General features: G+C 39.7%; 3 protein-coding genes across 4 annotated transcripts; 2 read left to right on the top strand and 1 right to left on the bottom strand.

Moving 5' to 3' along the window:
- The first annotated feature begins 38,085 nt into the window (after positions 1–38,085).
- LOC110938397 lies at positions 38,086–39,098 on the top strand. Its single transcript, XM_022180757.2, has 2 exons — positions 38,086–38,468; positions 38,564–39,098. The coding sequence occupies exons 1-2, from the start codon at positions 38,120–38,122 to the stop codon at positions 38,569–38,571; spliced, it is 357 nt and encodes a 118-aa protein (XP_022036449.1). The 5' UTR covers positions 38,086–38,119; the 3' UTR covers positions 38,572–39,098.
- A 5,528-nt stretch (positions 39,099–44,626) lies between these two features.
- Positions 44,627–48,248, top strand: LOC110939593 (ubiquinol oxidase 4, chloroplastic/chromoplastic). 2 transcript variants are annotated; one of them, XM_022181154.2, is made up of 9 exons: positions 44,627–44,796; positions 45,274–45,466; positions 45,541–45,634; positions 46,488–46,603; positions 47,196–47,304; positions 47,411–47,479; positions 47,559–47,630; positions 47,699–47,746; positions 47,824–48,248. In XM_022181154.2, the coding sequence occupies exons 1-9, from the start codon at positions 44,687–44,689 to the stop codon at positions 48,021–48,023; spliced, it is 1,011 nt and encodes a 336-aa protein (XP_022036846.1). In that variant the 5' UTR covers positions 44,627–44,686; the 3' UTR covers positions 48,024–48,248. The 2 variants fall into 2 exon arrangements, with proteins under 2 accessions (XP_022036846.1, XP_022036848.1); XM_022181156.2 differs by having other exon boundaries at positions 44,677–44,796; positions 45,283–45,466.
- Positions 48,249–53,299: 5,051 nt separating this feature from the next.
- Positions 53,300–57,506, bottom strand: LOC110939590 (phosphatidate cytidylyltransferase 1). The gene is made up of 12 exons (XM_022181153.2): positions 57,390–57,506; positions 56,591–56,698; positions 55,890–56,143; positions 55,132–55,283; positions 54,922–55,063; positions 54,637–54,793; positions 54,500–54,547; positions 54,324–54,410; positions 54,119–54,247; positions 53,990–54,046; positions 53,785–53,868; positions 53,300–53,711 (listed from the first exon to the last, which is right to left on the bottom strand). Exons 2-12 carry the CDS (start codon positions 56,666–56,668, stop codon positions 53,622–53,624), a joined length of 1,278 nt encoding a protein of 425 aa, XP_022036845.1. The 5' UTR covers positions 56,669–56,698; positions 57,390–57,506; the 3' UTR covers positions 53,300–53,621.
- Between the last annotated feature and the right edge of the window lie 14,583 nt (positions 57,507–72,089).

Here is a 72,089-nt window from a genome sequence, read left to right as displayed (position 1 = left end):
CAGAGCTAGAATAGTCAAATTTGATTTAACAATCATTTTGACGTAAAAAGTTCAGCTCATAACAGTTGATACTGATCGTTTGTTCGTCGTTTAAAGACAGAGTAAGGATTAATCACCATTAAAGTTGATTTCTCAGTACCTGTAAAACAACAAGAATGACGTCACAATCTCAGGACGATAAAAACAACATTGGTTCGCTTTTTAAACCACCTATGCTAAAAAGAAATGAGTACAACATCTGGCAGAGGAGGATGGGTCACATCCTCGCTCAACAAAGCACAGGTTGTTGGAAGTCTGTCATCTTTGGTCCTCATGTTCCTATAGTGCCAAGCGCTGAAGATGCTAAAAAACAAGTTCCAAAACCTGTTGAAAATTATACTGAAACAGATTATCAAAAAATTGAACTAGATGCTAAAGCGTTTAGTATCATAGCATCAGCGCTGCCCAACGAAATATATGCTGGATTGTTACATTGTGACAATGCCAAAGAGTTGTGGGACGCGCTTAAGGAACAGTTTTGGGGTACCGAAGAAGTCATAGAAAATGATATTCGCTAATTTACACATATTTTAGTCCCCCGTTTTACCCCCATTTTATGCGTTTTCGGCCGTAAAACCGTCATTCGGATATTTATTTATCTACATTTTTGTTTACAGGCCTAAAACTGCATACCAGACAAGATGATAGCGAAAACGAGGACTTTCCGGACAAAACGACAAAGCTGCGAAGATTCTGTTGACAAAACTGACCTGGGCGTTTGGCACGGCCATGCGACGATATGCACGACCGTGCATATCCGACAACCCAGGAAGTCCCGGCAGTGAACGAGGCGTGCAAGCACGGCGTGCAAGGCTCTGAGGCCAATCCGAAAAGGCACGGTCGTTCCGGATGTGGAACGGTCGTGCGTTTCCGAGACCAAAGAAACACCTCGGAGTGGAACGACCAGTGAACCAGGCGTGCAAACCAAATGCCGGGAAGGAACGCCCGTGCCAAATGCCGCACGTCCGTGCGTGTTCGAAGACCAGTCAACGATCTGTCACTTCATACGTCATAGTGGCCCACCACCAATAATGCTTAAAGTGCACGGTCGTGCCAAACCAAGAACGACCGTGCCGATCAGAAAAACCATTTAAACAGAACAGAAGCATTTTAGACGTAACTCTGGACATTTTGGGAGCTCTGCAGGCGATTTTGAGGCTCCGAAGGCTGCTGCTTTCACTCGGATTCAAGCCACATTGCCCGGTTTTGCTCATTTACTATCCAGATTCTCATTCTTATGCTTGTTTATGGTTTGGTTTCTCAAATCTTTCCATACTTTTGTTATATTTCAAGCATTTAGATTGATTATTATGTATTAATGTAAGCCTTTGGGCAAAAACACAACAATCCCTTGCTTGATTAGTATGTTAATCTATGTTTGTAATGACATTTTGAAGTATTTTCTATGACTATCTTTGATGATTAGTTTGCAACCTTGTTATTGATATTGATTTCTTGATTATAAGTAATTGTGTTGGATGATTGGTGCTTGGTTAGGTAAGATAGTTGCAAAACGAAGCTTATTTAATCATGTATTAGTAAACTTTTAATTTGGTTAACTAGTTTAACTTGGTTAAAATGTAGGCACCATGATACTCTAACGGGTTAGTGGTTTAATAAAATGCAATTATTGTTAATCAAGAGAGCTTGCCCTCACGGAAGGACTCTAACAGGTTAGATGGTGTTGTTACGGATTCTTGCCATGATTTGTTAGCCTAGTTAGTAGTTTCGGCCAAAATTGCTATCTCGGTGAATTTATGTGTAAGATTTGTAAAATGAACTCGGTTGTGATTTAATCTAGTTTATGCTTGTCTCGGTGGTTGCATTGTGTTTATCGGTGTTGCTTTCCTTGATTAAGTGAGGTTAGAAAACTCCTAACGGATGACTAACTTATTTTTAGGAGATTTTTATAGACATTTATCAATTGCACGTTAAAGAACAATTTTAGGTGGTTAAAGTGTGTTTATCGTTTTAACTTTCCGAATGATTGTCATGTTAGGATTCCCGAAAGGGATACTAATTGTCTCGAAATGGAAAATTGACCGAATGCTTCTAAATGCCAAAACTGACTTAGTTGACATGCTGCGGTTGTGTATTAAGCAAGGCTATTTATATATAATTTACTATGGTTTATAAGTATTTATTTATGCTTACTTTAGTTTAATTAAAAACCAAAACAAATTATGTTTTTATCGGTAATTTAGTGACAAAGGTCTAGTATTATTCCTCCGCCCATTTCCGTGGATCGATACTTGGTTCTTACCGATACTTTACTACATATATGACGGGGTACACTTGCCCTTTCGTGTGTGTTTTGATGTAAAAGTAATAATCACTTTTATAAATTTAAAACCAATTCGTGTGTAATTTCATTGTAAAAATATGTGTAGTCACGCACGTACCAAGTTTTTGGCGCCGTTGCCGGGGAATGGCGAGTTTTAGGAACGACCCGAGTCATTGTGTTATCGGTGTATATACTTGTTAATATTTGTGTATACTTTCGTGATTATATATTTGTTGATTTATTTGTTAATATTTCTTGCTTTTAATTCAATTTATTCATTTTCGTGATTCTTTTGTACACTTGTAAATTTTTATTCTATTTATTTGTTCTAATCCGGATTTATTTATTCATATATTCTTTGGATTTTCGGCTCTTTAAAAATCATTTTTGTACAAGCCGATTCGATTATTTTCGGTGCTTTAATTTTTATAAAAATTTCGGCCCATTTTCGGATTTTTATAAATTTTACAGCCCATATTTATACATATTCTGCTTTTATTCAGCAAAAAAAAAAAAAAAAAAATATTATTATTATTTTATTAATAAAATATTCATTGTGTCAGTTTTTCGTTTGCAGGTTGATGTCCTCAACTCCCGCGCCCGCTATTGCTGAGCCGACTGACGAACCAGCGCATAATCTTAGAAGAAGTAGGAGGCTGCGCGAAAGGTCACTCGTCGTTGCACAACGCATTGCAAATGCAATTGACGAGCCGGTGATTATCTCTGAAGACGAAAGCTTAGAGGACGAGGAGAGAGTCGTCATGGCGGACGACGACCGACCATTGAATGAAACAAATCAGCCCGGAAGGGCAGGCCTGGAGCCGAGTATCCTTCAGCCCACTATAGATGCACCTAATTTTGAAATTAAATCTAGTGTTATTAACATGTTGCAGAATTCGGTGCAGTTCGACGGACGTGAGCATGAGGATCCCGGGAGGCATATCGCTGCTTTTCTTGCTATTTGTTCGACATTTAGGATGACTGGTGTTTCAGAGGACGCAATTCGGTTGAGGTTGTTTCCGTTTTCATTACGTGACAAAGCTAGAGCTTGGCTTATGTCACTTCCTGCCGGGTCCATCAGGACCTGGAATCAGTTGGCGGAGCAGTTTATGCAGAAATATTTTCCACCTGAGAAAACGAACAAACTACGGAACCGGATTGTTTCCTTTCGCCAAGACGAGGGTGAGTCGTTGCATGCAGCTTGGGAGAGATTCAAGGATTTATTGATTGATGTGCCACATCACGGCTTCTCCAAGCGACAGCTGGTTTTGACGTTCTATCAGGGGCTCAACTATAACACGCAGGAGCGATTAGACGTGAACGCGGGCGGCGATCTTGGAACTAAGACGCCGACTGAAGCGTATGATATTATCGAGAAAGCTGCGTTGAAATCCAGCTCTCGTCGGGATGGAGATAGAGGTCGGGCAACATCATCATCATCTCGCTCAGGAGTTCATGCTGTAGACGATTACACGGCCATTTCTGCACAACTCTCGGCTCTTACATCGAGATTCGACAAGTCCCAGATGATTGCGCATGCTGGCTCGGGATGTGACCAGTGCGGAGTGTCACACGAGCCTGGGGCATGTTTTCAGGGAGTCGTATATGAGGGCCAGGAAGAGGTAGATTTTGTGAGTAATCAAGTAAGGCCGCAGAACAACCCGTACAGCAACACCTATAATCCCGGATGGAGAAATCACCCAAATTTTGGGTGGCGAGCGAATGCAGGAAATCAGAACCCATTGGGGTTCACTCAGCGTGCTCCAGCGCCTCAGCAGGGTCAGCAGTACCAGCAGTACAATCAACCCTACCAGCAGCGTCCATATTCGTACCAGAATCAGGGCACTGGGAGTAGCTCCCAGCAACAGGCCCCTCAGTCCAATTCCAAGCTGGAGGATATGATGGCTCAGCTTCTCTCTAGCTCTGAAAAACGATACCAACAAAGCGAGGATCGTTTCCTGGCTAACGAGGGAGAAATGAGGAGTCAGAAGGCCTCGATTCAGAATATCGAGAATCAGGTTGGTCAGCTGGCACAGATGATGTCCAAAAGGCCCCCAGGCGGTCTTCCGGGTAATACAGAACCAAACCCGGGCGGACAGAGGGATGTAAATGCTGTGATGACCAGGAGTGGAAAAACTACCGGACCCGTCATATCGGACTCAGTACCGATCACTGAAGCGGTCCCGACTGACACACCGGACGAGGTGCAAGCCAGGCTACGCCCAGCAAGTACAGCACAAGTCCAGGAGCCGGTCAAAGATTACACTCCTCAGGTACCTTATCCAGGCAGGCTGAAGAAGCAGAAGAATGAAGAACAATACGGTAAGTTCCTTGAGTTGTTTAAGCAACTACACATCAATATACCGTTTGTTGAAGCCTTGGCCCAGATGCCAAAGTATGCGAAATTCCTTAAGGATATCCTCTCAAATAAACAGAAGCTCGAGGATATATCGTGTGTGGTGATGAATGAGACTTGTTCCGCCGTTCTGCAAAACCGTCTGCCCACGAAAATGGGAGATCCTGGTAGTTTCACGCTCCCGTGTTTGATTGGAAACATGTCTGTTAGCCATGCGTTGGCTGACTTGGGAGCGAGTATTAACCTTATGCCATATAAGGTTTTTACTAAACTGGATCTGGGTGAGCCGTCACCCACTAGGATGAGCATTCGGTTAGCAGATCGCTCAATAAAGTATCCGCGCGGATTTGTGGAAAACATGCTTGTAAAAATCGATAAATTTGTTTTCCCCGTGGACTTTGTTATCCTTGACATGGATGAAGATTCAAGGGTACCTTTGATACTTGGACGTCCTTTCCTCAATACAGCGAGGACGATTGTTGATGTGGCAGCTGGCCAAATCACGCTCCGAGTGAATGATGAGCACGTGACATTCGATATCAAAAGATCGATGCAGCATCCGCAATGTCACGATGACAAGCTTTATTACGTCGACATTGTCGATGCATGTGTTTGCTCTCATTTTCAAGGTACTATTGATGAGATTGATTCGGACACACGTCTGTCGTGTGGGGACCTGATTGGCATTACGCAGGAGGGCCACGATTTCGAGCAGCCAGTCTATCAGATTGGTGACGATGGTTCCCAGAGTCCGGAGAGATTTCTTGAAATTGACCATGTGAAAAAGGGGGAAACAGAGCCTTCGGTTGATGATCCGACGCCTTTGGAGTTAAAGGAACTCCCGCCACATCTCGAGTACGCATTTCTAGACGAGGAGCGTCGTCTACCGGTCATAATTTCGGCATCGTTGGAAAAGGATGAGAAAATTCGGCTTCTCGAGGTTCTGAGACTTCATAAGAGAGCCATTGCATGGAAAATCATGGATATCAAGGGCATCAATCCTTCTTTTTGTACTCACAATATTCTAATGGAAGACGAGTACAAACCATGTGCACAGCATCAGAGGCGTTTAAATCCAAATATGCAGGACGTGGTGAAGAAGGAGGTGATTAAATTGTTGGATGCCGGCATGATTTATCCTATTTCTGACTCTGTGTGGGTGAGTCCGGTGCAGGTTGTACCTAAGAAAGGTGGTATGACTGTAGTCTCGAATGATAGGAATGAGCTAATTCCTACCCGTACCGTCACTGGGTGGCGAGTTTGCATTGACTACCGCAAGCTCAATGATGCTACTCGCAAGGATCACTTCCCGCTTCCATTCATCGACCAGATGTTGGAACGTCTGTCGGGGAAGTTATATTACTGTTTCCTTGACGGATTCTCTGGGTACTTTCAGATTCCTATCGCTCCTGAGGATCAGGAGAAGACTACCTTTACATGCCCCTTCGGCACATTCGCCTACCGGCGGATGCCTTTTGGGTTATGTAATGCACCAGCAACCTTCCAGAGATGCATGGTTGCAATTTTCCATGACATGATCGAGGATTCCATGGAGGTTTTCATGGATGATTTTTCGGTATTTGGGGATTCCTTCGATCACTGTTTGGAAAATTTGAGGAAAATGTTGAAAAGGTGCGAGGAGACGAATCTGGTCCTGAACTGGGAGAAATGCCACTTCATGGTGAAGGAGGGCATAGTTCTGGGGCACAAGATTTCGCATGCTGGTATGGAGGTCGATCCAGCCAAAGTGGATATCATTTCCCGACTTCCGCCTCCCACCTCTGTTAGGGCGATACGGAGCTTTCTCGGTCATGCCGGGTTCTATCGGCGATTCATTAAAGATTTTTCAAAAATCGCCAGACCCATGACCCGTCTGTTGGAGAAAGACGCTCCGTTCATATTCGGAGATGATTGCTTGAGAGCCTTTGACCTTCTCAAGCAAAAGTTGATTGAGGCCCCTATTTTAGTTGCACCGGACTGGAGTTTGCCGTTTGAGATTATGTGCGACGCGAGTGATTACGCCATAGGGGCCGTTCTCGGTCAAAAGAGAGAAAAGCACTTTCACCCGATCTATTATGCGAGCAAAACTCTTCACGACGCTCAAGAGCATTATACCACGACTGAAAAAGAGCTCTTAGCGGTCGTCTTCGCATTTGACAAATTTAGATCGTACTTGGTGCTTTCGAAAACCATTGTGTATACTGATCACGCTGCCATCCGATATCTCTTCAGCAAGCAGGACGCTAAGCCACGTCTGATCAGGTGGATCTTGTTGCTGCAGGAGTTTGATATCGAGATACAAGATAAAAAGGGTGCGTTGAATGTAGCGGCTGACCATCTATCTCGGTTAGAGCATGGAGACATCGTGGACGCGCGTTGGGATTCCATAAATGACAACTTCCCACACGAGTCTTTGATGAGTGTTGAGATATGCGATGAGTCGCCATGGTTCGCTGACATTGCGAACTACCTTGCTTGCGGGATTCTGATTAAAGGGTTGACTCACCAGCAAAAGAGGAAATTCTTTTCGGATGTCAAGCACTACATTTGGGATGACCCTTACTTGTTTCGGGTTGGTGCTGATCAGGTGATTAGGAGGTGTGTTTCAGGAAAGGAGGCGACCGATATTCTGCGCCACTGTCACGAGGGACCTACTGGAGGCCACCATGGAGCCAACTTTACCGCCAAGAAAGTATTGGACTCCGGGTTTTATTGGCCTACTATATTTCGTGATGCGCAGGGTTGGGTTAGGGCGTGCGATGCTTGCCAGAGAGCGACAAATATATCGGCACGTGATGAAATGCCTCAGACCTGGATTCAGGTTTGTGAAGTCTTTGATATCTGGGGGATAGACTTCATGGGACCATTTCCCCCCTCACGAGGTAATAAGTACATCCTGGTCGCAGTTGACTATGTATCGAAGTGGGCGGAGGCACAGGCCTTACCCACCAATGATGCCAGGGTAGTCGTGAGATTTTTGAAAAGCTTATTTGCCCGGTTCGGCGCTCCGAAAGCGCTTATCAGTGACAGAGGGACGCATTTTTGCAATACTCAGCTCGAGAGAGCTTTGTCCCGTTACGGTGTGCATCACCGTCTATCCACGCCCTATCATCCACAAACAAGCGGGCAGGTGGAAGTCACGAACCGGGGGCTGAAAAGAATCCTTGAGCGGTCAGTAGGTGCAAACCGCAAGGATTGGTCAGATAAGCTTGATGAAGCGTTGTGGGCCTTCCGTACGGCTTACAAGACGCCTATTGGGACTACTCCCTTTAGGCTTGTTTACGGAAAGGCATGCCATTTACCGGTTGAGCTGGAACATAAAGCGATGTGGGCGCTAAAGACCGCAAATCTGGACTTAAAAGCCGGAGGTGAAGCCCGGTTCCTCCAGATTCACGAGTTGGAGGAGTTGCGACAATGCGCTTATGAGAACTCCGTGTTATACAAGGAGCGCACGAAGAGATTGCATGATAAACGCTTGAAGGACCACAAAGAATTCCAAGCGGGCGATCTTGTCCTTCTTTACAACTCGCGGTTGCGCTTATTTCCCGGAAAGCTCCATTCACGTTGGACAGGCCCATACACGGTTAAAGAGATATTTCCGTATGGGACTGTTGCAATAGAGAACGCGGACGGCGTTATTTTCAAAGTAAATGGGCATCGCTTGAAGTTATACGTTGCCGGGCCGACAGAGTCGGTGATGGAGGTTATTGAACTCCAAACCCCGCACACATCATAAGTGTGGGGAGGAGAGAGTCTACGCTGCTGACTCGTGGATCAAAAATGTAGCAAGAGCGTATTTTACGCTTTAGGGGTAGTTTAGTCATTTAGGATTTATTTTTCTAGTTTTAGCTTTGAGTCTTGCTATCGACTCGTCGACAAAAATTTAGCATGAGTCTACGCTACTGACTCGCCGACAAAAATGTAGCAGGAGCGTCTTTGGCGCTATAGGGGCAAAATTGTCCATTTTTATGTTTTTGTAGTTTTAGCGTAATTTAGGTTAGTTAGGTTGTTCCCGTTAGTTTGTACAGTTTCGATTCGTGCCGGGCGAGGGTTCTGTATTGCAATACTGTTAGAACAGTTGGGGTGTCGAAAAAACGGCGAAAAACGGCCGAAACAGTTGCTGGAAATGGCTTCTGCAGAAAATTCTGATCTGCAGCTGATGCACGACCGTGCCAGGATCCGCACGACCGTGCGTTTCCGGGGTTCTGGCACGGTGGGTCGCACCCTCGGTGCATCACCGAGGAAAATGGAAGTCACCGGCACCGCACGACCGTGCCATTCAGCGAACGACCGTGCGGCTCGCTAAGGGCATTTTTGTCATTTTGCACAATATATATACCATAACCTGTTGCAAAAGCCCTCATTCGCGAACCCTAGCAACTGCAGCCGTTCCAGAGCCGTTTTCACACGAAATCGCACGTTTCCTCGCACGATCTCGCGCCCAACTTCGCACGGTACGTCTCTAGTGTTAGATTTCCTGTTTCTTGCGTTCTAGGGTAGGTTTTCTCCGATTCAACAAGGGATTTCTTAGGGTTCTCTTCATAAACAAATCGAAACCCTAACCTTTGTTTGAATCATGCTTATCGTGAACACCCGGTTGAATTTCCGACCCCTCTTTGTACAAAAAAGTTGTTGATTTTGGAAAAATCAGGATATTCAAAGTGCAGGGGTTCGAAATCTGCAGATCAGAAGTTGCACGGTCGTTCCCTGTCTGGAACGGTCGTGCGATTCCGGATTGTTCCACGATGTCAGCATTGTGTCGGTGTTGCACGGTGGTGCCGATTAGCCGCACGCCGTGCGGATCCGAGCTTGATCGGCAGAAGGTGCACGTCGTCGGTGATGCACGACCGTGCATATGGCCGCACGACCGTGCCTGATGCCCAGATCAGATTCACAGTAGCTTCATAATGTGCTGCTCGGTTATTTTCAAATTCATTTTCTGCTGTTTCTGTCTTTCTAACAATATTCCCCATTGCAGATGAATCATCCCTTCTTACAGTTTGACCCCAACGACGAGCGTGAATCTTTATGCATTCCAAAAAGAGATGCATTATGGGCCCGAAGGGGGCAATTCGGAGTCCCAAGATGGCTTGATTGGGAAGTTATGCAAGAACTAAATCAATACGACCGTTTGGAAAATATGATGAGTCGTCCACTTGTAAATCTGGTCGGTTGCAACCGACCCGTTTACTTGGAGCTTACCATCGAGTTCTTTGCATCGTATGCTTACGAGAAGCCAGTTGCTGCTCGACGACCCAAATTCCGCTACAAGGATCGCATAGCTTTCAGATTGTGTGGAAGATGGCACAAGTGGTCAGTCGGTCGTTTGGGAAGGAGACTTGGGATCTACACTAGGGAAGACATGGATGATCCCAATGTCTTCTCAGATAAATTCACCTTCCCGTCTGATGCAGCTAGGGATGAGTTTTGGGCTGAAAACGCTGTTGGGGACCCATACAACCCAAGGATATCAAAGGCTTCACGCCTTAAAGACCCTCTGGTGCGGGTGATGCACCATGTGTTTAGCCACACCATATGCGGGCGCATGGACAGTCTCGGTAACTGTCCAACACCAGATTTGATTTTCTTGTATGCATTGGTGGATAAGGCGCCCATCAACTTGGCGGCGCGTATGGCTGAATACTTTGTGAACTGTTCAGGGAGGACTACTAGCAGTCAAATACATGGCGGTCAGTATGTGACCGAAATTGCTTACAATGAGCATCTTATGACTGATGAGGTACTTCAGAATCTCACTCTGATCACTGAGGGGGTCCATGTTGACATCAGGTCGCTGAAGGCAATGGGTTTGATTGTAGAGACTGATCAGGGGGATAGGTTGAGGGGGCTGAATAACGAGGTCTGGGACCCGTTACCTCCGCTCCCATCAGAGGAAGAGGAAGAAGATGTAGAGATGCATGAGCAGCATCAGCCACAGACACCGCCACACCAGACACCGCCACACCAGCCGCAGCACCATGAGTTCTACCAGCACCAGGACTGGCCTGACTTTTATCAGCAGTTCCAGCAGATGCGTGTCACGCAGGAACAGCATGGTACATACATTGATCAGATCAGGACCAGCCAGGACCAGATCCGAGCTGGTCAGGATCAGCTCAGGGCCACACAGGATCAGCTGAGGCAGAGCCAGGAGAGCTTGTATCAGGGGGTTAGTGCCGGGTTTTCGTACCTATTTGGGGAAATGCACCATGCATATCCCAACTACTTCCAGAACCCTCCAGAGTTCCCACCGTGGAACCCTCCTGGTTACGGTGGTGCAGGCCCCTCATTCACGAGAGATGATGACGGCGATGACGAGTAGGCGTTGGTGGTGATTTTCGTCGGTGGTTTTTATGGTTATTATTAGTATTTGTTATTTCGGGTGTTATTTTTGCATACTATTTCGAACACCCTCGGATTATATTGTACTTTTAAACACTTTTCTTTATGTATGTTTTTATTTGGATTATTAGTATTCATGTATATTATGGTCTATTTGTATTTATTCTGTTGCTGTTCGGTGTTGCTGTGCCATATGACATATTTACAGGTTTTGGCTATCAAGTCTTTGACCGGAGCAGATCACAGATTCAGCTTTGGAAGTCTCGTTTCATAACATCATCTTGAGGGGAGTATTATTATCCTTTTTCTCTATATTTCGGGTTTCGCATTGGGGACAATGCGAAGTTCAAGTGTGGGGAGGGGGTTAACTTTGTTAACTTTGTTTGTCCTCAATATATATATATAAAAAAAAAAAAAAATCAGAAAATTCAGAAAATCATTCAAAAATACCTATATTTTGTATATATATTAGTAAATAAACCGGTTGGTTGTGTTTTAGAAAGCTTCGGACTTGATAAAAACTTGACAAGCAAAATATTTTTGAAAAAGGAAACCGGAAAGCGTGACAAACAAAGAAAGACTTACATGATAGTTTTCACACTTTTACCCATTCCATCCGTTACGTGAGCATGTTTGAGCCTTGATATTGTTATATATTTGTTCATTTCGGATATAGGAGTGAGCCGGATGTTATGTGTAATTTAGAACTTGTCACTAGTATGCTTGTTAAGACCATGAATGTGCGGATTTGTGTAAAAGTGATAGAGGCACTTAGATTACCCTTTGTTGTAAACCTTGTTCTTTGTGTTGTGCTTCCCGTTCACCTTATGTTACCCTTTAGGATTAACCATGTCGAGCCTTCCCGTTTACCTTTGTTTACCCACATTATCGCCCACTTAGCCAAATTTAGCCTTTGTATGTTTTAAACCCTTTTTAGTGTTAAAACTCGGACAAAATAATCGTTTAACTAGCGTTTGTTTAAGTTTATTGTATAGTATGTTAAAAAAAAAAAAAAAAAAAAAAAAAAAAAAAAAAAAAAAAAACAGAAAATAAAACACCCTAAAATAGGGTGAAGTTGATAGAAATCGAGCGATTTTGAATGCTTAAATGTTAAAATTTCGTTGATAAGCTCGATTGCGCTTTAGTCGCCTTTTAAAGGCGTTTGTATGTATAGTTGTATTATTTTCTTGCTAGTTAAACGCTAAAGCCGAGTTTTAGCCATTTTCGCCATTTTAAATGTCCACTTCCATACCCTTCGCCCAAGCCTAACGTTACAACCCGTAAAGACCTCTTGATTTACACTTATTTGCATGTTAGTTGGTGGAGACGAGATCTTATGACAAGCTTATGATATTACATGTTTCATTGACTAGGCGTTGAGTGTTTGCACATACACATTTTATGTATGTTTCATAAATAAAACCGAGTGTGTGTGAATATTGTGAGTCGTGTGAAGATTAACATGTCGAGTCAATTAAATGTGAAGTCACGGCTTTTTGGTTATCGCTATTATAATTGCATATGCTTGTTGGGTTTTAGTCTTTTGATGATGTCTTTCGACAAACCGGCTAACCGTTTATAGTAGTTTTAAATAAAATAGTGTGTAAATTATCGTACTTGTTTGTTTCCTTCTTTTATTGCTTTTTAGTTCTGCTTGCTTGAGGACAAGCAAGGTTCAAGTGTGGGGAGATTTGATATTCGCTAATTTACACATATTTTAGTCCCCCGTTTTACCCCCATTTTATGCGTTTTCGGCCGTAAAACCGTCATTCGGATACTTATTTATCTACATTTTTGTTTACAGGCCTAAAACTGCATACCAGACAAGATGAAAGCGAAAACGAGGACTTTCCGGACAAAACGACAAAGCTGCGAAGATTCTGTGGAAAAACTGACCTGGGCGTTTGGCACGGTCATGCGGGCATCCGCACGACCGTGCATATCCGACAAACAAGAAAGTCCCGGCGGTGCACCAGGCGTGCAAGGCTATGAAGGCCAATCCGAAACGGCACGGTCGTTCCGGATGTGGAACGGTCGTGCGGTTCCGAGACCAAAGAAACACCTCGGAGTGGAACGACCAGTGAACCAGGCGTGCAAACCAAATGCCGGGAAGGAACGCCCGTGCCAAATGCCGCACGTCCGTGCGTGTTCGAAGACCAGTCAACGATCTGTCACTTCATACGTCATAGTGGCCCACCACCAATAATGCTTAAAGTGCACGGTCGTGCCAAACCAAGAACGACCGTGCCGATCAGAAAAACCATTTAAACAGAACAGAAGCATTTTAGACGTAACTCTGGACATTTTGGGAGCTCTGCAGGCGATTTTGAGGCTCCGAAGGCTGCTGCTTTCACTCGGATTCAAGCCACATTGCCCGGTTTTGCTCATTTACTATCCAGATTCTCATTCTTATGCTTGTTTATGGTTTGGTTTCTCAAATCTTTCCATACTTTTGTTACATTTCAAGCATTTAGACTGATTATTATTGTATTAATGTAAGCCCTTTGGGCAAAAACACAACAATCCCTTGCTTGATTAGTATGTTAATCTATGTTTGTAATGACATTTTGAAGTATTTTCTATGACTATCTTTGATGATTAGTTTGCAACCTTGTTATTGATATTGATTTCTTGATTATAAGTAATTGTGTTGGATGATTGGTGCTTGGTTAGGTAAGATAGTTGCAAAACGAAGCTTATTTAATCATGTATTAGTAAACTTTTAATTTGGTTAACTAGTTTAACTTGGTTAAAATGTAGGCACCATGATACTCTAACGGGTTAGTGGTTTAATAAAATGCAATTATTATTAATCAAGAGAGCTTGCCCTCACGGAAGGACTCTAACGGGTTAGATGGTGTTGTTACGGATTCTTGCCATGATTTGTTAGCTTAGTTAGTAGTTTCGGCCAAAATTGCTATCTTGGTGAATTTATGTGTAAGATTTGTAAAATGAACTCGGTTGTGATTTAATCTAGTTTATGCTTGTCTCGGTGGTTGCATTGTGTTTATCGGTGTTGCTTTCCTTGATTAAGTGAGGTTAGAAAACTCCTAACGGATGACTAACTTATTTTTAGGAGATCTTCATAGACATTTATCAATTGCACGTTAAAGAACAATTTTAGGTGGTTAAAGTGTGTTTATCGTTTTAACTTTCCGAATGATTGTCATGTTAGGATTCCCGAAAGGGATACTAATTGTCTCGAAATGGAAAATTGACCGAATGTTTCTAAATGCCAAAACTGACTTAGTTGACATGCTGCGGTTATGTATTAAGCAAGGCTATTTATATATAATCTACTATGTTTGATAAATATTTATTTATGCTTACTTTAGATTAATTAAAACCAAAACAAATTATGTTTTTACCGGTAATTTAGTGGCAAAGGTCTAGTATTATTTCTCCGCCCATTCCTGTGGATCGATACTTGGTTCTTACCGATACTTTACTACATATATGACGGGGTACACTTGCCCTTTCGTGTGTGTTTTGATGTAAAAGTAATAATCACTTTTATAAATTTAAAACCAATTCGTGTGTAATTTCATTGTAAAAATATGTATAGTCACGCATGTACCATCAATACACTGAGTCTCAAAGCAGAACTGTATCAAAACCACCCTCCAAACCAAAGTCACAATCCAAACCACTCTCCAAACCCAAGAAAGATGACGACAATCACTCGTCCGCTGGAAACAGTGTTCGTCGTGATAGGGAATATACTGATGCATCCGGTGCCAAGGGTTGCACCTACAAGTACTTCGTGTCTTGTAAACCCCGGGAATTCACAGGGGAAAAGGGTGCTGTTGATTGTATCACCTGGCTGGATGAGATGGACACTATTATGGACATCAGTGGGTGTGCGGAGAAGGATGTGGTGAAGTTTGTGTCGCAGTCGTTTAAGGGTGAGGCCCTAGCGTGGTGGAGAGCGTTGGTACAAGCGTCGGGTAAGTCTGCTCTATACAAGATGACATGGGAGGAATTTATTGCTCTCATTAAGGAAAAATACTGCCCTCAACATGAGGTGGAGAAGATCGAGTCTGATTTTGTGTCATTGGTAATGACAAACCTGGACTGCCAGGCCTACTTGACGAGCTTCAATACGATGTCTCGCCTGGTTCCGTACCTTGTGACACCAGAGTCCAGAAGAATCGCTCGTTTCATTGGGGGATTAGAGCCGGCGATAAAGGCTAGTGTGAAGGCCTCTCGACCGACGACCTTCAGGTCAGTGACTGACCTCTCCTTGTCTCTCACTTTAGATGTTGTCCGTCTGAGGACGCTAAGGAGCAAGGAGGCAGAGAAGAGGAAACGTGAGGATGATACCTCACGAAGGTCAGGAAAGAAACACCGTGGAAACGGTGATGGCAAGAGAGGGGCTGAAGCAAAGAAAGATGGGCAACAATCTGGAGAAAGGCCCAAATGCAAAATCTGCCAGAAACCTCACTCTGGGAAATGTAGGTTTGGGTCGAATTCACAGTCCCAGCCAAAGTCTTTTGCCTGTGGACTATGCAAGTCCAGGGACCATAAGACTGTGGACTGCAAGAAAATCAAGGATGCAACATGCTATGGTTGCAATGAAAAGGGGCATATCATGAGTAACTGCCCTAAGAATACCAGGAAACCAGAAGAGAGCAAGAAGACGAATACGAGAGTCTTCCGTATGGATGCAAAGGAGGCTGTGCTGAACGACAATGTACTTACAGGTACTTTTCTCGTAAATAATATATTTGCAATAGTACTTTTCGATTCAGGCGCTGATAAATCCTTTGTAGACCAAAAATTTTGCAAACTATTGAATATGCCTATCAAAACCCTAGATGTGAAATACGAGGTAGAGTTAGCAGACGGCACGATAGAAACCGTCTCCACTGTTCTAGAGGGATGTGAAATGTCCATTAAGAACCACTCTTTTCCTCTATCTCTACTTCCTTTCAAACTAGCAGGTTTCGACATTGTTCTAGGTATGGACTGGTTATCCCGCAATCAGGCCCAAATCGTTTGCAACAAAAGGCATATAGTGCTAAAGACTCCGAGTGGTGAATCGCTCACCATTCGAGGATATACGCAGTATGGATTGCCCGAGGATGTATCTATGCTCAAGGCTTCTAGATGTTTGAAGAGAGGCTGTGTCATTTACATGGCTCAAGTGATAATTGAAGAGCCCAAGCCAAAGATAGAAGACCTTCCTGTTATTTCTGAATATCCCGAGGTTTTCCCCGAAGAACTACCTGGGTTACCCTCAGATAGACAAGTGGAATTCAGAATAGACATCATTCCTGGAGCAGCTCCCATTGCTAGAGCACCCTACAGGCTTGCTCCAACAGAAATGAAGGAACTAAGGACCCAGTTGGATGAACTGTTGGCAAAAGGTTTTATCAGACCTAGTTCGTCTCCCTGGGGGGGCACCTGTCCTATTTGTAAAGAAGAAGGACGGATCGATGCGTTTGTGCATCGATTATCGGGAGCTAAATAAGGTTACCATAAAGAATAGATATCCTTTGCCAAGGATCGACGATCTGTTCGATCAGCTGCAAGGAGCGAGCTACTTCTCGAAGATCGACTTAAGGTCGGGCTATCATCAGCTAAAGGTCAGAGATGAAGACGTGCATAAGACAACATTTAGGACTCGCTACGGTTATTACGAGTTCCTAGTGATGCCTTTTGGGCTCACAAATGCACCGGCTGCGTTCATGGATCTCATGAATCGCGTCTGCAAGCCGTACCTGGACAAATTTGTCATAGTCTTCATCGAGGATATCCTGATATATTCAAAGAACCAAGCTGACCACGAGAAACACCTCCGTTGTATTCTCGAATTGCTACAACGTGAGAAACTCTACGCCAAATTTTCTAAATGCGAATTCTGGCTACGAGAGGTTCAATTTTTGGGTCACGTTGTAAGTGAGAGTGGTATCCAGGTGGATCCCGCTAAGGTAGAGGCAGTCATGAACTGGCAAGATCCAAAGACGCCTACCGAAATTCGTAGTTTCCTGGGGTTAGCAGGATACTACAGGAGATTTATTGAGAATTTTTCGAGGATTGTTGCGCCCTTGACTTCCCTGACCAATAAGAAAGAAAAGTTCATTTGGGGCCCAAAGCAGCAAGAGTCCTTCGAAATTCTGAAGCAGAAGCTAAGCAACGCACCTGTGTGGACATTACCTGAAGGTACAGATGAATTCGTAGTTTACTGCGATGCATCACACACAGGCATGGGGTGTGTGCTTATGCAGAAAGGCAAGGTGATTGCCTATGCTTCAAGGCAATTAAAGGTGCACGAAAGGAATTACACCACCCATGACTTGGAGTTGGGTGCCGTTGTATTTGCACTGAAATTGTGGAGGCATTACCTCTATGGTATTAAATTTGTGATTTATTCTGATCACAAAAGCCTTCAACATCTGTTCAACCAGAAGGAGTTGAACATGAGGCAACGCCGTTGGATGGAAACCTTGAATGATTATGATTGTGAGATCAGGTACCATCCCGGCAAAGCGAATGTAGTCGTTGATGCCCTGAGTAGAAAAGAAAGGGTGAAACCTATACGGATCAATGCCAAGAGCATTGAAGTCAGGAATAACTTGATTGAAAGGATATTAGCTGCACAGCGAGAGGCTGTGTTGGAAGCTAATTACCCTAAGGAAAAGTTAGGAGTAACTGAAGAGCAGTTAACTCTTAGCAAGGATGGAATCCTTAGATTGAACGGACGAATATGGGTTCCGATTTATGGAGGACTACGAGATGTTATCCTCCAGGAAGCCCATAGTTCCAAATATTCGGTCCATCCTGGAGCAGATAAAATGTATCAAGACTTAAAAGCAAACTATTGGTGGATAGGCTTGAAAAAGTATGTAGCCGCCCATGTAGCAAAATGCCTGACTTGTGCTCAAGTCAAAGCCGAGCACCAAAAGCCGTCTGGCTTGCTACAATAGCCTGAACTTCCCGAGTGGAAGTGGGAATGCGTAACTATGGATTTCATTACCAAGTTACCCAAAACAAGGAAAGGAAACGACACAATATGGGTCATAGTCGATAGGCTGACTAAATCAGCTCATTTCCTACCCATCAAGGAGACGTATAGCTCCGATATGTTAGCCCAACTTTATGTTGATAAGATTGTAGCCTTACACGGCATACCTGTGTCTATTATCTCTGACAGGGATACTAGGTACACGTCTCATTTCTGGAAGAGTTTCCAGCAATCTTTGGGCACGCGTTTGAACTTCAGTACGGCTTACCATCCACAGACGGACGGTCAGAGTGAGCGTACTATCCAAACGTTAGAAGACATGCTTCGTGCATGTGCAATCGATTTAGGTGGTAACTGGGATAAGAACCTACCCCTAATCGAATTCTCCTACAATAATAGCTACCATACCAGCATAAAGGCTGCGCCTTTCGAGGCATTATACGGTAGGAAATGTAGATCGCCTGTTTGTTGGGCAGAAGTGGAAGAGGTCCAATTATCAGGACCGGAGATAGTTTTCCAGACAACGGACAAGATTGTCCAGATTCGGGAACGTCTCAAAGCTGCCCGAGATAGGCAGAAAAGCTACGCTAATCCGAAGCGTAAGGATTTTCACTTCGAAGTAGGTGAAAAAAATGTTGCTTAAAGTATCACCCTGGAAGGGGGTGATGCGTTTCGGCAAGAAGGGCAAACTGAGTCCGAGATACATAGGACCTTTTGAGGTCATTGAACGTGTCGGATCAGTCGCCTATAAGTTGAACTTGCCTGAAGAGCTCAATGGAATTCACAATGTGTTCCACATCTGCAATCACAAGAAGTGCTTCGCCGATGAATCATTGGTGATCCCACACACAGATGTGCATATAGATGAAAGCTTGAAATTCTTAGAGAAGCCGTTGTCGATTGAAGATCGACAGGTGAAAAAGCTTCGAAGAAAGCACGTACCGATTGTAAAGGTCAAATGGGATGCCCGTAGAGGTCCCGAATACACGTGGGAAGTTGAAGCCACGATGAAAGAAAAGTACCCCTATTTATTTGAGTAAATCTCGGGTCGAGATTTATTTTAAGGGGGTGAGGATGTAACACCTCGAATTTTTGTGTCCAATGATGTGTCAACACGTGTCATTTGTTTACACGTGGCATTGATATTAAATAAAGGACAAATTTTGACAAACCTTGAAAGTATGTAAATTCGAGGGTTATAAATGTCAAACAAGGGTAAATATACTGTATAGTAACCCTAAATGATGCTTGTATCTTCAAACGAATAAATCATGGATCGTACGGAAGCGAAACGCGGAAGAAACTGGGAGATTACAAGCTGCAGGGGTTAACTGTGTCGACATGTTTAATTATACCTCTGAGTGACCCTTTAACGTACCCAAGGCTTTGTAATAGTATAATACACTCACTAGAATGCAATATATAAATTTCGCGAAGTTCCGTTTTAGAACGAGAAAGTTATGATCAAATTCGTATGAGAAGGGTTAAAAGCGTCAATAATATAATTTAAAGTCTTCCGCATAATAAGTAAACTAAACAGGGGCTTAACGATGCGGGTAAATAACGCGAGGTCCTTAATTGTAATTAATCGAGGGCCATATCGCAAAGTTACCCCTTCAAGCCCGAAAGGTCAGGTTATTAATTACCAAAGATTCGTTATTAATTACTGAGATTTAGTAATCATTTCAAAAATATTGTTTCTTAACCCCTTACGGACCGTAAAGGTCAACCCTTACGGACCGTAAGGGAGCGCATGATTGCATCAGATCCGCCTATGGCTTACGGACCGCAAGGCCTAAGCCATACGGTCCGTAAGCGATGCCCAGCGACAGAAAGTTGGTTGTTGGCTGTTCAAAGCGGTAAAACATGTAGGAATGGGTTTCTCAGGGTCATGGGTGCCCCCTACTCGACCCATAACACTCTAGGCCACCTGCCCATCATCCATGGTCACTTGTAGACTATGGTGTAATGATCTAGAGACACTTTGAACACTATAAATAGAACCATTGTGTGCATAAGTTTCATCACAACTCAAAACACCTTCTCTGATCATTCTTGGAGCTTTCAAACCTTCTTCTTTGTTCTCTAAGCAAGTCTAAGCTTCTGTAAGTCGTTTAGATCCTTTGTGGTTTAATTTTACTTAGTAATATAGCTAAAAAAAACCAAACCGTCGTAACTACGGTTTGACTTCAAAATAAATCCGTAATGGCTCAGTCTTATGACGAATCAAAAGTAGTTATGAGTTGGTATTTATGTGGGTAATAAACCCCTAAAAGGGTTCCCTCTGATCACCACTCTAACTAGTTCAAATGTCGAGTCAAACGCCTACTTAAAAAGTCAACAGAAAGCCGTTTTTGCGAATCTTGCATAATCTGTAATGTACATGCTATGAAACCTGTTTTGATGATCATAAAACATGATATTAAGTATATAAACTTGTCTACGCTCGTTTGAATCGACCATTTGCTATATTGACCCGGTTCGGAGCCGAATGTCGCAAAAGTTTGACTTTTGCTTTGACTTCAGTTCTGACCCGTTTTAGTGAGGTATAGATATGCCTTAGGACTCTCTTAGGACCAGGTTACATGATGGTATAAACCTCTGTGACCGGTTCATTGGTTGTCCGAGTCTTTTACGCATTTCCGTTAATCGCCTAAAAGTTGACCGTAACGCCCTTTTTAAAATAAAACGAGTATTTCGGACCCGTGAACGGACCATAACCTTGCTTACTAAATTATAAGCATGTCCTTAAATTTTCACGTCAATCCGAGGTTTAGAATGAGAGTTATGCTAAAAAGCGCAATTAAAGTAAACTTTTGTAATAAACAGCGCAATTAGCATAACGCCTATCTAAACCAAGATTTCGTCACCAAAACTTTTACCCACTGTTGTAAAATAATATTTTCGGAATTTTAAAGATTTTTAATAATTTTTACCTTGCTCATAACTTGCGGTTATGGCTATGGTTCGGTAAATACCGAATATGCCCTTTTCGGCCAAAACTTGAGTTCTACAAGGTCTTTTGACCCGATTCCAGTTGCTACTGATTTTAAATAATAAATAAAGTATTTTAAACTTTATAAACCGTTTGGGAAACTCAGATTTCCTGTAGAACTCGAAAAGCTCTTTAAAAGTCTTTAAAATGACCGGAAAACCCCTACGGGGCGATATATTCACCTAAACTCGTTACGGGCATCACGGACGGTATCCTACTGATACCACAACCTCTTTAAGGCATATTAACTTACGAAATGAGCGTAGGACTCCCACGGTTATCCGTTGCGCCTATTGCGCGCACGGTTCGGCTTACGTAACTAGTTTACATAAATTAGCCGATATGGGTCAAACCATATTATTTTGACCCCAAAATCCAAAGTGTGAACCTTAAACCCATATAAAACAAGTCTCTGAACTTGTTGGGTCAGAATCACACTCTATTCTCGGTTTTCGCCTTTTCGCGCGATTAAACCATATCTATCTTTTGAAACCAATCGGTCTAGGCTACGGCTAATATAAAGACCCGTTAGGATTCTAATAGGTTAATTAAAACCTTCGTTCCAGAATAGGAGCCCCAGTAAAAGCTATCTGTGACGTAATCCATTAAGGAATATACTTGCAAAGGTAAATACTTTTAACTTATTTTCCCTTATACGGGCTTGGGATACGGTATATTAATACCGCTTGATTGAGCATCATATCTTCCATCGCTGAGGTGGTTAATTGAATAATATGATCGGCTTATTTAAACAGTATTGTTACTTAAAAGCCTTTGGGGGGTTAATGACCATGTCCCGGATATCCTTGGCATCATTCGAAGTAATGGCCACGACCTCGACATCCCGGTGTAGGCGTACACCCGGTATATTATGTCGACATTATTATTAAAAGACGTAGCCGTTGGTTTACCCACCACGGTTTTACGCAATGTGGTGTGTCTATTGATCTTTAACCCGGACAGGATCCGGGCTACTGAACGCATAAAAGGAACATGTAATTCGTTCACAAGATTTTAATAATTTTCCCAAGTTATAAAAGAGTTTGTGCCTTGTGCATTCAAATAAATTTTAATAAAAAATTTCAAATGTGTCGGTTGAACGTATTTACCAGTGTAAACTGACGTATTTTCCCAAAAAGATTAAGTGCAGGTACTATACGTAAATCGGCTGGTAATAGCTCCCTAGCATCACGAATAGTCTCGCAAGCTTGATGTTGTATCTGACTGAACAACACTTTATTATTATTTTTGATCCCCTGTGGATACAATTCGACTTCTGTAATACACTTGATATTACATTCAAAAGGTTGAATTATATTTATCTTTATGCTTCCGCTGTGCATTTATATAATTGTGTGGTTTGACTATATTGTTGCCAACTACGTCACGGTAATCCCCCACCGGGCCCACCGGTGAGACACGTGGAAATCGGGGTGTGACAGTTCAATACGCTACCAATATTTCGCGAATTTCGGTTTCTATACCCATTTTGCTTTCTCTACCCATTTTGCTTTCAAATACCGGTTTCTATACCCATATTTCGCGAATTTCTGTATCGGTAGCTCATCCCTAGTTTGAAGGTTAATAGAAAAAAGAGGGTGACATGTAACTAGGATAAACCAAGAAATAATAAATAAGTTTTGATATTATTTTAACAAAGTAACTCACATTTTCTTTCTAAAAACAAACACCATTTGAGTTTCAATATTATTCCAATCTTGTAAAACTACTATGAATATTTTTAATATTCCAATCTTGTAAAACTATTATAAATATATTTTTTTGATATAAGTGATCAAAATGAAAAAAAAAATATAAACGTATCTTACTAATTAAGAAACTAGTTATATGGTATGAAATATTCAACAAAACTATCGATTTTGTCGTGATATTAGTCCTCCCACTTCACACATGCAACAATCCAACTACTTCGCATAATTGCAATATTAGTCCTCCCACTTCACACATGTAACAATCCAACTACTTCGCCATGTATTATTCTTTTTGTCCCAAGTTGATATATATGAACGGCCCAAAGACTTCACGTAAACATGTTGGCTGGAAATATTTCTAGTTTGGCGGCCCAATTCCTTTCACGGTCCATGATAAGCACATCCTAGCTTTACGCGGAAAACGTTACTAAATCCTTTCGCGACGCGAAACTTGTCGAGTCACCATGAACATATGGTGGTGCACGATGAAATCTTCCATAATAAGTATATAACACGTATGGATTTAATATATTTAACACACTAAAATTCGACACAAACTATATAATATAAGACTGCCACGTGGAAAGTGGATTAGTGTGGATCCTTCTTCAAATTGGTGCCATCATCGTGACTTAGATGGATGTCCAGGATGATGCCACGTCACCATTCGGTTGCAACTGAATGGTGGTGCACGATGAAATCTTCCAGAAGGTCCTTAGCTGTAATCCTTTATGCTTCTGCCACGTGTAAATTCTGTTACAACAGAAAGGGGATACTTTTCTGCTTAAGTTTTAACTCTGGACGCGCAGAGGTTTCAGGATCTTAACCTCGAGCCTCACTGTATCCTTGCGCGAGCCCGCGCAAGGGTGTTAGTTGAGTGTTAGATTTACCCTTGCTCCGGCGTATGGTTGTTTTGAAGATTGTTTTCTTCTATGTTTTGTTTGGAACCGGCGCGTAGCCGCGCGGGGTTCTTGTTTAAAGATGCTTATGTGGTGGGATTATGGCATGGTTTCATGAGCCTGCGCGAGGTTTTTGGAACCATACCCCTTCACTTATATAAGGGAGGTTGCTTATCTTTCTTGGACAGGTTAACGGGATCATCCAATGACTTTTGAAGGCTTTGGGAGACTCAGACACGTGTCTGAGTCTCAACGGGCGGATTACGGACTTCATTAACGAGGCCAGCTGCCTTGTACTCCTATTCCGGCGATTGCCCTTTCTCTCTCTCCGTCAAGCATTAAATGAGAGCAGAACATCGGATCCTTGCCATTTCCCGCCTTTTCCTCCAGTTCTTTCTTCAAGAGAAAAGTTTTGACTTGGGCTCACGAGCCGGCCCAAATAATGGAAGCCCAATACGGGTTCACTGGATCATCAGTGAGCCTCGTCGTCAATATGTAACAATCATTTTCAAAGATCAATTTGTAAGTTTCATTCACATACCTTGTGTAATCATCTTATCGATTTGTGTTCAATCGATGCAAAGGCCTACAAAATGGGCACTTAATATAAGTATCGTACTGTTATATTTAAAAGAGAAATAAGATATGAGTTGATTATTTTCCCGCCTGACATCACTTTGTGTGTATATATAAATATGCTTTGCTCTCTACATGACATGCATATCACCAGCCAAAACCCAGAGAGAAACAACTGAACAACACAATCATTTGTTTTGACGCGAAATGGGATGACGGTCGCAGACTCTTCGGGTGTGGAGTCGAAGGAAGGAAAGGAGTGTTGGTGATTCCTCCAATGAATTTTGGTGTGGTTGTTGATGATGGAACCACCAACCTATCATTTCTCAAAACTCTTGGACTTGGCTCAATCATGTAACTTTATTTAACTATATATTTTCATGATTGTTACCTTATGCGTTATTGAATTAATTGCTTCTTAATATAAACTATATTTCATGTGTTGTAAATATTGCCAAGATATCTATGCTATGCCCAGAGGAGATTTCTGAGTTTCTCACTGTTAATTCAAAAAAAAAAAAAAAAAAAAACAGTAACGTATTAAGTAATAACTGCTAACTAACTTCCATTAAACCTTGGGATTATATATCCAGTGAAATATGTTTGACCCATATACATGGTTCTATGGAGTTTTATCCCAAAAGAGTGTTATGGGAGAAAATATTTACCGAAATGGTGTTGTTTCAAAAATATTTATCAAAGTAGTGTTTTTTGGAAAAATTTATTTTTCTCACTTCTAATTTTATTGGATAATTCATACTTTTAAGTTTTAATAAAATGAAACTTGTTCTAATAATTTGGAGAACTTTGTTATTAAATAAACTGTTGTAAAACAACGGCCTACTAGCGACTAGTATGTGAACATAATCAAAGGAACATAGAGATAAAGATAGAATAGAGAATTATTATACATTGAGATATCAACATGCAATTACAAAGAACCTATATATATAGTGTTCTTACATTAATACAAAGAACATGAAGAGATGGGAGTTAGAATCTGGATAGTCATCATAATATAGCTTATTTATAACACTCCCCCTTGACTATCCACGTGATAAAAGAAAACAATGTATTATACGCTTGGTGATGCTGCCTCGTTAAAAACCTTGCTAGGAAAACCCAGTGGGACAAAACCTCAGCTAAGGGAAAAAGAGTGCAGCGCGTATTTTCTCCCCCTGATACTTTTGGATCAGGTATGTTGCCTCATTAAAAACCTTACTAAGAAAACCCAATGGGACAAAACTTAGTGAAGGGAAAAAGAGTGCAACTTGTGTAATACTGCCCCTCATTTGAACATGTATTCTTCAAGTGACTAGTGCCCATTTTTATTGAAAGTTGCTCAAAGTTTTTGTAGTCAATGATTTGCCGCTTAATCCCTTAATGTGCAATTCTTTATGTTCGCAATGTTGTATATCTTCATATGAGCTTTCTATTGCCTCTTCTTTTACATAAATATCACAAGATCCACACCTGTGATTTGTTACATTCCCTGCATTTACAAAACTAACCAAACTTGTTTTGACATGTTAGTAAAATATAAATTCATATCTTACATACCTTAGATGTATTGAAATAGATGTTTTCCTATTTCAATATTTCGTCGTTTAACACATGCTATATCAAATCGATAAATTCAATAAAGATATATAAAATCATGAATAGATAGCAAGAAATGCTAATGCACAATTGCACTTAAAGATGGTACCTCTAGACCAAAAATTTCAATTTCTTTCATATGAAGCTATAACAGCCATTTTATATATCAAGTAATTGAACAACCTTTAACGTAGTTAAAGGATAAACTTTGTCCATGGTAAAACGCGTCAACTTCCAATAGATATAGTTTGGTTGATTACACATATACTCGAACTACAGGTCGAGCGATAATTACAATGTGTCAAGGTCATTTAAAAATTCTCCCTCTAAAATCTCAACAGTTTCTCTCGATGGTGCCTAGACATCATCACTGTAAACTGCGATTATAGTGAACTTTTAGGAGAGGACTTTTGATAAAGATGGATATTGTTATCAAACTCGTATTGCTCTTTATCATAATATCTCATGAGTTGTACAACACTCAATCCAACTATTTTATCCATACTATCTTTTTAAGTTTATAAAGATACATTCATGAGGTTTTGAAATCAATGCTTCAGGCATTTACAATCATTCACTTACTTCTTTCCACTTTGAAAAACAATGTATGTGCATACACTCTTTAGGAGTTCTGTTACATAAACATCCTTATTGATTTCTATATCAATATGCAAGGATGTCTTGAACACTTGCTTCATTTGTATACATATTGTACCATGCTTATACACTGAACATTGAGATACCATAATCACCAAGCACGGGTATTCTATGTATGTTTATTGGTGCACAAGAATTACATCCATAAGATGTTTCCACTTAACCTTATAAGCACTTAGATGCTTTAGGATACTCATCAGGAGTTCCAATTATATTCAATGTATTCAAATATGAATCTGTATACAATGGTCATATCGTTCTCGAGAACTTATTTTTACATGATTTTAATAAATTAAATCCTTGAGGGATTTTCATGTAAACTTTTAGTATCCAGTGATTCATAACTTTCATAAGACACATGTCAATTCTCTCTTTATATTACCAGACTAATTAAATATTGGAAAGCCAATACATCCACCACCAGAGAATGCGTCTCCTCATAATCGGTCATAGGTCTTTGCGAAATACTTGTGCCACAAATTTTGCCTTATATCACTTTATTTAATTTTCACATAATTCACATAAAAGACCCATTTGTATCCAACATATTTTACAACTTCAGTTGTATGGACTGTTGGTCCAGAAACTTTCCATGTTATTAGAGAATTCAACGCTGCCTTATTTGTGTTTTCCCATTTTGGCCAATCATTCATATGTTTTCATTCATAGGCAGATCTTAAAACTTGATCCTCGCCACTTCATCATTTCAAGCGCTATATTATATACAAAAGTATAACGACGTCGATTTCATTTCGATTCCATACATATCTTAGACATGATACAACTTATCGAGATCTCTTTATTTTCAGGTACCTGAGGTTCTTCTTGAACCATCATGTCTATTGTCTCTTCAAGAGACCATTTTAATATAACCTCGACTTGACCATCTTAATTAGTTGCTCCAACTTTTGAGGAATTTTATTGTTGGAATCGACTGGTCTACCACGCTTCAGACGTGCAATAGACTCATTACAAACATGTGGTGATTGTCCTTCTGGGACACTCATCTTAATTGGAGCATTAGCAGTTGGTATATGTGACATAGTCACCTTTTTATGGTCAGTGAATGCGTCTGGTAATAGATTCGCTAATATTTGTAAATGAGTTATTCTTTGAACTTCTGGTTCACACTTTTAGTTTTGAGGATCAATGATAATTCATACCAACTCATTTCTTTTCCAACTGCTTTTTATCTCCCCCTGATGTTGGGAATCCATTAAGATGGATATCAATTAATTGAGCCATAAATAAATATCTCGTGAAAGACTCTATTCGTTATCATATATTCCCAACCACCTTTTAAGGTCCCATCTTTGTGCGTAGTGGTGGATCAATTTCAATATATATTGCACAACCAAAATCTTAGAAGGGACATATTTGGTTCCTAACTAAAACCAACTATAATGGGGAGAAACTATTACAACATGTTGGCCTGATGTGAATTAATGTTATTGCATGTAAAATTACATGTACTCATATATAAACATGAACTTGCTCTCATGATTATTTGCTTTGCTGTCAATCGTAGACGTTCAGTGATCGTCTTAACAAAAGCACTTATACGAATGTTTTTTTAAGAACTTAGGAATTAAATTTACCATTATTACCAAAATAAATACGTAATCTGGAATATTGTGCTTGTTATCTTATTAGCTAAGCCACATATCACACAAACTTCAAGTTGTGAATTTGATAACCATTTAGACGATGCATCGATTTAAAACACTAAATGGTATCATGTTCGGATATGTGTATCCTTCAGTCACTTCCAGAATATTTAGGGATAGACACCCTTCTTTATTTGGCAAATATAAATTTCCGTTGAGAGCAAACATTACATACAAATTATCAGCTTGAAGAATCTTCTACTTCTTCATTATGTTTCACATCATCATTGACTCGGTGTGGTCTAACCAGTCATGCCAATTAAGTAAACAATCATAATACATAAACTTCTAGTTTACGATCGTATGTGTAGTAGTTGCATTACGCGAGAGAACAACGTGTTATCATTGCAAACTATTTTGTTATATGACTTTTATCTTTTTTCACATTTTGTTCTTGTATAATCACTACCATAATTTGCCACTTATAGTGGTCAATCTCATTATGACCATTATTACAATTCTGAACCTGGCTATCATATCACTACTGATGACCGATCTCATTATTATTATGATCGTCATTATAAATTTCTCCATTATGTCCATGATCACGATATTTTCAATGATCCTTATATAATCTCATTCAATTCAGGAAATGAAGTAGAACCAGGACAAGTTTTATAGCTTTTCATTCTTCACCGGAGGTTTTATGGATCATACATGTTATACATGTTTCGTATATTATATTCTCATATAATCATTTCCTTAGTGAGTCACTTCTTGTGGTCGATTTCAATATTAACATAGTTGATCTCACTATCAATATAGGATCATTATAGTTTTCTCATTTACCATGATCATGACCTTTATAACGATCATTGTATAATCACCACATAATTAACATAGTTTATCTCATTATTAACATGAGCATAATAACAAACTTTCATGGTGACATTATTATAATTTCCTTTGGTCATGATCGTGACCTTTACATTGATCATCATCATATTCACTATATGCAATGAGATAGAATCCGAAAACATTCATGGATTCTCATTCTTTGTTCAGTCACATGGGTATGAAATCATTTTAAACTCATACTTTGTTAATCGTATCGCTACTTCATGAGCATATCTCAGGTGTGACAAATGAACATCTTTTATCCAGATTTTCATTAAAGACAATATTCTTTTCATATATTATAAATTGAGAAATCGTTACATGACCGAGTCATGTAGTATTATCGGTCTATAAATCTTATGACCTTTTATAAATTAATAATCAGATTAAGAGAGTATGAAACTTCTGATGTCATATTTAAGCATATTTATACCTCATAAGCATATTTGAAGGACAAACAAAATTTGTTTTATCTGATTTCTCTTATAAATAAATTTCTCTTCACATAATATCAATCGAGAAGTAATCGTATGTCCGATTACATAATATTGTCGGTTTGACATCTTACGGTCTTTCATAACTTGATAATGAGATACGTGAGTATGACACTTCGTGTCGTATCTAAGAATAGTTGTATTCTTTCATGATAGTAATAATAGATCATAACTTTGGTTTAGTTGTTCTCTCCGTATCATCTTTGTAAATAAATGATATCAAACCAAATATAAGAGCATACTATAAAATCAAACTATACAACATATCACCATATAATAGAATGTCTTGCCCATCCACTACAAACAAATATATATTTTTATGTATAATATATAAACAATCATTAGTTTATCTTAGATACAAATATATCTCACTCAACTTTGAACATAAATAATTTTCTTTATCAAGTTCTCAAACACATGATTATTTATTAGTTTCAAATAAGTCATTTTTTTTAATAATAATTAATATGTGGATCAAGTTCCACATATAAGACACCATGAGATTATACATAAATTATAGTTATATATGTACTAATCATATTAATGCAAATGTAATCAAATGACATAAATTTTGGACTTTTCATTTAACAAAAAGGATACATGATTTTTTTTTTTACTTAAACCAAAAACTCTTCACTTTAGAACCAAAAGATTTTAATTGTTATACTCAACCAAGTAAAAGGCAAAACATATATCATGGATATTAAAATGTCAACATTACTATAAAACACTTAGTTATTTTTAATTAAATTAAACATTTGTCACCAATAAGCTAGTACGCTTTGACAACAAACTGAAAAATGACAATCTCCGAATAAAATAAATATAAACCTTATGTATGCCAAAACAATAACCTAATAAAATATCTCAAAAGATCACATTAATCATACTTATTAATAGCATAACTAAAACAATAAATATAAACTTTATGTATGCCAAAACAATAACTTAATAAAATATCTCAAAAGATCACATTATAGCATAATAAAATCACTAGGAATAAAACACACGCATACATAATTCAATTTATATATTTTTACAATTAAACACTTATTTGCATCACTAAATTATGATTAAACACTTATTTACATTACTAAAACAAAATAACATGTATAGTAATGATCAAATCAAATACTATTAAAATTTTCATGTTAAATTAGCCTTCAATTTTAATAAAAAAAACAGCATATGTGATGAATAGAAATAATAAGTAGATTAATTCTAAAAACAAATCAAACATAATTTATTTATTTATTTATTTATTTATTTATTTATTTTTTGGTTATTTTCTCCTCAGTTACTTTCATGCCTTCAAAATAATTCACAAAACTAGATCTAAAAAAAACAATAATATGAGGACAAAAGATGAAACCATGAAGGCGTCCAAGATGAGAGGCAGATCAATTGTTTCTACTATTAATTTCACTTTTCATGGGTATGACTAATTCTACAAATTCAGATTTATTTCTAGTCCAATAAAAATTTGTGCCCATTAGTAACTTTATTCAAGATGTGTAAAAAAATATTAAGTTGAGATATGAGGTTTGTGTATCGTTACCTGAATGGATGAAGGAAAACCAAATCATGGATATGAACATCTTGTAGTAACTCGTGCTGATAACGTGTTGTAAAACAACGGCCTACTAGCGACTAGTATGTGAACATAATCAAAGGAACATAGAGATAAAGATAGAATAGAGAATTATTATACATTGAGATATCAACATGCAATTACAAAGAACCTATATATATAGTGTTCTTACATTAATACAAAGAACATGAAGAGATGGGAGTTAGAATCTGGATAGTCATCATAATATAGCTTATTTATAACATAAACATATATTTCTAACATTTTATTCAACTTAAAAAAAACTAAACATATGTTCAAGTTTCTTTGTATCTCACGATACGCTAATTTATTTATCTTAAAAAAATAAACATATGTTCAAGTTCTTTTTGTATCTCACGATACACTAATGTTTGCTAGTATTAGTTTTAATAATTTCAATTTATATTATTTTCTTTAATAACTGTAGAATAGTTTAATAATTTCAATTTATATTATTTTCTTTAATAACAATAGTAAAACGATAAATTTATCTAATCACTTCGATATTATTTACAAAGTGAATCTAGAATCTATCGAAAGAAACAGAAAGTAATATAAAAAAGAATGCCGTGTCATTCTCTTGAAGATAACATCATATGAATATTTTTTAATTATCTTTTACATACAACAACAATATACGAATAACGTGGGTGTCCAATTTTGATGTTGTGTTTGTATTGTGTTTATACGTATTATTTTTTTTTGATGTTGTGTTTGTATTGTATTTATACGTATTACTAGGGTATAACCCCGTGTATTACACGGGCTGATAAATGTGATGTTATAACTAATAATAAAAAAAGAAAACACAAAAAAAGTGTTTTTTTGTTAAAACGGAATGAACTAAAAACACAAAAATGTGTGTTAATCTGAGAACCTAAAATCGTTATTTTCAAAGCAAATTTGATCCCATTCTACCGTCAGAGTCCTAAGTGTTATAAACCCGTTAGCATGCGCGGCCTAAAATCGGTTTTAAAAAACAAAATGGTTACAATTACAAAACTAATATGAATATTCGTATTCTTTGAGATCTTACTCCAACCTATGACCTCCACATTGGAAGGTCATGAGTTTACTTCTTTCCATACCAATTAATCTTGGATTCATTGCCCGATTGTGATGCTTTTAACGTAAGAAAAAAAAAATACAAATTCAAATAAGTCTTGTTCGATCTAGTTTTTTTTATCAATCTTATGTTCGATTTAGTTTTTTTTATCAATCTAGAAACACAATTAATATGTTTAGCATATACGTGAAGTAACAAATAAAGGTAAATTCATTCAAGTATTAGGAATATAGTTCTAAGAAATATATTATATTATTAAAAGTGATATGCCTTTTGTTGAGATTCAAGATTTTCAAAAGTATTTGATTTTATTTTGAAAATCGGATCTATGATTAATATAACAAAGATGGGAACATACTTTTAAAATATAGTATTTGATAAAATACATTTTTTAAAAGTAAAATTTTAAATTGATACTTATCCTAGTTATTTCAATTTCAAAAATTAAGTAGGAATAAATTAGAATAAATATATATTATTTTAATCAATTAAATGAGAGAATGACAAGTGTCTTAAAACAGGTTTCTTTTATTATATAGTATAGATAGATTTTTTAGTTCTTACATATCTCATTTTACTTACTATCAAACATAGCGTTCCAGATCAATGAGACCAGCAAGATTAAAAAAATAATAATATAAATATGTTTATTTAGTAAAAGAATATAAAAAAAGTAAATTATAGGATTATTTATAAAAAATAAAAATAAAAAACATGCTTTTTTAAATATTAAAAGAAGTTTAGTCCAATAAGAATAGGAGTGAGAAAAACAAATTTTCCCAAAAAACACTACTTTAGTAAATATTTTTAAAACAACACCATTTTGGTAAATATTTTCTCCCATAGCACTCTTTTAGAAAAAAACTCTGGTTCTATGGCCTTTGGTCCAAACAGAAAACAACAAACAAGTAGCAAAGCCCAACAATGTATTAAACCAACAGGCCCAATTCGTTACATGGCCCATGAATCATGATTGAAGACCAGTGATAGCCATGACCACCCCCCCCCCCCCCCCACAGCAGCAAGCATGTTAAACAAAAACAAACAACCAAATAATATCGCACACACAAAGTAAGGTCTACATTGGATAAGCTTTCCTCTATTTCACACAACTCCTTCAATGACTAGTCCGATTTGATAAAATTCCAGCTAGGCCACCACCTCTGAAAAAACAACTTCCAACCACCATCATTAATCTTACAGTTTTTAGCTCCAAGGCCGTTGTTAAGAAATAAAATCGAACCATCACAAATGATTTGAGCTTATTGGACCTTTGTATAAAAGACATAAGCCACCTCAATCTGTGAAACACTTTTACTAACAATCCTACTATCTAGCACTACTAGAAAACTGCTATTATTTTCACGCCAATTTCCGTGGGTAACTGCAGTTACCCACGTATTTCCCACGAAAATGGGTTGTAGGAATTCTACTCGTGGGTAATTTTTTCTGACGCATTTCCTACAAATTTTCCTACTCATTTCTCACACAAATGTTTCGTTGGAATTCTCCTACTCAGGCCGGCCCTGAGAATTCATGTACCATGTTCGAGCTCGAAAAAACGTGCCCTTAGGTCTTAACTAAATAAAAAATTTAAACTAGTTTTTTATACAACTTTGAACCGTTGACAAAAATATAGCATTCGATAAACAATGCAATTAACAAAATACAAAATATAGTATTCGAATGAATGACATACCGATTCATCAACTCGTTTCCTCTTTTGACGTTTTTGCCATCCGGGTTCTTGTTTAGGAGCCATTAACGCCTAAATAATCATTAATCGACAAAGTTTGTATCAAATTAAGTTAACGCCTAAATAATGTTCGACAACATAAATGAACTGAATTCGACATAACTTAACTGAAATCGACGTAAGCTAACTGAAATCGACGTAAGTTAACTGAATAAATGAATTCGACATAATAACTGAAATCGAAAATCAATCCTAAATCATAAGTTAAGTGATTTCGACATAAGTTAACTGAATTCGACATAATAACTGAAATCGTAAATCAATCCTAAATCATAAGTAAACTGTACTCGACAATTGATTTTTAGTTGTTTACCTGTGTACTGATCCAACTCAAGGTTGTGCTATGACTGTGAAATCAAAGGCCTGTTGGCTGTGTCTCTAATCGAACAACACCTAAAAATTGCAGAATGATGGTGATCGAAGGCCTACAATGCTCTGTATCTGATCTCGATTATCCTGTATTCCTATTCCTGTGCGACGTTTCATTACCCAGTCCCGGATGAAAGAGTTGCCGCCCATAATTCTTTTTTTATTAGTTTTTAGCAAATTTTTGGGTATTGGGCTCACTAACCTAATGAGCTAAATAGTTTAAACAATATGATTTTTTTAAGTGGGCCTATGTTAATATTTTTTTGGTTATACCCTAATAAAAAAAATTTACATATATAATATCGGATTTTAATTTTTTAATTACGTGCCCTACGAAATCACAGGCACTGTTAGGTTGTCCTCCCCGCCCTCCTTTAGGGCCGGCTCTGCTCCTACTCATTTCTACTGGAATTAATTTTCTTAACTTTCTAACGCATTTCCCTCGGAATATTTCTTTTTTAAAATTTTGTGTTTAAATCAATTATATTTATATTTATTTTATAATTTTTATATTTTTAATTTTCTTACACAATTCCTACGAATTTTTTTCTTCCTACACAATTCCAACGGAATGTAATCGTTTTTCCTACACAGTTGCTAGGAAAATATTTTTTTCCTACGCAATTCCAACAAAATGTTTTTTTCCTTCGCATTTCCTACGAAATTAGTTTTTTTCCTACACAATTCCAACAGAGTGTATACTTTTTTCCTATGCATTTCCTACAAAATTAGTTTATTTTCCTATACAATACAAAATTAGTTTATTTTCCTGTAGGTTGATATGCGTTCGAAACAACTCGTTCACATTGCATTTCACCAAATCACAAAATCGGAGTGTAGTAACACAACTTTAAACTAAGAGATATTTTTATGTATAATTAATCAAATAGCTAGTATCTAAATGTGTAAAAAATAAATGTCCATGGTCACAATAATAGGGTTTAAGGGTTCAAGTTTACTATAACCGTTAATAGAATAGTAAATATTGCACAGTTAAAAATTGCATTATATTTATAGTGTCGTATAGTATTTGAAAGTTTTATATAACATACATTTGGTATAAACCGTAAATCAAACAGTTGGGTTTGGTTTTTAAAGTTTGAAACCGACCAAGTCAACAACTGGTATAGATGGTTTGTGTTGGATATTTATGTCCGGTTCGATAAGTCAACGCTGCCGACCGGGTCTTGACCCGTAAGAGTTACACCGTAGTCAACGAACTAAAAATCCACTTAACTAATAACTGGTAATTACGAATGATACGCGGGTATTGAACTGAGAGACGGGTACATGGACCGAATGGGACAAGAACCCTCTTGCTTCGCCACTTGTCGCGCACCTACATTGCAGCCAATGACATTACATGCAATTGATCTTCTCGCCATTTGGCGCGCACCTAGAATTTGACCAATAACATTTCATGCAAATGATTTCCGACACTTGGCGAGCATGCATAAAGCTCCATGTCCTATTTCATGCAAAACCTCTCTCAACTCACACACCCAAACCGGTCACCACCGCCTGCCGCCGCCGCTCTCCGCCGGTCGCCGCCGCCTGCACCGCCGGCCACCACCGCCGAGACCTGGCTCACGTTCGCGTATCTCTCGTTCGTGTAACTAGCATTCGTTCGTTGAACCTCGGTGTCTCAACCAGTTATTTACTAACCGAAGGTATATCTAAACCCCCTATGGTTGATATTCTATTTCGTGTTTGCATGTTGGTGACCTTGTTCCATTACGGGTAATCCTTGGTATAAAAGTGCTTATGTTAATTTTGTTACATACGCTTCCGTTGCCAAAAATGTGTATACATTTTTTTAACTAGTTAAAGTTTATTTTGAATAACCTATTTCTACATGCACTCTTTTGTCAAAAATGTTTTTGACTAAATCCTTGTGACAAAATAAACACATATTTAATATGAACTGGGTTCATAAAATAAAACTAAAATATATACCACGGATATCCTTCAGTGGTATCAGAGCCGATGCTCACCACATGCAAATCGAAACCGGTCTTTTTTTTTTACCGGAATAATAAATCACAAACTTTAAAAGTCTAAAGTTTTTGATTTATTTTTTTATCTTTGGGCTATATATATTTTTTGGTCATATTTTAGTTGTTAGTTATTTTTTGTTGACCAAAATTGCCCAATTTTTTTTTTTTTTTTTTGGTTGTGTTGAATATGTAAATCGGGTCCGACCTTGTGGTTGTGTTTATATTTGGTTTTGTTCATGGTTTTGGCCCGTTTTGCGGCTCAAAGTTGTAATAGATTAGTTTATGGTTTTGGCCCGCTTTGTGGTTCAAAGTTGTAATAGATAAGGTTCTTTGTCTTTGTTATATTTACTTGTTAAATATTGTTAAACCGAAGACCCGAAACAAGACCGAATGCCAAGAGGAGTCTTGGAGTTAGTGGGAGTCGCTCAAGACAACAAGATGCACTCAAGTCCATCCTTGTGGTTGTTTTGTGTTTTGTGACCGTGACCCCTTTGATCTTGCTACTTGGCTCTAGCAAGATCATAATCATGCCCATATGATTTACATATTCATTTTTGCTATTATGGTTGCCTTTTGATAAATGTTATCACACTTCAACTTAATACCAAAATGTATTCTTAAAAGTTTTTTTAAAAAGAAATCGGAAAAAGCAAGTTCTAGCAACTTGGATATTTTTTTATAACCACTAGAGTTTTATAACATGTTTTTTTTTTTTCTCACATCTTTAAAACTCATAAACTTAATAGTTTTCACTATTAACTTTAATTGGTTATTCCAAGTCGCGACAAACTTAGTTTTATAGGTTATCTAAAACTAATTGTCCCGAGAGGTGAAAGGGTCTTTTTGGTTATGTCGCAAATATAATATTTAGATTAAAACCGACTATAACGACCCTATTTGGTAAAAATTAAAATCAATAGTCTATGCCATCCTACTACTAGTAACACTTGGGGCATAATGCGAACCATCAGTGTTGGAGCCACAACACGACACTTGGTGTCTAGTTTATCCTTCCAAGGTGCAAGGGTTCCGTCGACACATCCGGCCCTTCCACATGTAACCGTTTTAGGACGACTATTACTTTTCTTCTCGTGTTGCGTGCCCCAGCCGTCTCGAGAACAAAAGTGGCATAGATGAGGCCAAACGTATCAATGCAAGGACAAAAGATTGTCCTCGCAGCCTCATAAACCCCGGGAGTTGTGCTTTTCTCACAATTGACAATCGTTGTCAGTCCGCTTGAACCTCTTGCTAATGTTGCATGCCCCAGCTGCCTTTAGAAAGAGCTTCTAACCGGATTCTCGCTCCTTATCGTCTCACCTCACTAAATAAGGAAATACATTGAAAATACTAATTAAATAATTTTTTCCTTAACAGATGTCATCTGAAAACAACTCCTCTTTTGCTCTTAAGTCCATACTTGAGAAAGACAAGCTGAATAACACCAATTTTCTTGAGTGGCACCGCAACTTGAGAATCGTTCTCAAGATGGCAAAAAGACTTTATGTTTTGGAAACCCGATCCCAACCGCACCCGAAAACAACACTGTGGTTGCGAAGAAGGCTTTCGACAAACATAAAGAAGATGCCATGGAAGTTGCTTTCCTCATGCAAGCCACCATGTCTCCCGATCTTCAGAAGAATATGGAAGACATGAATGCCTTCGACATGATTGAACAACTCAAGGGCATGTTTCAGAAACAAGCCCGTCAGGAACGCTATGACACCATGAAACAGCTCATAAGCTGTAAAATGCAAGAGGGTTCCTCAGTTAGTGCTCATGTCCTCAAGATGAAAGGCTACATCGACCAACTGAACAAACTTGGTTATCCTCTCCAAGATGAGATGGCTGTTGAGTTCATTCTCAACTCTCTTTCCAGTCACTATGATCAATTTGTTATGAACTTTAACATGAATGACTGGGTAAAGACAGTGCCAGAGCTACACGGGATGCTCAAAACGGCAGAGATGAACATTTCCAACAAAGTAAGCCAAGTGTTAATGGTTCGATCTGGTGGTGTTAAAAAGCCCAAAACAAAGAAGAAAAGTTATAACAGCAAAAACAAAGGAAAGGCTCTTGTTGCTGCCAAACCTGCCACCAACAAGAGCAAGCAAGCTGTGAAAGCCCCTCTTCCAGAAGAGCGGCAATGCTATGAGTGTAACAAGATGGGGCACTGGAAACGTAACTGCCCCGAGTATCTTGCCAAGCTCAAAGTGAAGAAGGCTAATGGAGAAGGCACTTCTTCAGGTATTCTAATATATGTTATCGAACTTTTCACTGTTTCAAGCAACACATGGGTATTTGATACCGGGTGTGGTTATCACATCATTAATGTCTTGCAGGAGCCTGAGAAGTGGAAGAAACTGAAGCCGGGAGACATGGAGCTCATTGTTGGCGATGGGAAAAGAGTCCCAGTTCTGGCAACTGGCACATTTAATCTTACATGTCCTTCTGGTCTTATCGTTGTTTTGAACAATTGTCTTTATGCACCTGGTTTAACCAGAAACATCATTTCAGTTTCGTTGCTTTATGAACAAGGATTTAGATATGTTTTTAATGGTATTGCTATTTCTGCTTATCTAAATGGTATTTACTATTTTGAGGCTAAACCTCGAAACGGTATCTATGAAATTAATGTTCAGCCTAGCAGTAACATATATCACCTTTCTAAATGTCAGAAAAATGGTACTAGTGATTCATTCCTATGGCATTGTAGACTTGGCCATATAAGCAAGGCACGCGTAAAATGGCTCCAATCTGAGGGGATTCTTGAATCCACCGGAACGGACTCATTTGATGATTGCGAGTCTTGCTTAGCTGGCAAACTCACCAAGGATCCCTTCACCCATGTTGGTGAACGAGCTAGCGATCTACTAGGACTCATACACTCTGATGTATGTGGTCCTTTTAGAACCATGACTAGGAATCACGAGAGATACTTCGTTACGTTCATCGATGACTATAGTCGATATGCTTATGTCTATCTCATGAAGCATAAGCATGAAACTTTTGAAAAGTTCAAAGAGTTTCAAAACGAAGTTGAAAACCAACTTAATAGAAAGATTAAAATGCTTCGCTCAGATCGAGGCGGTGAATACCTCAGCTTGGAATTTCTCGATCATCTAAAGGAACGTGGAATAGTTTCACAACCCACTCCACCAGGCACACCCCAACTTAATGGCGTGTGTGAAAGGAGAAATCGAACCTTACTAAATATGATTCGATCGATGATGTGTAGAACAAATTTACCTCACTCCTTTTGGGGTTTTGCTCTTATGACTGCTGCTCGACTCGTAAATCTAGCGCCGACCAAAAAGGTAAACAAAACTCCATATGAGATATGGCATGGGCATAAGCCGAATTTGAGCTACCTAAGAGTATGGGGGTGTGATGCTTACATCACAAGTGACTCTGATGACAAGCTCGACCCTCGAGGCGAAAAGGTTGTTTTCGTCGGATACTATAACCAATGCGGTTATTACTTTTACCATCCTGATGCAAATACGATTTCCATCAAAAGGAAGGCTAAAAGGTTCCTTGAAGATGAACTTCTTAGTCGAGGAACTGGAAGTAATTTAGTAGATCTTGAAGAAGTCCAAGGACTACAAGCAACCGTTGACGAGGTCGGAACATCTGAACCACAACAAATTGTTGATACCGAATCAGACCCGAACAAAAGCCTTCGCAGGAGCATCAGGACTCGCAAAGAACCCGATAGATACCTTTTGCATGTTGAGGGTTCTGAAGTCCTGACAGTAGCCGAGTCTGATGACGAGCCTACTAGTTACAAATCTGCTATTTCTAATCCAGATTCTGCGAAATGGCTAGAGGCCATGAAAGCCGAGATGCAATCCATGCGTGACAATCAAGTCTGGGACTTGGTTGAGCTACCCCCCGAATCTCGGGCAGTAGGGAGCAAATGGGTTTTCAAGAGAAAAACTGACATGCATGGAAATATACAAACCTATAAAGCACGGCTAGTAGCGAAAGGTTTCACTCAAACTCAAGGTATTGACTATGATGAAACCTTCTCACCCGTTGCTATGATCAAATCGATCAGGATATTACTTGCCATAGCTGCGTACTATGATTACGAAATTTGGCAAATGGATGTTAAGACCGCCTTTCTTAATGGACATCTTTCCGAAGATGTTTATATGGTTCAACCTGACGGTTTTATCGATCCAAAATATCCTAATAGGGTATGCAAGCTAAACAAGTCCATTTATGGACTCAAGCAAGCATCTCGGAGCTGGAATCTTTGTTTTGACCAGAAAGTCAAAGAGTTTGGTTTTGTCAAGAACGAAGATGAACCTTGTGTTTACAGAAAGGCTAGTGGGAGTGCTATATCATTTCTCATCTTGTATGTGGATGATATATTGATCATTGGAAACAACATCTCCATGCTTAAGGAAATTAAACATTGGTTGGGATCTTGCTTTGCAATGAAGGATCTTGGAGAAGCTGCTTACATTCTAGGAATCAAGATCTATAGGAATAGATCTAAGCGACTTCTTGGGCTAACTCAGAGCACATACATAGATCAAGTAATGAGACGCTTCAAGATGGAAAACTCCAAGAAAGGAGGTGTTCCAATGACTAAAGGAACCGTCTTGGACAAATCGCAAGCTCCCTCTGAGGACCGAGAGATAAAGCAAATGGAAGGAGTTCCATATGCTTCAGCGATTGGTTCTATCATGTATGCTATGGTATGTACTCGACCAGACGTCTCGTATGCTTTGAGCATGACCAACCGTTACCAGCAGAACCCTGGGGTTGCCCACTGGACTGCAGTTAAGAACATCCTTAAGTACTTGAGAAGGACAAAAGATATGTTCTTGATATTTGGAGGAGTCAATGAGGAGCTCACTGTAAAATGTTACACTGATGCTAGTTTTCAAACTGATCGAGATACCTCTCGCTCACAAACGGGTTTCGTGTTCACTCTCAATGGAGGAGCTGTCTCATGGAAAAGCTCCAAGCAGAGTGTTGTAGCTGATTCTACCACGGAATCTGAGTACATTGCCGCATCAGATGCCGCAAAGGAAGCTGCTTGGATGAAGAAGTTCATAACCGATCTCGATGTGGTTCCAAGTATCATGAAACCCATCCAGATATTTTGTGATAACACAGGTGCTATTGCTCAAGCCAAGGAGCCTAGATCACATCACAAAGCCAAGCACATTTTGAGAAAGTTTCACTACATACGTGAGATTGTGGAACGTGGAGACATCGTTATAAGCAAAATTGACACAGATCAAAACTTAGCTGACCCATTTACTAAGCCAATGACTCAAGAGAAACATGACTGTTATATGGATGCTATTGGGCTTAGATTAGCTAGTGAAATGTTTTGATTTAGTATTTGGATGTACGAACATCAAACAGTGGTATTCCTGTATTCATTTTGATTTACTAGTTAAATGCAATTCTTGAATCCTACAACTGTGTTCGATTTTGATACGTTTAATCCATGAATCTTGTGTTCTAAATTATCCGTAGTCGATCAGACTCGTGGGAACGACTCTGAATTAAGACTATTCTGATTTTGGACTCAAGAAATTGACTTCCAAATTCACAGGCTTCATTATGAATGATGCTGGATGTAACTCGCATCAAATCATCTTCATGGATCTTAGTCATAAGATGTTTTGATTTGGGCATACTCATTTAGTATCCTCTGACCTGAGATACATACTAGAACTTTCGTTTACTAAAGACTATTCTTTGATCAGTGTCAACCGCTGTCGCGTAACTGCCAGTCATAAAGGCATTGGTTGGGAGTGGTTCTGAAGTTCAGTGGGAGTTGTATGTAGTCAAGATGGGATTCTGTACTCTTACATTATAATGTAACAGTTAGGCAACTGGGCGCCCTCGTTGATTCAAACTGGTGAAGTGTAAGGCCTTACCCAAACTTACTGTGTGTTTGATTGGACCACTTTGATTCTGTGAACGAGAACGATAATGATTGAGCACCATGTGAGATTGAATCTGATCCATGTCTCATTGCTCAATTGATGTCTTTTACAGAAGGGATAGATGACAACGATTGCCATAAGTCTATTGTCTTCAAGTAGCAAGCCATTGCTAAAGGGAAGATACCTTGGTTAGTGACTTTAAAGTGTCATGACCTGTTGGAGGCAGCCATGTGTAGCTAGAGCACCGCTGGCTATCTGCGTTGAGATCTTATTAGAGACCGTCCAAGTGGGAGCTGTTGGATATTTATGTCCGGTTCGATAAGTCAACGCTGCCGACCGGGTCTTGACCCGTAAGAGTTACACCGTGGTCAACGAACTAAAAATCCACTTAACTAATAACTGGTAATTACGAACGATACGCGGGTATTGAACTGAGAGACGGGCATGGACCGAATGGGACAAGAACCCTCTTGCTTCGCCACTTGTCGCGTACCTACATTGCAGCCAATGACATTACATGCAATGGATCTTCTCGCCATTTGGCACGCACCTAGAATTTGACCAATAACATTTCATGCAAATGATTTCCGACACTTGGCGAGCATGCATAAAGCTCCATGTCCTATTTAAATGGGGCTTGGGTCTTGCTTTTAGATGCAAGAGAAGATCACAAAACCTCTCTCAACTCACACACCTAAACCGGTCACCACCGCCCGCCGCCGCCGCTCTCCGCCGGTCGCCGCCGCCTGCACCGCCGGCCACCACCGCCGAGACCCGGCTCACATTCGCGTATCTCTCGTTCGTGTAACTAGCATTCGTTCGTTGAACCTCAGTGTCTCAACCGGTTATTTACTAACCGAAGGTATATCTAAACCCCCTATGGTTGATATTCTATTTCGTGTTTGCATGTTGGTGACCTTGTTCCATTACGGGTAATCCTTGGTATAAAAGTGCTTATGTTAATTTTGTTACATACGCTTCCGTTGCCAAAAATGTGTATACATTTTTTTTAAATAGTTAAAGTTTATTTTGAATAACCTATTTCTACATGCACTCTTTTGTCAAAAATGTTTTTGACTAAATCCTTGTGACAAAATAAACACATATTTAATATGAACCGGGTTCATAAAATAAAACTAAAATATATACCACGGATATCCTTTAGTTTGAAGGTGTGAAACTTGGCAATATGTAGGGATGAGCTCAATAGTAACGATACTATTACCGAAAATACCTGGTACGGTATGATTTGATACCGGTACGGATCAATATTTAAGGTAAAAACTGGTACCGTACTAAATTGGTGCCGAAAACGCAGAATGTCGATACCGATAGTGGGTTCATGAAATTCGGTAGATTTGGTGATGAAGAAAGAAAAGTAGAGAAGTAGATGGTTATTTTATTTGTATACCAACTAGTAGATGCCCCGCCCGCGTTGCGGGGCGATGGCCGAATAATGAGTGAGTGTTAGGCAGCTCATTGACATGAAAAAACAATTAAATCGAGTCAACCAATTAAAACAAAACATTTTTCTAGGTTTGATTAAAAAAAACTAAAACAATGACAATATTGTAATTTTTAACTGAGGGAAAGTTGTATTCTTTTTACTGGGGTAAAATCGTAATTTGCCAAAAGTTAAAGTGATGGTAGTAAATTTGAATCAGGGGCAAAGTTGTAAATTTTCACAGGGGCAAATTTGTAATTTTGAACTTGGGGTAACAGCGTAATATAAATTTAAATTAAAGGCACAATCGTAATTTTAAGCTAAAGGAAAAACCACAATTTTATTTTGAATCGAGGGCAAAATGGTAATTTTGAGTTGGGGGCAAAAGCATAATTTTATTTTAAACTGGGGAAAAAACGTAATTTTGAACTGATAGCGAAATTATAAAACCGTAATTTTAAACTGGGAACAAAACTAAAAATGAGTTTTTTAGCCGAGGGCAAAAGCGTAATTTTGAGCTAGGTGCGAAATTATAATTTTATTTTGAGCTGGGGGTAAAACCGTATTTTTAAAGAAAGGACGAAAGCGTAATTTTAAACTGTGGATAAAATAAAATTAAAAGAAGTTTGGTCCAATGGGGGAGTGCCAGGCAGCTGCCTGGCACTATTCCCCCATCTTATACAAAGGGCAAAAGCGTAATTTTGAGCTAGGTGCGAAATTATAATTTTATTTTGAGCTGGGGGTAAAACCGTATTTTTAAAGAAAGGACGAAAGCGTAATTTTAAACTGTGGATAAAATAAAATTAAAAGAAGTTTGGGCCAATGGGGGAGTGCCAGGCAGCTGCCTGGCACTATTCCCGCATTAGCTGCCTGGCACTATTCCCGCATCTTACATTTGTATATGTAGTCAATGGGCTTGGCTAGGCTGGCCCAAGGGATCAACCGTCCTTGCTAGGTGAGAATATGCGGCTGTCTAAACGACAACTAGTCTATAATAAAATTCCATATATGCCCTCTATTTACGATTTTATAAAAATCTAGCACTCCTCCCTTTTCAATTTTTAAGATTTCAGGTTCACCAAGCAGTGCAGGCGCAGTTTGTTATGGCGGTGGCTTCTTTTCTTCCTTCGATTTTCTCTCCCTCTACAAACCTCCTCCTCCTAAGAGGGAGTCGTTCCTTTTCTCCTACGTCAATCGCTCATTTCCATTCCAGGTACCTTTTTTTATTTATTTAGTACCCAACCCACTTGTTTCATGATATTCCCTTGAATTGGACAATATAATATAGTTTGTTTGTTGAATTATATACAAGTAGTTGTTCTGTTCTTGATTTTGGAAAAAAATTCATTGGATTTTGAAACCAGCCAAGCCGTCGTCGTTTTGATCAAAAGCGATTGATGAAAGGGGATTTTGAAATTGCAATTGTTTCTGTCTGATGCAAGGTCTTGATCGATCACTGATATATAACAAGGGATAGGTTATCACATCACCTTGTTTATAAGTTTTCATCCCTCCTCCTCCTCATCTCTTACTCAACTACAAATCTCAACCTTTCCATCGATTCATTACTTCAACCCTTACTACTTTGTTAACAACACTCATCCTCAGATTTGTTTTTAATTATTTCAGAGGGTATTTACCTCGAATTCTGTTGAATTTCATTACGGACAGTTTATTGATCCTTTTGTAGGAGGAGGAGGAGGAGGCTGTGTAAGGTCCGAGCAACCATTTTGCGAGAAAATGAGAAAGTGGCTGTGGAAGAAACATTTCAACCCAAGACTTCTCCTGATGATCATAATAACAACAACAACGAGCCGCCGCCCCCAGGCTCTGTCGAGAAATGGGTCATAAAGCTTGAACAATCTATAAACATTTTTCTTACGGTATATTTATTATCTTTGGATACTTACGGGAGAAGTGATCCATCGTGTTTAAACCACATTTGCTCTCTTTTCAGGATTCAGTAATCAAAGTCCTTGACACATTGTACCATGACAGAGACTATCCAAGGTTTTTTGTTCTCGAAACAATAGCAAGAGTCCCTTACTTTGGTAAGTCTTTATTTCACCTCTCACCACTTTTAAACCAATCACGTCTTTAGGTCTCTTTTGATGTTTTGCTACTAGTAGTATTTATTTATTGCAGTGGAGGACCAACAACATGTATATTTAAAGGGAAAGGGATGTTTAATACACTTAGGAATTGTTAGGTTAGGTAGATGCATATTCATAATTTATTCTTGTTAGTGATGTGTAGGGCTGTAAACGAACCAAACAAGACCTTGTTCATGTTCGTTTGTTAAGAAATATATGTGTTCGCGAACCGTTCACGAACACTTATCGAACGAGATTTTGTGTTCGTGTTCGTTTGTTAAGGAAATGAACTTGTTCGTGTTCGTTTGTGTTTGTTTGTTAATTTTTGGCAACGAACGTTGACGAACACAAATGAGCACAAACTAATGTTCATGAACACAAATGGAAACAAACGAACACAAACAATCGTTCATGAACATAATATATAATACACCGACACTTATTAAGTATTTAATTTGTCGGAATTTTGACGTATTTAAATAAATATAAAAACTAAAAACACTAATGAAGTATCGAACACAAACGAACATGTTACCGAATGTTCACGAACATAAACGAACGAACACGACCTCTGTTCATGTTTGTTCATTTAACTAAACGAACGAAATTTCTTGTTCATGTTCGTTTGTTTAATAAACGAACGAACACAAATGAACTTCCCGCCGAACGGTTCACGAACTGTTCGCCAAACGTTTGGTTCGTTTGCAGCCCTAGTGATGTGGGCTACACCGGTCTGTGACTCTATGCTACTGTAAAACTATGGTGGCTGTTAATTTCAGGCATATAACGGTTGTCTTTGGTTTTACTGCAGCTTTTATATCTGTTCTTCACATGTACGAGAGTTTTGGTTGGTGGAGAAAATCAGAGTATCTGAAAGTCCACTTTGCTGAGAGCTGGAACGAGATGCATCATCTGCTTATTATGGAAGTAATCTTCTTCTCCGCATATCTCTCTTACGTATTGAACTACTTCTTTTACATATGCATGCATTCTAAAATAAATTCCCTTCTATCTCTAAAGTTCAGTTTCAATCATCAGTTAGTTAGTCCATTGATTCTGTCATTCTTTGTTTTTATGGTTCTTTATTCTGGTAATTTATGGTTATAATCAAGTGATATTGTTATTTGGACAGGAATAAGATAAACCTAAATCCTAAACTCAAATATATACACTATATTAGTGACAATATAGGCTTGTCTTCAGCAACTGTATATGCTAATACTGCCTCTGTATTTGTTCTTTTTATTCTATTCCTAAAAATTACAAAAAATATATTATTGCTGTTTTATCTGTTACTCATTTATGAATTGAATTATTTATTATATTTAAAAATAAAACTATCTAGCATTATTTTCAAGGTTAGATGTACATGTAACTTTTGTAGTGTTTGAGGTCTCAAGACCATGCAGGAGCGGGGTTATTGTTTTTGATATATACAGAAATTATGTGTGTGTGCATTGTATCATATTTACCCGTGATTTTTGGCTAATTATATGTCATTTGCAATTTATTGTTGCAGGAGTTGGGGGGAAATGCTTGGTGGTTTGACCGGTTCCTTGCTCAACATATTGCAATCTTCTATTATTTCATGACAGTGTTCATGTATGCTTTAAGCCCAAGAATGGCATGTGAGTATGAACAGTTATTTGCTTGAATGGCTTGCTCAGTGGAAAGTTAGTTAGTTAGTTTAACACCAATTTTGTCTGATTCATGTGTTGGTTGATTCTCACACAGATCATCTTTCTGAATGTGTGGAGAGCCATGCATTTGAAACCTATGACAAATTTATCAAGGAAAAAGGAGGTATGCTTCTTTATTAATTAATTAATAAATAAATCACAATAACACCCAATTTATGATGTGCTTGCTTGCTTGGGAACAGATGAATTAAAGAAGCTTGCTCCCTCTAAAGTTGCTGTGAAATACTACACAGAAGAAGATTTGTATTTGTTTGGTAAGTCCCACTTTAGCTACATCATCTATTTTTTTTTTTTGTATAACCGTTTCAACATCTCTATTCAGATGAATTTCAAACCGCAAGGCTTCCCAATACTCGAAGGCCAATAATACGTAAGATTAGAAACACCCCAAATGTCTTTTATTTGATTTGATACAAAGGATTGTGCTTATTGTTTTGTTATGTCCAGAAAATATGTATGATGTGTTTATGAACATTAGAGACGATGAAGCAGAACACTGCAAGACAATGAAAGCATGTCAGACTCATGGGAACCTTCGTTCTCCTCATGCATCTGAAGATGATGATTTAGGTTGTACACTACCCGATGCAGGATGTGAAGGTATTGTAGATTGTATAAAGAAATCTATTACAAATCCACCCAACTAATGAACACACGTGTATATAATAATAAAGATATAAGAGAAGTATTCAATTAACATATACAAGTTGTATGGCTAAACGCAGAAGAAGCCAGTTTGATCTTGCGGTGAATTGTTGTAGTATGTAAAAGGGTGTTTTATAGATTTTAGTTTCGGACTGATGTTTTTAAGACTTTGCAGAAGTTAGTTGAAATGGAAATGTGAGGAAGTATACAAACATACGCTTTATATATAGTTTTGCAATGTCATCTTTTTTAATTTTAGATGATATGCATATAAAAACTATGTTAATTTTTATCTTCAGTTGAGTTTGATAGGTGTTATGATTTAAAGGTTAAGTTTTTCCTAACCGTTTTTTAAATATAAAAACACACTACAAACAATAGCCAAATTGGCAACCATGTCCTCTTCCCTTCCCTTCGATCTACCATCTCGGCTCTTCTGATGTTAAAGAGATCAACCGACAACTTAAGGGTTGGTTACCCCCTTCAACCCACACAACAAGCCAATACACCTCAAATGAACCCAATTTAGTTGGGATGGTTACGCCCTTGATTTTGGAACTCGATTCCTCCCCAACGACATTTATCTCCAAACCAAGGCTGAGTTTCCCAACCGAAGAAGGTAGGGGCTGGGCGGTTACCCCCTTGAGCTTGCATGCTCTCGAGCTCCTGACTATGTAAGAAAAAGAAAGAAGAATAAAAAGGGAAGTGGGTAGGTAACCAAATAAAAACGGTTAAAAATTAGTGTACTGTGTTAAGTTTATAGGAAATCTGGATGAAATTTGAATATATTTATTACTTTCAATATTTTGTATTAGATCAATGTATACCTTTTTTTTTTTTAATTTGGTGACTTCTTCTTACTATGTGAATTTGTTATATTTTAATTAGTTTTTATATTATATACTTTCAAAGATGTCAAATTAAGCAAAACTATTTTTACCGCGACACTTGACCATATGTTATGTATTGTTTATGATCGTGAGAGAGAGAGGGGGTTGTCACCTAGGCATTTCAAAACGTAACATTTGAAGGAAATAAGGGTGAGGAATTAAAGAAAAGAGCTCATAAAAATGTGGGATTTTGGAGTTGATGAAATTATTTCCAAGTTTACTACCAACATCATGAAACAAAATAATAAAGTTAATTGGGCATTGTGCAGACAACAAACAACTTTACCAAAGGAAAGGAAATGAAAGAATTAACTTGACAATATTTGAGTGAGTGTTCATAAAAGAAGATGTTCGCAGCCTTAGCTGCTAGTGTGGAAATCCAGAGAGAGATAGAGAGAGAGAGAGTTGTTGAGTGACATGAACATCTTGGCTTGGCAGTTGGCACCAAACCCAAAAAATCAATTCAAAACTATATATGGGACGAAGGGCGCCACCTGCACACCGCCACGAAGGGCGCCATGTCCAAAAATTTTTCAAAGGCGCGATAATAATCACGGCGGTATGGGGATGGTTTACAAACCTTTGACCAATCAGAAACAAGCAAGCTTTTTTATATTAATTAATAAAATTGAAAATTATTAAATAGGTAATGATGGGTAGGGGCTTTATGACTACGGGCTCTAGTGATATAACGCCCCATAAAGCCCTCCGTGTGACGTGGCACGACACGTGTCGCATAACGCCCCACAAGGGGCTTTATGACTACGGATGGCCTAATAAAGAACCGATATATTTTCCACATATATTTTAAAAGAAAGATTCAAAATCTTCATTTCCCTTGTATTCGTGATTTGTTTATAAACCACACTCAAATATATATTGAATGGTTGGTTGTATTAACAATCTTTGAATAAAGACATGCATTTTTTGTTTATGACTTGGTTTTTTTAAAACCTATTTATCTTTAGTTGGGAATAAAACAAATATGAAAGTACATATTGATAGTTGACCATTTGAGCTCAAGGACAAGGAGTGTTATATATATAATGTGTTAAAAATAAACAAAGAAAGAAAAAGGCGCAGCTAACGTGGTAAGTTTACATCCATACAAATAACGAATAACATTCTCTCTCTACCACCAGCTAGCTAGCTGCCATGGGAGGAGCGATTGTGTCGTCCGTGAAATCCCAACCGGCGGCAGTGGTGGATAAAGATGCGTTGTGCCCAATAGGCATGCATGCAGATAATGAAGGATGCCTTGTTGACATCCTGTGGTCATAGTTTCTGTTACATGTGCATCTTCACAACAACAAGACCGATTGTCCTTGTCATCTCACCAACAACCATATCTTCCCTCCCTAATTTCTTGATCAATAAGGTAGCTAGCTAGCCAGCCACTAATGATCTCACTTTCTGCAGCTATTGATGAAGGCTTAATTCTGCACGTCAACGTGCTTCTCCTACTCATCAAGCACTTGAACAGGTCACTAGTTACTCAACTTATTTCTAATTCTTTTTACAACATTTAATCAAACAGGGATGGGATTGATGTGTCAGTCAAGGACTCTCTTGGTTGGTTCTTCTTGCTGACAAGAAAAGAAAAGAAAAGAAAAGAAAATTGGAGCAGGAGACAAATCTTCAAATTATCAAGGAGAGCATTCACATCTAAGGAATCTAAATATGTGTGTGTTGTTTTTAAAATATAAAAAGTATAAAAAGTGGTTGTGAGTGGATGAGAGAGAAAATGTTACTGTTCATCTGTATATTTGAGGGGACACTGTTCACCCTCTATAATATTTTAATATATTTTGAAAGTGATTGTGAATGGAGAAGAGAGAAAAGGTAATGATAAAAGTATAAAAAAATATTATTTAATTGAAAATGAGAGATAAAATGTAGTGTTTTTTAGTGTAATTTAGGGTGAAAATATGGTGGGTTGGATGTGAATGCTCTAAGAACCCAAAAACTTCAAGACCTCTTTTAGTCATGTCATTTCTTATTATACCTAGCAGCAGTTTGTTTGTTGTATCCAATTCATCTCTGTCTGTCTCTTAATCTTTTTTTTTTTGTAGATACAAATTAATGATCTTCATTACATAAAAGAAGACCAGGGCCGTCCCTGAAAATGATATAAAACTTTTGGGCCTCGTGCGAGACAAAAAGTTGGGCCCCCTCCCTATAATATGAACTCATCAATCATATAGATTCTCCTGCATCACAAACTTACTTACTTAAGCGAATCGTGAGGCTTTTCTTGCGATTTTGAAAGTAAAGCTCTCGATCAAGTATTGTAATCCATACCAATTCTTCTCTATATTTCAATGTACCACAATTATCCATGTTCATAAAGTGAATGCATAACTCAAATTAGCATTGATTTAAAAACAATAAAATCCTAGTTTTATCTTACAAATAAATTGATAAACCTAACATTAGTTTCAACCCCCTCCCGATAATCAAAATTAACTAACACTAAAAAAGAACTCTAATATATATGTAACATATCCAAATTAGTTTAGCAACACGAACCTTATCATACAAATAAAATAAATAGAACTAGATATTGAGTTCTTCTAAGTTATATTGTAAATGGTTAAATGATAAATGAGAAATAAAATACCTCTAAATTTAAACAAGTAAACACATAAAGTTTGTTATGTAAATGGTTAAATAGAAGAAAAAAATCAAAGAGCTCAAGGCCAATGTAAAAATCTAAACTAAAAAATGATTGCACCAAGGTATGAGATTCCACACTTAATAATACAAACTAAGATTCTTAGAAACAAAAGAAAATTTGCAGAGACTAGAAAACAAAAGAAAAATTGGTATGGTGGGATTCGAACGGGGAATCGGCCAATTCATCAGATAATTTCCGCATCCATTAAGCCAAAGGGGGGTTTTGGGCTTTTTCTCTACATCGACTTTATATATTAAAACATATATATTTTTTAAACAACTTTGGGCCCTTAGATTCTTTGGGCCCTGTGCGGTGGCACCTCCCGCACAGGCCCAAAACCGGCCCTGAAGAAGACATAAATGCCGTAGGTACAGCTGTATAGAGCAGGGGAAAAGTATTCAGTAAAATTTGGGATGCTTTTTGATGATCCTACTTCTTCTGCTGTAAGATTGATGGACACCAGCAATGTACACATTGGCGAAAGTGTTCAAAGCCAATTCTGGGTGGGTGCAGCAAGCAGGCCCTTCACAAACTAGGCTAGCTGATGTGCAGCCGGCCCCTATAAGTCTGTTCAAAGAAAGGATGCTGATATGTGGGTTTTAATGAGTGCAGGGTATGTTTTGTAATATTCAGTATTAGAGGGGTTATAGTTGTAAATAGCTGGGTAGTTGATAGTTAGTTAGGGAGAAGGTTGTTAAATAACGTTGTAATCAGTTGTAGTGAGTATTGATTAATTGAGATAACTTTCTGACTGTTTCTTCCTCTTCTTCTTCTCTGATTTCATTCTTCAATTCCACCACGTATCAGATGCTTGCAGTGGTTCAGATTCACAAAATACTCAGCCAGGATTAACGGTAGCAAGAAAGAGGCACAGGTCACTGCTCTTTTTTTTTTTTTATCATGTAATATGGAGTTTTATTACTTGTTTAAGAATGCTGCTGAGTTAAAGGAATGTTGGTCCAGTTCAATGACTTGCACTTGCAAAAGCGGAGATACAGGGGTAGACAAGCACAGAAGCAGCAGGAAGAAAGGGACTGTACACTACTAGAAAGTCTGAACTTTCTTACACCAGTTTTCAGTCTGTGCTATCTTCTTTTAGTTTATTCTTTCTATTATCATATTCATACTCTTTTTCTGTATGCTAAAACTTGTGTTTGCTGTGTAGTCGGTGGTTGCACAACTTAGGCATGGGGATCTTTTTCATTCAGCCAATATTGTATCAAGGTTTCTTCAGTGTGGATCTTATTTTTTGCTTCAGAAACAAACAACTGGCTGCCAATATTTTCCTTTGATTTTACTTTTTAGTTTCAAAATTCATTATGATATCACATTTTACTCTCATCTATAACATTATCTGATGACAACTGATATTGCCTAAAATCTTTACACACTAGTTTTTTTACCATATTTTAATTGACTGTATGAGTCAAATTTTTAATATTTGTTAATTTATCGATTTCTCATATTACAAACTCAACTCTCAACTTCCACTCATGGAGTATGAGGAACATGAGAAATGGGCATGGAGTGTTGATTTCTCACGTACTGAACCTACAATATTGCTAGTATCTGGTAATGATGATTGCAAGGTACTTTCCTTTTGGTGGGGATGTGTACTCATTTTTCTTCTGGTTTCTTAATGCATTGCATAATATCCAACAGGTAAAGATTTGGTGTACCAAGCAAGAGACAAGTGTTATTAATATTGACATGAAAGCAAATATTTCACTACATTTCACTTCTCCACAAGACCACAACACATGTTCTTGGGTGTGAGATGCAAAACCCTCCCCGATGCATGGTGAGCTTTTTTTCATATTTCACATTTACAATCTTAAATGATATTACAACAGCATGTAGCAACAAGAAAACCTGATATACTTATAGATCACTGTTTCTGGGACAACTTTGAATGAAATTTTGATACAAAAGACGGCTCAGTCATCTACATCTTAAAGAGAGATGGGTTGAGTCGAGGAATCCTATCTACCATTACTATACACCAGCACAGCCGGTTATGTATGCTGCAAACTTCAAGATTCACCAAACTGCCTATATTGGATGATTTCTCCTAGGTTACCGTACAATACCCGTTGCTCCTCGTAAGACAGATTCATTACAATCTGAAACATTAAACGCCAACCATCAATTTACTTTTCCTTTTTTTTATTTCTTAGAAAAAAGAAGCATGTATACCTGGTCGAGAATCATCCCAACTGACACACTTTGAGCCACGATAAACGACTGATGGTAGATGTATGCAAACACAGCCATCACCATCTGCAAATTAGTCACTCTCCAAATCAGACGAGTTTTCACATGTTTAACTACTAGTCGTCAAATGTCTCCAAATCGATATCATAATCACTTTCCAAAAGGATAACGTTTATATTACACTCACCTGACAGTCCATTCTGTCAGTGATTCCACCATGTCCAGGAATGCTATCCCCAAAATCCTAGAGGAAATAAGAATAAAATAAAGCATCAAGTTGCAGCATGAAGAATTAGAAAGCTTATAAAAAACGCACCTTGATCTTAAAGGCTCGTTTAAAACCACTAGCAAAGAAGCCTCCAAAAGGAGCAATAATAGAGGCAAAAAGTCCAAGACCCAATGCGTGCCACTGCACAGGCAAAACATGCATCTCTTTCCATGGAAACTGCAAACAGACCAATAAATCAAAGAAATACAAATACACATGTGTAGTGTAGTGTAGGTATATTATATTAAGTTACCCATTCGGGAAGCCATGCAGGTAAAGTAACGTTGTCAGGCGTAAAGAGGGGGCCAGGGTTGCATTGAAGCCAACCAGTGGAGAGGTCCTGCACCACAATTCTTCTTCAAGTTAATAATAATGTCTCCTCAAAGAACAATAACAATACTAATAATAGTTAATAGCCGGATGGAGAACCTTTCTTGGACAAGTTAACCACTGGAAGCGACCTAAAAAATTAGCAAGCTGCACAACACCATAGATAGTTAGGTACACACTTACTACCAACACATCATAATAGCAACATGAATTTGGATGGGCTAATGAGTGCTCACCACAAAGGCAGATATAATTGTAGTAACCGATGCTCCGATAAATCCCTCCCAAGTCTTCTTTGGAGATAACTTGATCAATGGTGTCTTTCCAAAGAAGAACCCAAAGATGTAGGCAGTAATATCATTCACCACAATAAGTGATGCAGGAAGAAGAAACCTGCGTTACATTTCATTTGCATTAATACTTGTTTCATTTTTTGTTATTTGCTAAATAAGTTTTTAGCTCCATCATGTGTCAATTCGCAGAAATGCATACGTGTGAGATAAATTTGCTACTTATATTACCAGAAAATTCCTTCGAAAATATTGGCTACTGTGAAAGAGGACTGTGTGAACACCACAAAAAGGATCATATGTGTCCATGCATATTGCCCAAACTGATACTTGTACATCTTCGTCTTTAATGACAGAATGAACCAAACGAAACCTGAACCAAAATCAATTAACTATTCACAACTTGCCAAAAGATGATAATCATCATAGAAATTCACCAACCTGCTATATACAAGAAATAACAGGTAACCATATGATACTTGATAAGGTTGGCCACAATCTTATACAAAAACTTGTCTGTTGCCACCGTATTCACAAGCCGTTGACTAAGAATGCGACCGTATACAAATAACATTGCTGTGAAGAAAAAATGCCTGCAATGAAAATATGTTTGTAAAAAGACGTCGATTTGTTTATTATAAAGAGTGATCACAAGCAGGGGCGGAGCTTTTAAGGGGCAAGGGGGCGCACCCGCCCCCGACAATGTTTCGGTTAGTAGTGTAATTTTTCAGATTTTTCGTCCGAAATTTTTAAAATTATATAGGTCCGTCCCCCGCCAATTATTTTGCCTAAAAATTCCCTGCCCCTACCAAAAATTTATACATATTTTCTAATTGGGTTAAAAAAGTACATGAAGAATTGGGCTATTAGTATTTTTTTATAATTGTTTTTAAACTTGAAGTGAGTTTAAATAAAGTCTGAAACTAGTTTTTATATAAATGAAACTTGACGGTTCAGATTTAATTTTTTTATGTGTAAGAACGGGTCCTTTAAATGAATGAAGATTATTTACTTTTAATTGGAGTTATTATTGTTTGACCCGACCCGAACATATAACCCAAAACATAGCAATAGGAAAAAAATTTGGATCCCGTGACTTTCCGCCCCCGCGGAACTTTTGGTCAAGCTCCGCCACTGATCACAAGAATTATCCTGACAAGAACATAAAGAGCCTGCCACCTTAGAATCAGTTTTCTTACCAATTTAAATTCCTGAATCCAGGGAGTCGTTTGTCTTCATTTGCTTTTCTTAGTAGACCAAATAGCTCTTTTGCCATGAATATTTGGATGATCACAACCGTGGCCCAAATATAGAGATGCCCCATGTACACAACAAATATAAAGCCACCAATCATCCAAATACTTGAATACGCTCGAATCATCATTGACCTGTACTTGTTTTTGTCATTTACCAACAACTGCTTTCCAATAGTCTGCCCTGCATCTGCTGGAACCTGCAATTTAACAGATATTAACTTCAATCATCCTATAATTCCTATTACTTTAAACTTCCAGTTAATAGACTAGTAGAAAGGGTAAATAGTTGTCAGAACCAACTTCGAACTTAGGCGCGGTTATTGTTGAATAAAGAGATAACATCCAATTTATGGTTTATACGATATTATAGTTTAATACGGTTGAGGGCGAAAAATGGATTTGAAAACACGAGTTTGTCCTTTCGGTTTGAAAAGCAGGACACAAATTGACTCAATAAAACAAGATAGGCAGGCAGACATGCCAATGTGCCTTATTTCGCTGGATTTTGCGAAGTGGATTTGTATTTATGACTTTAAAGACGTTGGTGAGAAGCTTCAACCAGCAGAGAGGGACTAATAGTCTTAGTTGCTAGCTGTGAATCAAAATGCAATTATATGATTAGTGAAAGGCAGTTACATGCTTACCTCGTTTGAAGCCTTGCGCCGCCGAATCCTTCCAGCATGTGTAACTTGAACACTACTACCACCGTTGTCCTTTATCATGGTCCCACAGATTCAACTTTCACTTACTCCCTTAAATAACATAAAGAGAAAAAAAAACACCCTTGAGATGAAAATACATAGCCGCTATGTTGATGTAGCAATGTATTTCTTAGTTCTTACTACAAACAAACTAGCACTCCCTATTTTCCAAGTGGTAAGCAACCAAGTAAAGAAAATAAACTAGTGAGGCGGGCGGGATGCATAAGTAGTAACTTAGGAAAACAAGCAAGCTTATATGGTAAAAAAAAAAAAGTAAGCATATGACAAGAAAATTGATCAAATAAGCCATCATCATGTTCATGGCACAGGCCTAACTAAGAAATTGATACGACAGTGGAGAAGGGACAAACACAATAAAAAATAATTTAAACTGCCTGCCACAGGCGTTGTTACCCTATCAAAGACATCATTTTCTGAATTGCATTGAGACAGCCACAGCCAGCCAAGTTTCCATTGACCAATCAAAACAAAACAAATATTGTTGCCATCTCTTTCGAACAGCAAAGTTATCACCAAGACAGACAGGAAGTTGATAGATTTTAAAAAAATAAAAACTAAACCCTAATCATAACATAAGCCTTCAAATTAAGCTTCGATACACTAACTAACAGCAGTTGGAAGAATTGCCATTCCTAAATTAAGCCAATAACGTAAAGTAAACCAGAAATTACAAATCCGAACATGATGAAACCATATCTAATTAGCAGCAAGAGAAGCAAACCTAGCAGCAGTTAAATCTGGCAATCTTCAACACTTGCACAGACATACATACATACATGCGTCTTCTGTAATCTAATTATATATACACTCACACTCGCACACAATATGCATTCGGAATAATCCCAAAAAATAATAATATAATTTGTGCTCCTCAATTTTTTTAAAAATAAATGCACCATTAGTCCAAAAGTTTAAAGGAATTCCATTTAAACCCTCAGCTTTTCATCAGGGGCACTTCATTTCATTGCCTCACAATTTAATCTGTTTTTTCTTACTCTACAAAATTTACCTTGCACTCTATCAAAAATAAATGTTAAATAAATATGTCGTTTTTTGAGTTCACCCGTCTAACTAGATGGCTAAACAAGTCATATTCGAGTTGTACTAAATTAAACAGGATGAGTTATCAGCCCATCTAAAATTAAAATTATGAAAAATGTGTGTGTATATATATATAGGGGTTGGTTAACGTACAATTAGCCTTAACGTATGATTCGTAGGTGAAGAAACACTGACCTTAACAACTCTGAAAACTTCAACGATCAATGACTCGAACGTGTGGCTGCAAAACAGAAACACCGTTAGGACTCGTTACAGGAATGGGGTTATTCCTGTAACCACCCTCCGGCGTGAGAATAAGTATTCGTTTTTGGGAGAAGTATATGAAGGGAAAAGTGTATGGAAAAATAGATGATCGTACCTTACGTATTTGTCTTTATTTATAGGTTCTCAATTAGGGTTTCCCTTATTTTAGGATGTGCTCCGATAAGGTGGAGATTTACACGATCTTCCCGAAAAGTGGGAGATTTAGTTATGCACCTTCCTTATAGATATGGAAGGTTCTAGAATAATTCTTGGTATTTATGTTAATATAAAAGGTTGTAACCGGGTCGGGTGATCGACGCGGGTCACACCTCGTCATGTCCCCCCAGTCCGAGTTCATGGAGGGAGTCCATTAAGTCGGACTAAGAGAAAAAGAAAAAAAGGGTAAACTCGTAATGATTTGTGTAACGACCTTTGGAAATGACGGCGAAAATAGTGGATGTGACAGTTGGGTCATCTTGTCAATGACAGCTGTCTTTTCCCGTGGTTGACACGTGCGTCGATTCGTACACATTTTTGAATTTGAAAAGTTTTCGTATCTTATAAAGGACGATGCCTTAAACGGAGGTTCAAGAAATTTCCCCCAAATTACTCTGTCATCATTCTCTCTATTCAATGGCTTCGAAAACGACCGAATCTTCTTCCGCCGCTGCCTCCACGGACGTACTTCTCTGCAAATGGGGCGTGATGTCTTTCAACAATTTGGTCCATGATTATGGCATTAGGGCTGAATGGAATCCTGTGTTGCCGTCAAAAACCGACACCGCCTTTCCCCTGAAAGCAGGTAAAATCACTTTGTTTAGTGATTTTTTCAAGTTTTGCAACTTCCGATTACCCATCACCAAGTTTTTGAAATTGGTGCTTGACTTCTATCGCATCCACATTTCTCAAATACATCCTCTTGGCCTTGTGAAACTTCGACAATTCGAGTATGCCTGCGTAGCTCTTGGTCACATCCCAGAACTGGTTGTCTTTAGGGCTTTCTTCGTACTTGTGTGGAAATCCCCTTTCTTTACCTTTGATCGGCGGGATACAGAGATATCGTGTCTGAGGGAGATCCCTACTAGTTCTAGAGACAAGGATTGGAAGAAAAAATTCTTCTACCTGGATGCCAGTGCTATTCCCGGGGAAATGCATTGGCAAGATAAAGGACCGAAGGATAAAGTGAAGGATGATGCTCCCCCTGCAGATTCGTACGCGTCAAACGCGCTGTATGTGAAATTGTGTGGCCGCCCCTTTGAGTGCACTATTATTCCAGAAGGGGCGCTAGTGATGGCCGGTATGAGCCTGTTATGGCCGGATATAAAGCGTTATCCCTCATTCCAACGGGAAGATGGAGGTATGTTTACATCACCACACCTGGTTAACATATTTTTAAATCCGGTATTTATTTAATCACGTATTTTGCGCAGGGGAGTGGGGGATGTTTGACTTTATTGATCCACCACGTCACCTTGCGTTGAAACCCAACGACCGGAGACTTGATGAAGGGGAACCAGATGTGTTGAAAGTTCATCTGGAGCAATTTCTTCTACCAGCGATGCCAACGGATCCCTTGGAGTATATCGCTCCCTTGTCGAGTATGGCGGCCGCTGTTTCAGCATCATCAGAGAAGAAACCTATCCGGCTAAAGCTGTCCGGGAAAAAGCCTGCAGCTACTACTGTCAGCGTGCCCGTGATGGAAGAGACACCCAACGCGAGTCGTGAAGTTTCTTTAGCTTCCGACCTGACCAGTCCTGGCCGTGCTTCGAAAAAGAGGAAAATCTTTGTGGCACCTACGCTGAGCGCGTTTCAGGCGGTGCAAGCCGCATGTGCGATTTCACCAGGTATTTCATTTTAAGTAACCATATGACATACTAGTGTTCCTGCTGATAGCGTCCATCTGGTCTTGTGGTGTAGGTACCTTTGTGGGAATATCATCCGGGGTTGTGACATCCACTGTTGTTTCAACTGTGGCGGCGTCATGTACTGGTAGTGCCAGCATGCCTACGGGTCCACAAGTTCCAGCGTCATTCGCTCCCGCTGTGAGCTGCGTCATGCCCATTCCTAGTTCTACGGTATCCATAGCCGTAACTTCCGAGCCGCTGTCCTCGCTTCGATCGGGTGGTATTGACACAGTCCTTCCTGAATCGCCCAAGGACATGTTTGCTGGTTTTGACACAAATGCTGCTGCCGCGTCGACCGCGCATGAGGCAACTAGCGTGGGTGGGGGTGACAATCGTGCGTCAAGCAGCGGTATTGCCGACGATGGTGCTCGTTTGATTGACGATTTGTTTATACCGACCGTTTGTTGGGATCCTCATGCCCAAGATAAGCGTTACCAGCCCCAATGGAAAATTGCTGAATCTTCCCGACTTATCTTTCCTCCAGTTGTCCAACATTGGGTTGAGAAGGCGTATCCCCCCGCCGAAGCGGCGTATGTTGAGGGATTAAACAATGAAGATTTGATGAATTCGTCTATATCAGACTCTGTGACCCTACCTCGCCGGTTGGTGGAGATACGGCGCCGGTGGGTGCGTGATAACGCCCAACTTCACGAGGCCCGAGCCATTATCCAAGAACTGAGGGATGACAAACATCGCCTCGAAAGTCAACTGCAGACCGCTGGATTGAAAGAGACCCGATTTTTGTCAGAGAAGAATAAGGCCGAGGAAGATTTGCGAAGGGTAACTGAGCATCTTGCCGAGGAGAGGATCTTATGGGCCCGCGATATGGCGGAAAAAGATCGGGTTCTGGCTAAGGCGAAAGATGTACAAGAGGAGTTGGAACGCAAGGCTGTGGCGGAAGCTCAGAAGGTGAGACACGAGTTGTCAGCCCAATTGGAAAAATTTCGTGTTGACACTGATTTTGTGTCCCAGGTGCAGGAGCGGTATCAAGAGTTGACAGCTGAAGTTGAAACTTGCCACACCAAGATCCGACTGATGCAAGGAGAGCTAGAGGAGCGCGAAGCAAAATTCAAAGAGATGCAGGATCATTGTGACTCCCTTGTTACTCAAAACAACAAGCTTGCCGCTTCATCATCTTCCAAAGTAAAAGAAGTGGAGAATGCTCTGGTACAATCTCATGCAGAGATTGATGATTTGACCAGTCAACTGGCGGCGTTACGGGGAGACAGGAATTGGTTGATAACTAACGGGCTAGTGGGGGCGTTCGAATATCTGCGTGAGTCATCTCATTTTACCGGCCTGATTGACCGCCTGTCCGCCGCGGCCTACCAATCCGGGCATCACGATGGGGTACTTAAAGGCTACATAGATTGCCAACAGGTGGAGAGAGTGTCGCCGGATTTCCAGGTTACCAAAAGTAAGTTGCAGGCCGATATGGCGAGTGCTCTTGAGGCGGCGTATACCGAACCTTTACCGTGTTATGGCGATCTGATGGATAAGGTGAATAAGGAAGGTATAGAGTCCCTTCGTCTGATGCTGGACCCTGCGGATGAATCTGAGGAAGACTGACTGTTCCTTTATTCATGTTGTTGCTTATTCTGTACTCTCGTTAGCACTGTTTGAATTGGGTTTAGTGCCCATTTTCTGTTTTGATTTGACAGCTACATTAATGCAAATGTCATGATTACTGACACCGCCGGCTTGTAAAGTATGACTTGGTGGCTTGTGATGATTACTTCTAATTAATATATCTGATGTCATCACTGTCAAAACTTTTTTAACTGCTACTATAAATTTACCCTTCGTTTCCATTTTTGGTTATGTTTTTGCAATGGAAAGAAAACGGTACAGGCAAAGACTTTCCGAAATTTTTCGGGTGCTTGATGCTGCCGATGGCCTGTTGATGCTACATCAACCGGTGACGAGATCAATGCTTAGGGCCCGGAGACCTATCCCAAATGCTGCTCCGGTTCGTGCAAACCGAGCCTGTCAAAGTCTCGTTGTTCCGGATCCTCCACCGGAGGATCCCGGGGTACAACTATCAGCTGACATACTTACTGGCTTGATTCCGGTGGATCCTGAGCAACGATACCGTCTGACTTACCAACGTCAGTCCGGCAGTCGGAGGAGGCAGCAGGTGGATGGCACTGGTTTGGAACCCCAAATGGTTGGTTGTTCATCTGCCAACCCAGTGGTGGTGGTGGACGACGGTGATGATGATGATGTGTGGGTGCCTACCCCTGCAGTGGTGATGGCACCCCATCTTTCTTAATGGGTGTTTGTGAACATGTTCTTTGTTTTGGTTCCCTTATGTTTGTTTTTGTAAAAACAGGGACAAGTACTTGGTTTGTAATTTTTTTGAGATAGGTTATGTATATGTGACAATGCCTATCTATTTTTGGGGCGGTTTATGCATCTATTACCAAGATGCCCGCCATAAGCGCTCGTAGTGATTACCCTATGACTTATAATGAAAAATGTTTCGTGTTTAAGGGTTTTGTTTGTGTTTTTACCGGTTAATGCATTCATTGTGCGATGGTAACTTTCGTAGTAGATGAACTTGTAATTTTATTGAACTTGCATTAAGCAAAAAAGGAAAAGAGTGGAAAATCCCTTAAAGGGTTACAAATGCGAACTGGAAAAGGTGATTAACTCTTGCTGTTAGAAGCAAGGCATTACAAATAGCATTTCTTCAGCTGTGCGATGTTCCAACTGCGCGGGATTGGCGTGCCATCTAGTCGGGACAGGCGATAGGCCCCTTTGCCCAAGTCTTCCTGGATGACATAGGGACCCTCCCAGTTGGGGCCTAGTTTTCCCGCTGGTTCCGCTCGACTTGCCTCGTTGTCGCGCATGACGTAATCGCCTACCTTGAAACTTAGTTTAGCCACCCGCTTGTTGTAATACTTTTCCAGAGCTTTTTTGTAGCGTGCCTCGCTGATGGCGGCCGCCTCGCGCCTCTCTTCCAACAAATCTAGGCCTGCTCGCAGTGACTGGTCATTGTCGTCGTTTTCCCTGAGGCGGCGTAACGATGGCAACCCTGCTTCCGCAGGTATCATAGCCTCCATTCCATAAGTAAGGCTGAATGGGGTTTCATTGTTGCTAGTCTTGGGCATTGTTCTATGTGCCCAGAGGACATGTGGCAACTCTTCCACCCACGAGCTTCCTTCGTGACCCAGCCGCTTTTTGATGCCTTCCAGCAAACTCCTGTTCGTCCGCTCTACTTGCCCGTTACCCTGTGGGTGTGCTACCGACGTGAATATCTGCTGGATGCGGAGGTCAGCGCACCATTCTTGGAAAATTCTATCCGTGAACTGCGTCCCATTATCGCTCACCAGGTAGAGTGGTAAGCCAAACCTGCATACAATGTGTTCCCAGAGAAACTTTTTAGCGTTTTCTGCCGTTATCTTAGCCAGAGGTTTTGCTTCCACCCATTTGGTGAAGTAGTCAACCGCCACAATTAAATATTTCAACTTCCCAGGGGCTGGCGGGAAAGGTCCTACGATATCCACAGCCCATTTCTGGAATGGCCATGCTGATGTCACCGGTATAAGACTATTTTTGGGCCGAATTGTCTGAGGGGCGAACTTCTGACAGCTGAGGCATCTTCGCAGTTCTCTGACAGCATCTTCGTGCATCCCGGGCCAGTAATACCCCGCGCTATGAATTTTGGCTACCACTGCTCGAGGACCTGCGTGTATACCGCATATGCCCTCATGTATTTCGCTGACCAGGTATTTCGCTTCAACCGGGGAGACGCATCGCAGCAGCGGACCCAGGTAAGATTTTCTATATAAGATGCCATCGTTGACCTCGTATTGCAACGCTTTTGTTTGTATCTTTCGTGCTTCGCCTTTGGCGGAGGGTAACTCGCCGGTTTTCAGAAAGAGTAGGATCGGGGTATACCAGCAGGGCTCTTCGACTGTGACGGCGAAAACGCTCCGTGGTTCGATGGAGGGGGTCTGTAGTGTTTCAACCTTTACCTCCCTCTCCATGCCGGAAGTGGCTAGTTTGCTTAAGGCGTCTGCTATCTGATTCTTCCCTCTGTGCACGTGGTTAAGTGTGACTTTGTCGAAGGAATTCATGAGCTCTTTGGTTTTTGCCAGATATTTTGCCATTGCCTCGTCTTTTGCTTCATATGTTTCGTTGACTTGATTGTTGACCAGTAGTGAGTCGACGTATGCGTCGACCCTGGCTGCACCCATGGATTTTGCCATTCGTAGACCAGCCAGTAGCGCCTCGTATTCCGCCTCGTTATTAGAGCACTCGAAATCAAAACGTAAGGCGTACATTAGCCTGATTTGGTCCGGACTTATCAGCATCAGACCTGCCCCAGACCCTTTACCACTAGACGATCCGTCTGTGTACAACTTCCAAGTCTGCCTTGCTGTGCTCGTTTCTGGTATGTCTTGGACAACCGGGTCCGTGACTACCTCTCCTTCTGGTATTTCGGCTAAGAAATCGGCGATAACTTGTCCCTTGACTGCTGTGCGTTTCTGATATTCGATATCCAGGGCTCCCAACTCGATAGCCCATTTAGCCAACCGACCCGAGACCTCCGGTTTGTGCAGGATCTGCTGTAGCGGGTAATTAGTTAAGATCTGTACACGGTGTGCCTGGAAGTATCTTCTTAATCGCCTGGAGGCGTGTACTAATGCTAAGACCAGCTTTTCCAGCGTAGGGTAGCGCGTTTCAGGCCCTGCCAACACCCGGCTTATGTAGTATATGGGCGTTTGTTTCCCTTCTCGTTCAACCATGAGCACCGCGCTTACCGCTGTGTGGGCCGCCGCCAGATACATTTTTAGCACTTCGCCGTGTCTGGGCGCGGTCAACGTGGGTAGCTTTTCTATGAACCGCTTCATTTCCTGCAAAGCTCGTTCCGCTTCTGCCGTCCATTTAAAATTCTTTTTGTCGAGGCAATCTTTCAGCGTTTTTATAAACGGCAGTGATTTTTCAGCATGCCTTGCAAGGAACCTGTTGATTGCTACCAGTCGTCCATTTAGGGCTTGAGCTTCCTTCAGCGTTCGGGGGGAAGGCATCCGCGATATGGCGGTTATTTTTTCTGGGTTGGCTTTAAAGCCGTTGCGGGTGACTACTACCCCCAGAAATTTTCCCTCTTCAACCCCAAAAGAGCACTTTTTTGGGTTTAACTTTATGTTATACTTTCTGAGCCGCTGGAAAGTTTCTTCTATGTCTGCCAACATTTGTTTCTCTTCGCTGCTTTTAATGACCAGGTCGTCTACGTAGACTTCCAAGTTTCGCCCGATCTGTGTTTCAAAAACCTTATCCATGAGGCGCTGGTAGGTGGCTCCTGCATTCCGTAGCCCAAAAGGCATTTTGGTGTAACAAAAGATGCCAACGTCGGTGTGGAAGGCTGTTTTTTCTTCGTCTTCTTTGGCCATCTTGATCTGGTGGTATCCCTTATATGCGTCTAGAAAACACTTGTATCGATACGGTACCAGGGAGTCAACTTTTAAATCAATTTCTGGCAACGGGTATGCGTCTTTCGGGCACGCCTTGTTCAGATCCTTGAAGTCAATGCACATCCGCCATGTGCCGTCTGGCTTTTTAACCATGACCGGGTTAGACACCCAGGTATGATACTGTGTTTCTCTGAGGATTCCAGCTTCCACTAACTTGCGTACCTCCTTAACGACCGCTGCCCGGCGATCCGGGGCCATGCTGCGTTTACCCTGGGCGACTGGCCTGATGCCTGGGAGTGTGGCGAGTTTGTGTTCCGCTTTATCACGAGGGACTCCAGTCATGTCGGCGTGCTCGAACGCGAAAATGTCCGCGTTTCTTTTTAACAACTGTTTCAGGTCGTTTTTTATTTCTGGGGACAGGGTGTCGCCGATGGTGACCATTTGGTCTGGGTGGCGTGTGCTTAAAACCCACCTTTCTGGCCCTGTAACCCCCGCGGGGCCTTGGCGGCACCGTTTGGTATCCAATACCTCTCCAACTCTGTCTCGAAACACCGTGGCAATGCCTTGCGGTGTCGGAAACTTCATAAAACCTCTTGCCGTGGAGACTATGGCATCTAACTTTCCCAAAGTGAACCTTCCGATGATCACATTGTGATATGACTCGGCGCGGACCACGAGGAAGGTTAGTAGTATTGTTCTTTCCTTGGGTGCTTGCCCAAAGGTCACCGGGAAGGTGATTTGACCAATGGGGTCCACCTTTTCCCCTGTGAAACCCTTAATAGGAGCATGTACTGATTCGAGCAGCTTTTTATCCTCCGGTTGCATTCTATCGAAACAGTGCTCGTATATGATATCCTCTGAGCTTCCGGTGTCAACCAAAATTCGCCTCATACGGTAATCTCCTACTGCTGCGGAAATGATCAGGGCGTCAGTGGTAAGATGCAAATCTTCCATTCGTGGTTCGATGGTCATTGTTGCCAACATCCAAGGCTCGAGGGCGGAGAAGCTCCGTTTAGCCCCTCTTCCAGCATGAACCATGTTTAACTCACGCGGCCTTTTTCCTGCCGCCTTGTCATTTTCTTCCTTGACCACTGGCGGACCCTGCTTGATATCTCGCACCAGATGTGCCAACTTTCCTGATTTTACGAAGTACTCGATCTGTTTCTTAAGCTGGAAACAATCGTTGGTGTCGTGTCCGCTTCCCTTGTGGTATTCGCAGTACTTGCTCGTATCCTTGTTCGGGTTGTCTTTCAGCGGCTTTGGTGGGTTGAACCTGAGGTTTTCCGAGGCAAGAATTTCTGCCGGGGTCTTGCTTAGATTGGGATATTCAGAACGAGGTTTTGACGCTTCATTTCTTGAGTATGAGCTCCGATGTTTATCGTAACGCGAGTCTCTGTCGTTCCGCTGATATCGGTCTCCCCTGTGCTTGCTTTTAGACCCCCGGTTATCTTTTTCTTCCTGGTTCTTCAGGGCTTCTTTCTTTCTGTTGGCCGCGTGACTGGCTGCTACCGCTTTTTCCTGTATAACGTATACTTTGGCGATCCGCAGTATCTCGTCTATGGTCGGGGGTACCCCGTCCCTTCCGTGCAACGTTCTTAGTAATTCGTCATCATTAACCCCTTGGAGAAAAGCTCCGCATGCCAGATCGTTAGTGACGCCTGGTATCGCCAGGCTTTCTTTATTGAACCTGATGATAAAATTCTCTACCGTTTCGTTGTCTCGGCGACGGATATGGAGTAGTTCATTCCTATCTTTTGTATGTCGGCGCTGTTGACTGAACTGTAGGATGAACTTTGATTCCAGATCTTCAAAATTGTCTATCTCGCCCGTGGGTAAGCTGTCCCACCATACTCGCGCTGCTCCTACTAGGGTTTGCACGAACATTTTGCACCAAAGGGGCATGGGCCAACAAGCCACCTCACCCGCGCTCTTAAATAAATTAAGGTGATCATCCGGGTCGGTGAGGCCGTCGTACTTACCGACTGTTTGGGGCATCTTTGGTTTTTCTTTAATAGGGGCTTCGGCGATCCGGCGTGTAAATTTGGATCGGAATGTCGCATCTACTGGCTTGTACGGCTTGGTTAACTCGTCATCTTCTACGTTCACTGTTTGTGCCGGTGGGTTGTTTGCACCCAGGGCGGGACCCGTTCCTGGACCGGAGTGTTCTGAAGGAGTAAATCGGGGTCGAACCGCGTTTTCTCTATCGTGTACGGGTTCAGTTGATGCTTGGGTATACATTGGTTGTGGACTCGGAAAGTTCCACCACGGCGGCATGTAAGCCGCGTATGGCGACTGTGAAATCCCCTGTGTCGTTCCCTGAGGGGGATAGGCTGTTCCTCCGTACGAGGGTAAGTACCCAAAAGGGGGCGCATAGCAATATCCCGGGAAATACATTTGATTGCCTGGTGTGACAGGGGCATTCATTACTCCAGTTGGCATGATGACCGGCTGATGAGGCGGGGTGGACAATGCTGCTGTGAGTGCGGCTGAATACAACGGTGGCATTGGACTGGAGACCAACGGTTGGTAGTATTGAGGAGTGTTGGTTCCAGACGCTAAAATGCTAGGGCTTGCCGAGGTGATGACTGGGGTGGAGTAAAGACGCGAAGTCTGCGAAAAAATAGCAGCCCCTGGGACAGAGGTGCCACTGCCTGTTCCCTCCACCCTTCCGGGTGGTGTTGGTGTGGGCATGTAAAGGTAAGGGTTTGTAACCACGGCCTGGGAAGAGACGGTGGTAACGTTACCAAACCCTGGTGGTGGCCCTTCCGCCTCGAACTCCAAATCTAACGATCTGGTAACGGCCGGTGATGATACTGGGGCGGTTACGCTTCCCGCCCCTAGCGTCAGATTATCATTCGTCGTCCTTTGACCAGCCATGTTCTGATCACTTGCCATGAAGCTCTTTGTTGTTCTTGCTTGGTCCCACGGATGGCGCCAATGAAGAAACACTGACCTTAACAACTCTGAAAACTTCAACGATCAATGACTCGAACGTGTGGCTGCAAAACAGAAACACCGTTAGGACTCGTTACAGGAATGGGGTTATTCCTGTAACCACCCTCCGGCGTGAGAATAAGTATTCGTTTTTGGGAGAAGTATATGAAGGGAAAAGTGTATGGAAAAATAGATGATCGTACCTTACGTATTTGTCTTTATTTATAGGTTCTCAATTAGGGTTTCCCTTATTTTAGGATGTGCTCCGATAAGGTGGAGATTTACACGATCTTCCCGAAAAGTGGGAGATTTAGTTATGCACCTTCCTTATAGATATGGAAGGTTCTAGAATAATTCTTGGTATTTATGTTAATATAAAAGGTTGTAACCGGGTCGGGTGATCGACGCGGGTCACACCTCGTCAGTAGGCGATGACAATTCCGCACGTTATAAACCTCAAAAACGAAATCCCGCATGTTGAACCCATAAAACCCGCATGTTTGCACCCATAAAAACCCGCATGTTTACACCCATCAAAACCGCATGTTTGCACCCATAAAAAACATAAAAACCGCATGTTATATCCCCTCACCCCTAAATCAAATACCCAGATCCGCATGTTATAACCTAAAATCTGCATGTTATACTTTCATCGCGTACGCATCGTATGTTAAGGCCAATTGTACATACATTTTCTCTCTCTTTATATATATAATTGAAGTTTTATCCAATTTATAAAATAGTTATCTCATTTACGACATGTTTATAACACTATAACTCATTTACAATGCATTTTAACCTATTCATAAACGAGTAAAAATGTGATTTAAGAGTGTGCATTTTAAAGTTGACGTCCTTGCTATATGGAACAGACTGTTGGGCTATCAAGAAGTCACAAGCGCGCAAGATGGAGGTAGCAGAGATGAGGATGCTGAGGTGGATGTGTGGACACACGAGGTTAGATCGGATAAGAAATGAGGTTTTTAGGGAAAGATTAGGAGTGGCTAGTATATCGGACAAGATTAAGGAGGGGAGATTGAGATGGTTTGGGCATGTGAAGCGGAGGCAAACGACGGCACCAGTTAGAGTAGTGGAAACTCTTACTGTGGAGGGGAGGAGAGGAAGAGGCAGACCCAAACTGACTTGGGATGAGCAGATTAGGCATGATTTACTAGAGTTGCATCTTTCTGAGGACATGGTCCAAGATAGGACTTCGTGGAGGCGTAGGATTAGGGTTAAGGAATTCTAGAGGATATTGCAGTAAGGACTTAAGTGTTTTTTAGGGGTGTAGGTCTTTCTTATTCTTAAATTGACTTTACCGGTAATTGCCTTTTGATGTTTATGTCCAAATGATGTTGTATGCTATTATACATGATTTGCATTATATTGTGTCACTCTGATCACTTTCTTGGTATTGGTAGCTTCCTATTTACATTATATTATGTCCAAATGATGTTGTATGCTATTTCTATATTGTTTGACTTGGTGTGTTGGCATGTTGTTCGTTTTGGAGCCGAGGGTCTCTCCGGAAGCAGCCTCTCTATCCCTAGGGATAGAGGCAAGGTCTGTCTACATCCCACCCTCCCCAGACCCTATAAGTAGCTTTGCTATTTGTGGGATTTACTGGGTATGGTTGTTGTTGTTGTAGTAGTTTAATAACTTCAAACTATCAATTGAACATTGACACTGTAAATTTATATCCCGACTTGGTTTGTTAGTTTTAAAACCATATTTTTTGTCCTCACGTTTATAACAATCTCGATTTTGGACTTTTGCATTAGGCGTATCACAAAATATTTATTTTATTATTAACAGAAACTATCAAATTCGTTCTAATTTGACAAAATGACTAGAAATTGTCATAAGTAACTAACTCCTTTTATTGATAGCTTAATATTTATTTATAAATTATATTCGAATCAAAGATTTAGTTTTTTATTGATGATTGATCTTGATTTTATATGATAAATCTTGAATGACGGACAATCAAAATGTTAGTTAGGATGAGAGGTCAAAAGATGTGTGCGCATACAAAACGATGAGTGGGCGGAATGGATCGGGTGTTTTCTTTTTACAGAATTGTCCCCTTACCTTTCTTAAGTTACATGCTATGCCCACCTTCTTCTTATTATTATAACCTACACGTTTTAAGTTTTAATTTCAAAATCCTTGTGTTGGTTGGGAACACATCTTTTGACCTCCAATGCTTTCGTCGGTCTTACATCGATTGTTCTATTTTTATTAACACATTTTTACCAATTAAAATACATGTATGCTTTATTTTTATTGGTATCATATTACATTTACGAATACGCTAGGTTGTGAACCATACGGATACGGATTGAATAAAGAAAGTATCTCACGTAAATAAAGATGATAAATACCATAAAAATTGCTTAAGACCACCCATAATTAGAAAAATGTCAGTTTCTTTGAAATTGAAAGAAAATCAAAATAAATTAACACAATTTAAGATGCTAATATATCATAGATTATTATTGTTATTTATCAATATATACACATAAGTTAAAACTTACACTTTAGACAACTTGAATTATGAATAATTTAAAATCGAAAGCTACACATGATAAATCTTAATATTAGCTAGAACACATATTTCATAATGAGTTTCACTTTGATATCATGTTTTGTTTTTTGCAAAGAATAGTATAATTTATTTTTTTAAGTTGTCACAAGATTTTTATACTAATGTTTAAGGATTTTGTTCCATTGTGTTCCTCTGAATTTAAACCCACTTCTCCAAAGCCCACTTCTCAGGTTAATTGGGCTTCTAATGAAGTTAACTGAAGCTCGTTAGGCCTGTAAACGAACCGAACGTTCATGAACTGTTCATGAACTTGTTCGGCGGGAAGTTCGTTTATGTTCGTTTATTTAATAAATGAACGAACACGAACATAAAAGTTTGTTCGTTAAATTAAATGAACGAACATGAACACAGCTTGTGTTCGTTCATTTATGTTCATGAACATTCGTTCATTTATGTTCGTGAACGTTTGCTTATTTACGTTTTTTTATGTTCGTTTAATTTTAGTAAATACATAAATAGTTATATTTATATAAATATTAGGTTTTCTAACTCCTTATATAAATATAACTCATTAGTATAACTATGAACCCTAATTTAGTTGTGTTTAAGGATGAACTGTAATATGTTAGACTTGCTGTTCAATCATGCTAATTTATATTTGTTTCTGTTTATTCAAATACATTCACTTAAATTTTTTTGTTTATGTTCGTTTGTGTTCGTTAATGTTCGTGAACTGTTCGTTTAGGCTTTAAACGAACAAACATAAACGAACACGAACATGCTCGATTTCTTAATGAACGAACACGAACAAAAAAATGTGTTCGATTATACGTTCGTGTTCGTGTTCATGTTCGGTTAAACTTAAATGAACGAACACGAACATGCCTGTGTTCGTGTTCGTTCGGTTCGTTTACAGGCCTAAAGCTCGTTTTTGGAAAAGAAAAGAAAGAAAAGCCCACCTGCAAAGGTAAGCCCAACAGAGTTCAGCCCAAAGTGAAGGTGAGCAGGCCCAAACAACTAGATCTTAATGAGGAATCAGATGTGGGAGCGATCAACTCTTCCTCATCAGACACTCTGGGGAAATAGAGAAAATTAAAAGAGAGGGATCTACCAACCGTTGAGGACAAAGTGCTAGAGATACCTGATACCATCGAAAGATTATTAAAACATTAGGACCAACTCTGCAATATTTGCAAACCACAAGGACTAACCAGGCATTTAACTCGATTGAAAATGTACACATTGTTCCCTTCTGAATCAGAAAGATTTATATCTGGAAGAGACTGCTAATTAAACAAAATTTAAAGCAA

This window comes from Helianthus annuus, chromosome 5 (genome assembly GCF_002127325.2).
Source record: "Helianthus annuus cultivar XRQ/B chromosome 5, HanXRQr2.0-SUNRISE, whole genome shotgun sequence".
Classification (NCBI taxonomy): Eukaryota; Viridiplantae; Streptophyta; class Magnoliopsida; order Asterales; family Asteraceae; genus Helianthus; species Helianthus annuus.
Note: the sequence above shows the minus strand (reverse complement) of the source record. Positions and strands in the feature narration are given on the sequence as shown.

Coding starts and splice junctions, on each gene's coding strand:
- LOC110939590 (XM_022181153.2), bottom strand. CDS start 56,668: ATGATAAAGGACAACGGTGGTAGTAGTGTTCAAGTTACACATGCTGGA. Junction 54,411..54,499: donor GGTTAACTTGTCCAAGAAAG/GTTCTCCATCCG, acceptor ATTGTGGTGCAG/GACCTCTCCACTGGTTGGCT. Junction 53,712..53,784: donor TTGGGATGATTCTCGACCAG/GTATACATGCTT, acceptor TTAATGTTTCAG/ATTGTAATGAATCTGTCTTA.
- LOC110938397 (XM_022180757.2), top strand. CDS start 38,120: ATGAACTTTAACATGAATGACTGGGTAAAGACAGTGCCAGAGCTACAC.
- LOC110939593 (XM_022181154.2), top strand. CDS start 44,687: ATGGCGGTGGCTTCTTTTCTTCCTTCGATTTTCTCTCCCTCTACAAAC. Junction 45,467..45,540: donor CTATAAACATTTTTCTTACG/GTATATTTATTA, acceptor CTCTCTTTTCAG/GATTCAGTAATCAAAGTCCT. Junction 47,631..47,698: donor AGAAGATTTGTATTTGTTTG/GTAAGTCCCACT, acceptor ATCTCTATTCAG/ATGAATTTCAAACCGCAAGG.